Raw genomic sequence first — 71,462 nt, forward strand, 5'->3', positions numbered from 1 at the left:
ACACAACATGCTCGGATATCCTAGACAAGAAACTTGGATCCCTATGCCTATAAAAGGACCTGAGCACTCCTTCACAAGGTACACGCATACTGTGCAGATCACCTACTTCTTGTTCTCAAGTTCTCTGCTCTTAATTTTCGTATTGCTGACTTAAGCATTAGAGTGCTCAGCCTGGGATCAACACCGTGAATATTCTAATCATTCTTGTCTTGCAATTTGATGGAGCAACCTCATCAGCCTCTGAATTGTCCTCCAACAAGGAGATCAGCAGATTCCTACTACAACAGTTATATTTAGAAAATTAATTGAATCATAAATCATTCAAATAGATAAGGGTAATTTGGGGATTTAAAAAATTTTAAACAGATAGATGAGAATCTTTTTTGAAGTTAACTGATGAAAGTCTAATGAAAATGAATTGTGTATTTATAGCAAAGTGAAACTTCAGGGGTTAGTGTGAAAGAGTACAAATACAAATATGTAGAATGCAAAGCCTTGTATTTTGTATTATTTTATATGTATTTGTATTTTCAAAGCATACATTTGTATTTTCATAGCATACATTTGTATTTGCACAGCATCCAAATATAACTAAAGTGAAAGTTAGGGGTATTTAACACAAATTCACATGGGTACGCCACAAAGCGCGCCCCACAGCCCATCCCAACCGTGCATTAGCAACATCTTCCCATGGCAAATACCCCTAACTTTGAAAGTATTATTACAAGACCTTGCAATTGGACTGGATAAGAAATTACTAAGTTGTTGAGCTCAAACTCAATCCTGCATTTTCATTGATCAAACTTGGCAAGGCCAATGCAACCGGTGCAAACATTTTGAGCCTGCTCTGCATTGAGACTTTTTTTAGTGTTTCAAAAGTAGCGGAATAAGACATAACCCTATAATTCCAAATTTTATAGGAATAGGAGTGAAGACCGGAGAGGGAAGTCACTAGTGAGCGTGAGATACAGAAGATGGACTGAGTTTGTGGAGGAAAGGAAAAAAAAAAAGAGCAATTTGATTACTTTTAGGCCCCCTTTATTTTTTTTATAACTTATTTATTCGGGTGGTGTATTTACCCATGTTCTTTTATTTCCCAAGTAAAAAAAGGAAAATAACCATTTTAACCGTAAGAATCCATTATTAAAAGGGGTATTTTTGTCCCATTCAAGTGTTGGAAACTTTCCCAATGTGAAAAAGTTATTTATCCACTTAGGAAATGGGTACCAATAAAATAAACTTCCCCCCATATTAATTTGAAAAAAGAATTTAGGATTCTTGGTCAATGGGAACCAAAATCCCATTGACCACCTTTTCCCCCTTTCAAAATCAAAGAAAAAAAGAACTCCCCTTAATATTTGTCCTTGCGATAGAAGAGGATGGGGGCCAGCGGAAAGACTTTCCGAGTTCTGAGCAGCGCCATGCACTGCACGACCATCAGATAACTGCATTTGATGAAATTGAAACCTCCCCACCGCATGCGCACGGCGCACTCTAGTGACTCCATCGTCGGACATCTTTTCTCTCGTTTCTGTTGAGCCGTCCCGGCAGTACTGAAAGCTGCTGAGCCTGTTGTATAGGGATCAGCAATCTGCATCTGCTGTCATCGCTTGCATCAATGAAGTTGGACAGATCAAAAGAGCTTTGAGAGGAGTCGCATAGGCTGCATTGAATATTTTACTCTACTTCCTGCAGAATTGGGATCTGCTCCTGACAGAATGCACCTCATATTGATCTTACAGTCATATCCCATCCTCTATTGGGAACATCTCTCCATAAATAATAAATACAAATACGAGAGATATTCCCAAGACTCCTTGCTGCATTGTGCAAATGCAACAATCAATGTGTGAGTGACAAGGAACAAAAATCCATGTGGATATCAACTTGATTCCAAACAAACATTCAATCAGAATTCTCTCTCTCTGTTTGGGCCCTTTTGAAAGGTTGGCCTTGTTTGCAACAGAGTTTCTATCCACCAACGGATATCTTTTCTATTAAATGGTTCTTGCTCTGAAAAAGGTAAGACTATGTATCGTTTGATAGAAAAATAAGAGAAATAAAAAAATTGAGGGGAGGTTATTGAGAAATTTTGTAAAATTCCCAATAACCTTTTGTTTCTCTTATTTTATTGCAAACCGAACACAGTGCGGTAGTTCACAATTCAAATTGTCTTGTTAGTTGTTAATTTGTTACATCCACAGTTGGGCCTTCTGTGGGCTTGCGTGAGACCCGTCTTTCTTTTTGTAGGTATTTGGCATCAATGCCATTTCCTCAGAAAATGACACCACATTAGTGCCACATTAAAAATAGTTTTTTTTTTTGGGAAAACGTCTATTGCTTAATTAACTGTTTTTCAAAAACCGTTTTCTCATGCTACCATTTGAGAAAACGCCTCTAAGTAAACGGCATTGGTTCCAAACACCAAATTTGTCTTAGAATAAGATACCCTCCTCCCTCACCTTCTCCAGACTCTAAACATGTATGTGAAATGTGAAATGGCAAATGCAATTTCAACAGTCCATAAAGATAAAGCGAACAATTTTAAAAGTATTAGTAAAATGTCTGAGTGACGACTGTAAACCTTGAAGTTAAATATTTTGCTCGATGGGCTACACAACAGGGGCAGCTCATCTTAAAATCCATAACCCCCAACCTTGGTACAGGATTCAATTCCAAATCTCTGCTACAATCAGATGGAGACCTTACCAACTTGACGCAACAGTTAGATTGTTCCATCACGACCTGGTGACCAAGTCACCAAGGTTCAAAACTTGGAAACAATTTCTGTGTATCTGCAGAGGTAAGGTTGTGTATCAAGTCCAGTTGTCGTAACTCGTAACTTTTGACATTTCTACGCAGTATTACTCCAGCAGGTCGGCAAGAGTATTGACAAGTTCTAATGAAATGCTATTGGGAGTAACAGCAAAATAGGGGAAAATTCATTCAAAAAAATTGGAATTGAAGGGAATAAATGGATGTAAGGTTGTAAATACTTGTAGAGTTAAGGAAAGAAATGTAACCATATACTTAAGAGGTGACATGCAGTGCAGGGACTGGGAGAAAACCTTAAGCTTACTTTTCTAAATTTTAAGCAAAGTTTTAAAAACCAACCAAAAACGAAACAGTTTTAACCACCGGTTTCTGGGTCAATAGTTCAACTATCCGGATCAAACGGTTCAAACAGTTTTGTTGTAATTAACCCTTGGATTGGAACATTAGGGTAGAAGGGTATGAGCAAAAAGAGAGGTGAGTAGCTATCAACTCGGGAAAAAAAGGAAGAAGAAAGCAGGAGGCTAGATTTGGTGGCGGCCAAAACAAAAATTGCAGCGTTGACGTTTCTCTCTAGCCCTTTCAGATCTCTCTCATTCTCTGACTTCAGATATGAGATTTCATATCCCCTCTCTCTCTCAGATCATGAGCTCAAAACTGAATTCTTGTTTCAGTCCCTCCCCGTCTCTCGACCGCCCAGATCAGCAGTTTCCTGACCAATTCAACATTTTTTTTTTTCAAAAAAGCACTCCAGTCCAAAAACAAGCCCAGAGACATGAATGGTTCCCGGATCAAACAGTTAAACCGCCCAGTCCAATCTGGTTTTCAAAACAGTGATTCTAAGTGCATAAAGAAAGCGAACATGAGAGGATCAGAGGATGCAATGTTTACTGCCACCAATTATTTTGGAGGATCAGACCGGTGAAGGCTAGCGAGAGAGACCTTAAAAGAAATCAAGGAAGCATCGTGTGCATTTCTTTCCTGTAGATGATTGTAGTGTGGGAATTGTATGACTCTGAATGAGCCGTTGCCATGTCCTCCAAGAAGAAAAACAAGGCATTAAGTGTGATTCCCTCTGTTTGCACGGTGTACAAAGATGACATTCTATCAATCCAACTCATTAATACATAGCAATGTCATAAAAGGAACTAGCAGCAAACAACTTCTAATTAACGCACAATAATAATTATCATTATGGGGAAAAATTCATGTTGTAGAATGCTTGTGCCAAGGAAGCACTTCAATATAGAGAGGTGGATTTTCTTCTTTTTTTTGTTTGCTTTTTCTAATGTTCATGAAAATTAAGGAAACCAATCAGGAAATATGAACAATCTGGAATAGCAGAACGTATTGTAAACTGAATAGAAATGGAACAAAGAAACAATTATCACTATGAAGAAAAGCAGAATATATCATGTATAAATGATAGTTACGTGCATTAAGCGTTAATGAAAGGATTTCTCTTTACGTCCGTATGACACTGCCACACTGGCAATAATAAATAAAATACAAATTTTGTGGATGGTGATCATAAAAATGTGGGGATGCATTGCCACCACACCTTCCACAGGTAAAGCATCCATTCGGCACGAGAGCGATCCAATCATACTGTTAAGAACATTGATGAGAAAATGTTCCTGTCGAGGCAGCACTAATTCACCAGCAATCAATCAGACATATCATCTTCTGCCCCACTAGAGTGATCCATGTCGTCTTGGACCCGAGCACCCTTGTTGTGCCTTACAAGACCATCATCAGTGGTTAACCTTCCTCTCTTTGAACTTGAAATACCCGCCTTGAAGTTCTCATAACCCTGGAACGTGTGTAAGCCAAAAGTAATATAGAATCATATGAACCTCAAGAGATCAATTTTATAGGGGAATAATAAATCCAGCTAAAGTATTAAAAAAGGAAATGATGACAATAGAATGTTCATTGACTAAATGCCTTCTAGAGATTACCCCTGATTCCTGCACTTCAATTACAGCAACTTCCGGTCTACACCTTACAGTCACTCTTGAGGGAATGGGATAATGTTCAATCTCATCACTGGACCTTCCCTCTTTTGCCCTCTTTTTCCTCAAAACAAGCTTTGTGGGAAGAGGCTGCATAGTTACAGTAGTACGAGTCAAAGTCATTGTCATCTCCTATCTAAAACACATATGACATTTTGCCCAAGCTATTACCAAGTAGCGTGCTGCTTCATCATCAAAAGTCACGAGGTATGTTGTTGGGTCATCTGCATCATCACCCCGGACCTGTTTCCATGGAAAAGAAAGTTCTTAACTTTCAGTTTTAAATGAATAACAAGAGGAAAAATAAACAAGTCATATCTTTGGTACATACATCCCAGTGGTATTCTCTAACCCAAGAATATGAGACATCTTCATTCTCATCATATACATCCTTTCCTAGCTGCAGTCACAATAAAAAAGAATCAGAAAACATTCCACACATAATAAAAGATTCACTTTTTTTTTGGACAAGTTTAAGATATGAATATAATGAATACCCAGAGGCCAGACAACTTCATTTCTGACTAAAAATGCAGCCCTACCTCATCCGGTGAAGGAACCATATATGCCAAAAACTTTTCAGGCTTTGTTGAATCTGAGCCTCCAGCAATAAAACTCTTCATAATCGCCTGCGGTGAGCATGCAGGATGAGGATGGAAAATAATACAAAATGAATGCCATCACAATATCTGTACTTTTAAGTAGCATCATCATGCAATACAGCAATAAGAATCTATGAACAGGTTTCATGAGTGTAAATCATGTGACATCTTGTTGCAAATTGCAATTAGGACCACCAACAACACTATGCATATCTAGTATCTAGAAAGAATAACAAGCTTAGATCAATATCATGCAGACACAAATACACTATTAGTTGATGAAGGTATTCTAGCTAGAGCACGCATTTTGAAAATGGATTGCAGAAAAAATAGAGCTCATGAGTGAATTTCTCTTTTTTGAGATGCAATAAAGATTATCATCAAACTATCCATACTGAAGTGAAATTGATATAACCAAAGACATACCGCAGAAGCCATCATCAAGTGTCTAGAGCATGAAAAAGAAAAAGAAGCAGAAAGGAAAAAGGGCTAACCTGTGATTCATAAGCATCCCGAATAGATCTGTCCAACTTGCTGTAGATTTCAGAATCAGCAGTAGGATCACTATCAAAGGCTGCTGTGACAAACCGATCATCAAGCCTGGTATAGAACCACTACAGTGCAGTTAGCTTCAAGGTCAACAAAGAAATGCCAGGATGAAAATGCATATAAATCTGAATCAATATGAAATGCAAACCAGTTAACTTTTTAGGCTCAGATTGGAAAGAGTACAAATACAAATATGTACAATGCAAATACATACAAAATATAAGGTTTTACATTCTACATATTTGCATTTGTACTCCTTCCAAACTGAGCCTTAGTTCCAATTAACAGTGACAGTGTCTTTCAAGCAGGCTAGCATAGTTCAGAATATCCTGTATCATTTTGCAGTATTATTCCCTAACATTCAGAAACCAGACCAACCAACCACCCCTTCCCCACACATGGAAGTGAGGTGTGCAACATACAACAAGAGGAACTTCATGTACAGGCTTCCTTGATGACATCACTTACTGTTTCACTGATGGCCACATTCCTAGTTAACCATTCCACTCAATAGAAGTTTTTGGACACTTGAGGTGTTCATAAATTGCAAGGATCTGTTCCAGATCTACACATATTAGAGAGAATGATGGTGTTGAATGTGAGCCAAAGATGGTGAAGATGGTGGTGGCTAGCATTAGAGTTGATGCAGGGAGAGTCAGAAGGTGGAAGCGGGAATGATGGGTGTTGAATGCGAGTCTAGTGGGGAGATTTGTGGGACTGGATTTGGAGGTGGAAAAAGTTGAAGCTTGGGCAAGTCTCAAATGGGGGAGAGACAAGGTTATGGGTGTCAGGAAACTGAATGGATTGAGAAATGGGGAAGCAACGAGGGTCCATTCACCTCAACCAGAGAGGAATCCACGGAGAGGAGAAGAGCTTCAAGGGAAGGAAAAGGAAGTGCAGGAAGAAGATGTACAGGTACAGGATGAACACGATGGAGATCTGACTGGGGAGGTGAACCTTACACCACTGCAGGTCCATTTACCTCAACCGGAGGTGGAGGATTTGGTTGTCTCAGTGAGGTCTTGTATGGAGGAAGAAGATAGCAGCTCAGGGAATGAAGAAAGTACAGATGAGTGTGAAAAAGAGTCTAGCATTGAACAACACAAAAAAGAGGTAAGTACACACAACATTTATAAAGTGGTAGGTAAGTATGCATAACATTTATACAGAGGTGGCGTTGGGGGAGCAGTGTGAGACTCAAAGGGTTGGGGAAGAAGAAGAGAAGAGGGCTGAAGACAGGAGGAGAAAAAACCCATTTGAGGCTGAAGGGAGAGATAAACAAAGAAAGTTTATAAAAGTAGGAGGTCGGTGGGGACCGTTACGAGAGTAGGAGAGGGGAAGGGGGATGAAGGTCAGAAACTGGGAGGGGTGTCTAGATGAGGAGAGGAGGCTGAGGAGAGAAGGGGTGTGGTACAAGAAAGCACTGAAACAATCTGAAATGGGGAGGTTCAAATCAGCAATGAAACTAGTGGAGAGGGAGGTGAGTGGGCAATTCCTTGGGTATCTTCTTTTGGGGAGGGGAAGGATTTGCAAGGATTGCTTTCGAGAGCAGTTTGATAAAAAGAGGGAGGAAAAAAACAAAGGAAAGGAAAGAATAGAAAGGGTTGGGACGAAGAAGGGGGCAAGGAGTTGTTGGATGAAGAACAATGAGGGCTCGGAATTTTACACTTCTCAATGAAATAAGAAGGGGGGAGACTAGGATGAGGGTGTTAAGTTGGAACATCAGGGGATTGAGGGAGAGAAATAGAAGGGCAGTAGTGAGGAATTTAACAAGTATGTGTTGTTATAGGAAACAAAACTGGAGACTTTTGATGTGGGAATGAAGGAGATTTTTTTTTTTTTTTGGGGGGGGGAGGGGGTTGAACACTGGAGAATGGTTGGAGCTAGAAGACAAAGGGCTGTCAAGGGGTTTAGATATTTTATGGGACCCAAGGGTATTCAGAAAGATAGGAGAAAAAGTTGGCAAGTTCTCGGTCTTAGTAGGTTTGAAGAAAGTTAATGGGGACTAATGTTTAGGGTTTGACAAATATCTATGGGCCGAATATAGGAGAGGTGAGGATTAGGGCTGTAATCAGATAGGATTTAATAAAATCTGAACCCAATCTGATTATTGAAAAGTTGCATCCAAATGCTACCCAAAATCCAATCAGATTTGAAGACCTCGGATTCAAATTCAAATCCTAATGGACTTGGATCAGATTCAAATTTAATCTGACTCCACTTTAATTTTTTAAAAATACAAAGAAAAATTAAAAAGTAAATTACTTTTCAACTTTTATATATAATAAATTAATGTAAATATAACAGTAGTTATATTATATATAAATTCATATATAATATATAAATATATTTTTTATAATTTCAAATATAACTATATAAATTTATATATTAAAATCAATAAAAATTATAATACAAACATATTCGGATTTTAACCGGATCAGATGGGGTCAAATCCAAATCCAGTTTGATTATTAATTGGATGCAAATTGTAAAATCCAATTCCAATCCGATTACATAAATACACCACCCGAATCCAAGATAATCGAATCAGATTGAAGTTCTGGAAGAGCTGTAAAATCCAATTCAGGTATCATTGATAGGTCTAGTGAGGGTTGAAGTTCTAGAAGAGCTGGAAGGGCTCAGGCAAGTGTGGGAGGGTCCATGGTGCATACAAGGAGTTCGAGAACAAGTGGAGAATAAGTCAAAGAATATTGAAATGCTTGTGGCCGCATTTGGGATCCTACTGCCTATCTGGGTTTTGGTGGTCCCAAAGTTTGATCAAGTTAATCGGTCAGATTTGGGGGAGAATTTCTGGAATGTTCTTGAAATCCAAGCTTGTAATTTTGAGCAGTTCTTTATGATCTAGCCTGAATCTGAATTGTATTGATGGAGTGTCACCTTGACACCTCCCAGATTGTAACTTGCCTTTTTTATATTTAATGAATATTTCCTTCTGTTAAAAAAAAATTAATCAACCACCCCACATCCTCACTAAACATCCAGTACACCATTAATTGCTTATATACTTTGAGATAATTAAGTTCCTAATTCTCATAAAAAAAAACAGAAAAGCTCTTCTAGAACTGTCTGAAACATGATTCCTATGTAACTACCACCAGCTTGAATATAAAAGAGAATCATTCCAATGCCCATTAATCTGTATCACCTCCTGACTGGACAGAAAATAGTGGGTGAATGGGTCTCAAAATGATTTTTTATACCCCTTCAGGACTGCTATAAATATGTGAAGAAACCCTATTTTTATTCTTTAGAAAGCTGATCAACAATTTGCAGTTCCTAATTTCTCTTCACAGAGGACTCATCCACAAGGGCAGAGAAAACCAACCTTTTCATTTAATTCTATTAATGCAAAAAACATTTGTATTTTTAGCTTCTCTTTTCATTGTAAAGAAGCTATGAAGAAAATACTCTAATATATATATATATATATGTATTGCAACTGAGTATATAATTCAACTATTTATCTAATTCCATCACCAAATCTATACTTTCTTCAAATAAAGATCCTTCTAAAGTACATGTCCAGAAAAAGAACTATGGCCATCCCTGGGAGAGATGAGCCACCAATTCAAAAAAGTTTAGATGTTCCAGAATATCTGTGAATAATTTTTCAGGATAAGTAATTATTATTCCATACCTATGTCTTCTCACAATATTTGTAATTTTACTTATATGCATAGCATAGATAAGTATACCCAAAAGTACAGGTATATACATGCAAAACTATCATCATCATCATCATCATCCAAGCCTTATCCCAACCATATGGAGTCAGCTACATGAATCCATACATGCAAAACTATGGTCCATAAAAATAAACATCAGGTGGAACAGAATCTTACCGCTCAAAATCAGGTAACAGTGGCAAAATCTCAACAGGTTGCAAATTAGGATTAGTTGCATGAACTGGGGGCAACTTGCATGCCTCAAACGATGTTTCAATAGCCTGAATTTGTTTTTCTCTGGGGGAAAAAATAGTTTGCTTTTAAGGGGAAAAGAAGAGCCATTTGAATATGGTGATGATATGTAAATTTGTTAATGTATACAAATTGAAATCAATTCGTACCTATTGTTAAGGTTTGCCAAAAGATTGATGCCTCCTCTTGTTTCTCGCAACTCTTTGGCTTGCTTCTCAGTCAATGACTGCAATTAATGATACATCAATTATTACATTTTATTGTTGAGAAAGAGGAATGTACCACTTGTAAGCCTACGCAGGTAAGACATACCTGTTTTGCTGCATCCATACTAAGAGGAGAAATATATTGTGTCTTAACTAGCCAGGCAACACCTTTATCTGTAGGTCGCTCTTTCCTTCTAATGCCTTCTTGTTTAACAGGTGTTATTGACTCACTATCACGCAATAACTCTTCATCTTCTGGAGCAAGTGGTGGTCTTACACTGGGAGGACTAGTACATAATAACAGTTGATATCAGAATGGTTGTAGGTACAGAAATTGTCGATATCCTCAACAAGAGTTATGTAGAGACATACTTGTACACATTGAGGTCAAGCAGATCAAGCGGTATACCGAGATCTGGCTCCACAAAAAGTTTGGGCTTGTGCATCTTCTCCAATGATGTAATGGCATATTTAGTGTACCTATAATGTGGAAAAAATATGTTATAAGTAATAGCATATGGACATAAATGCTTTCAAGTTTTAAATTAGAAGAAAAAAGTAAATAAGAAAGTCAAATACTACAACCACTGTTTCTAAGAACAAAAAACTCTAGGCCCAATTTGGTTTGCAGGAATAGGGATCTGGAATCAGAACCGAATAGAGCTATAGATTCCAATTGTTTGGTTGGGCAGAACCAGAATCCCATTCCCTTTCCTGCTGGAATGGCATTCCCCCATTTGAGGGAATGGCCACTCCCTGCCCCTCCTTTGGGAATGAAATAGACCATTCTGATTCCAATTCCAACTGCGAACCAAATGGACCCCTAGTTTAGAACCATGGACAAAATTACCGCATCCAATCTCCCATGATATCAAAAAAAGAAATTGTTTGTACACCAGATATTGAATTATAGCAGGCAGAAATACTATTTTACTACCAATACATATTAGCAATGTTTTTCCAGGTAAAGAGACAGATGTAAAGCCTACCTAGAGATTCAAAAGACCTTGTTCAAGCATGAATACATAAAAGGCACAAATCACAATAAATTGAGGCATAGAAATCAGCATGCTGTGCCGATTACTCTATTGCTTCTTTACTTCCTCAATGCATTTTGCAATTAAGAATTTGATGTAGACAGGATTGAAAAGGTAAACAACAATCAAGAATGGAAAGAGAGAGCTAATAAAAGCAAATATACAGCCAGAATGGAATTGCTTCCAGTGCAAGCAAAGAAAAAATAATGATTGGGGTAACAATGGCAGAAGTCATTTCAAAATTTTGAACCAACCCAGTCATTCTACTGGGTAAAACTGGGAACAGCATATTGTGCCAAGTCCTTTGATGGAATGGAAGACCCCATGCCCCAACAAGTTAAAGCTGAACTTTGATGGGAGCTCTATAGGAAACCTGGGTATGGCAGGCATTGGTGGTGTGATCAGAGATTCCTCAAGCAAAGTGTTGGCCTTGTACTCAGGACCTTTAGGGGAAGGAGATTCCTTAAAAGCTGAATTTTAGCCCTGCTGCAAGGGCTAAAGATTGCCAAGCAAACTGATCTTAAGAACTTGGAGATAGAAGGGGACGCAAAAACAGTGATATCTTGGACCAATTCAAGCAGTAATGTTCCTTGGAACCACAGATATCCATTAAGGGAGATAGTAAGCATAGCAAGGGAACTTAATGCCTCATTCACATGGGTCAGGAGAACTGCAAATGGAATGTCTGCATTCTTTCTGATGTAACTCTATTGTAACTCTATTTTAATTATATTAATTGAATAAAATTCTCACTTTGCTGATAAAAAAAACAGCACATTGTGCCAAGTCAATTTAGTTTATAAGTTGCCTGTGCAAAAGAACCAATCAAGACTGCTCTGTGGCAATACTTCTTTTTTCATTTTTTATAAATAACAGCTTAAAGAGTTTTTTTATCAGTAACAGATCAAAGAGATTTTATTGATGAATAAAGAAATCTTTTTGAGTATATGTATTATATGTGTTGAATAACTTGGATTATTTTAAGTTTAGTGCTGCAAGGGCACCTTTGTAATTTCCCTTTTCTTTTTTTCTGTATGGTCGCCCTAGTATAAATACTATATAAACTGGCGCCGCCAGTTGACTTTTTGCCCCTCTCAATTCTGTTTCTCTTTTCTCTTCTCTTTTCTCTTTTCTCTCTTCTCTCTTCTCCTTCTCTCTATTCTGGAATCATACCATCTCAGCACCAAGAAAACATGGTATCAGAGTGGCAGATCCAATCTTAGGACCAGGGCGGTGCTTCTTTCCTTTTTTGTCTATTGGTGATCGAACCAAAGAACAAGATCTCTTGTGGGCATGTGAGGAAGCTCACTGCAAGATGGTTCTTTTCTCTTGGTCGTGAGACCAGAAGTTATCAGGGGGGAGAAAAATCAAATGCTGTGAGTCAGTTTCGAATGCTGAGTTTTCTTTATTTTTCTTCAGTTTTGTGGATCAAACTGATCCTTTTGTACCCAGATGAGTGGGTTATGTGGGTCTAATGACCTGCGTCTGGTGTGAGAGTGTCTTCTCTCAATGTATGTGGATCAAATGATCCTTCTTATGCCCTGAAAGGTGTTATTTCTTCAAGACTGCAGATCTGTAACTGCTGTGACAGCTGTGTATTTCCTTCTTCTATTCATATTGAACCTAAGTTACTGTGTGAAAGCTGATTTATTGCTAGAGGGAATGGTCAGACCTGTTTCTGTGATATACCTTGCACATCTGAAATGGTGTGTGATCAGTCTAAAATGGTTCAGTAGGGCCAAAATCTAAGAACAGTAATGGTGTGTGACCAGCTTTGATTTCTTTGTGTGAGAACAAGCTTTCTTGTGTCCAGAAGTGTGGATGAACTGAGACTGCAACCTGTTTTTTGACTGTACTGTGAATCTGAACTGAACTGAAAACTTGTTCTCTAGCTGGATTGTGATTGAACAGATTCAGCCTCTATGTCTTCTGAAGATTTTGGTATGTTTGGTGTTACCTCTAGTCAGAGTGGGATGAGCGGAGGTTTTGACATGAGTTTTCCCATGGCTGTGATTCCCTTTAATGGTCTAAATTACCTAGAATGGTCAGGGGGAATCAAGCTCTACATAACTGCAAGGGGAAAAGCGGGGTATATCAATGGCAAAATCAGAGAACCCCAGTCTAGTGGTGTGGAACATGATAGGTGGGACCGGGAAAACAGCATGACGATGTCATGGCTGTTATTGTCTATGCTGCCACAAGTGAGAAAGACCTTCATGTGGGCAGAAACAGCTCATTAGATAAGGGAGCAGGCACAGTCTACATACTCCGAACAACGACATTATGCTAAAATATATCAGTTGCAGGCTGCCTCCTCAACTTGTAAACAGGGGGAGAGGAGTCTCTCCATCTACTATTCAGACCTGACTTCTGCTTGGAAGGAACTAGATCACTATCAGAATATAGAATGGAAATGTGATGCAGATGCCAAAGCATACAATTCTCTGGTTTCCCAGCAACGAGTGTTTGCCTTTCTCTTAGGGCTGAATCCCACATATGAATCTATCAGGGTTCAGATATTGGGGGGTAAAGACCTCCCATCAGTACAAGAAGTATATGCTCTAGTACAGTCAGAAGAGAACAGACGGAATGTGATGAATAATCCTGAGGGAGAGCATGTTGCTTTAGCAGCTAAAGGGAGTGTTGCTACGGGTGGTGGAAATTCCTTCAAGAAGAGTGACTTCTAGAAGAAAGTTGATGACAAAGATAAGCTATGGTGTACACACTGTCAGAAGTCTAGGCATACTCGGGAGACATGTTAGGAGCTTCATGGGAAGCCAAAGTGGGCTCAGAAAATGAGTAAAAAGCCGGATCAAAATAAGAAGCCGAGACAGCAAGATCAGAGGAAGTTTAATGCAACAAATTTAGCCTCTCAAGAGCCTCAATCATCTACCACTACTATGAGTTCTTCCGGGACTGATCCGAGGGAAGATATCATTAATTCTTTTCGTGACCATTTGGAGTTGTATGGGAGGGCAATCCGCCAGATGGATAATGCTTCTCCACCCTCGACTTCCTTTGCATTTACATCAGGTAACGGTAATTCTGCCACAACCTTCCATGTGTCCTCTCATCCCTCTGACTCCCCTTGGATAATAAATTCTGGAGCCTCAAACCATATGAAAGGTAAGCCCAATTTGTTTCAATCTTATCATCTATTATCTGGTCGGGACAAGGTGAGACTTGCTGATGGTTCTTTCTCCACCATAGCTGGTCAAGGAACCACCTCCCTTCCTCTTGGACTCACCCTCTCTGATGTTCTACACGTTCCTAAACTGCCCATAAATTTGTTCTCTATTAGTAATATAACAAATTCGTTGAACTGCTTAGTAACCTTTTTTCCTTCCTTTTCTATGATACAGGATTTGGCCTCGGGGAAGACGATTGATAGAGGTCGTATGGTAGATGGTCTTTACATGTTGGAGAATAAAGCTTGTCTTGCGGCTATTAAGTCCAAGAGTCTGTCTAATAAGAGTCAAGTCCTTTTATGGCACAGTCGTTTGGGTCATTTATCTTTTGAGTCATTGAAATTTTTGTTACCATATTTATTTAAATCAGTGCCAGTGTCGGATTTCACATGTCAAACTTGTCAATTGAGCAAACATTGTAGAAATCACTTTACTTCAAGAAATAATAAATCTGATTTTCCTTTCCATATTGTTTATTCTGTTGTCTGGGGCCCTGTTACTTTAACATCCGAGTCTGGCTATAAATATTTCATTACACTTATTGATGACTACTCCCGATATACATGGGTGTACCCTATGCGGTCCAGAGATGAAGTACCAAAAATCATTAAAGATTTCTAACGCTTGATATTCACTCAATTTCAAATGGAAATCCAAATTTTCCAATCAGACAATGCCAAAGAATATTTCCATAGTGATTTCACGAAGTTTTTTGCTTCATGCGGATCCATACACCGTAGCTCTTGCGCTAGAACCCCCCAGCAAAATAGTGTTTGCTGAAAGAAAGAATCATCATCTCCTTGAAGTTGCTCACGGGTTACTAATACACACGAATGATCCTAAACGTTTCTCGTTAGATGTTGTGTGCTGCCTATCTCATCAACCGTATGCCATCTCACTTGTTAGGGTACAAGGCCCCCCATTAGCTTCTTTTTCCCGAGGCTCCCCTCTTCTCTATTCCTATCTGTGTGTTTGGTTGTCGTTGTTTCGTCTAAGACCTTTCTCCTACTCTAGGAAAACTTGATCATCGTACCATTCCTTGTGTCTTCTTGGGTTATCCTTCTTCCGAAAAGGGCTATCGATGCTTTGACCCCGTTTCCAAGAAGTACTATGTCTTTATGGATGTCTTTCTTTGAAAGTGATCATTTTTTCCTGGTTTCTCCTCATGGGGAGAGTAAGGTGGAGGAGAAACTAGTTCAGGTTCAGGTTCTCCCTCCTTTGCCTGACCCTCCTCCATTCCGTGTTTTTCGTCGTCGCAAGAGCCAACTAAATTCAAGAGTTGTGGAGTAACTTGAAACTGTACCGCCAACATCATCAGATTCACTGGGGACAGATCATATCCAACTAGGTACTATCATTCCTATTGATGTTCCTGATCCTCTTGCCATAGATATTCCATCTGGTGATGACCTTGACATTCCCATTGCGAAAAGGAAGGGAGTTAGGTCTTGTACCACCAAGTATCCTATTACCCATTTTGTTACCTATGAGAACATATCACCCTCTTTTTGTGCTTTCATTTCTTCCATTGACAGTGCCCCTATCTCTAAAAATGTGGCAGAAGCTCTCTTAGTACCTGAATGGACAGATGTAATGAAAGAAGAGATAAATGACTTACATAAAAATGGTATGTGGGAATTAGTGGATCTTCCTGAGGGTAAGGAACCGATAGGGTGCAAGTGGGTGTTCACAATGAAGCACAAGGTTGATGACACGATAGAAAGGTACAAGGCTAGGTTGGTGGCAAAAGGATTTACCCAGGTATATGGTGTAGATTATGCAGAGACTTTTGCCCCAATAGCCAAAATGAACTCCATTAGAGTCCTTTTCTCCCTTGCGGCAAATCTTGATTGGGATCTTCATCAGGTAGACATTAAAAACGCCTTCCTGAATGGAGACCTTGAGGAAGAGGTGTACATGGTCCAACCTCCTGGCTTTAGTGCCCTAGGCAAAGAGCAGAAAGTTTGCAGACTAAAGAAGTCTTTGTATGGTCTAAAGCAATCACCGAGAGCCTGGTTCAGCAAGTTTCATCCGGCTATACAGCAGATTGGCTACAAACAATGTCAAACTGACCATACTCTATTTGATGACATAGTGATCACAGGTGACTGGAAGGTTGAAATTTAGAGACTAAAAGATTTCTTAGCCACTCAATTTGAGGTGAAGGATCTAGGTCCCCTTCAATATTTCCTTGGAATTGAAGTGGCCCGCTCTCAAAAAGGGATCTTCATTTCTCAGAGGAAATACATCCTAGATTTGTTATAGGATACAGGAAAACTAGGGGTTAAGCCAGCCGACTCTCCCATTGATCCAAATCATAGACTGGGTGACTGTTGTGGTGAAGTTGTCAAAGATGTAAAACAATTCCAAAGACTTGTGGGAAGGCTCCTGTATTTATCCATGACCAGGCCAGACATTGCTTATGCAGTAGGTGTTCTTAGTCGGTTCATGCATGCTCCTAAGACCACACACTTAGAGGCAGCAGAAAGAATACTCAGATACCTAAAGAGGTTTCCTAGAGCTGGTTTATTATACCAGAAGAATGGTCATTTGAAGATTGAAGTATATACAGATGTTGATTGGGCTGGATCAGTTGATGACAGAAAGTCTACTAGTGGGTTTTGTTCCTTTGTGGGAGGAAACCTAGTCACATGGAGAAGCAAGAAACAAAATGTGGTGGCTAGGTCTAGTGCTGAAGCTGAATATAGAGCAAAGTCCCATGGGGTGGCTGAAGGCATGTGGATAAAGAATCTGTTGAATGAACTGGGTTTTCCTATTGATGGCCCTATGTCCTTGTATTGTGACAACAAGCCTGCCATCAATATTGCAGCCAACCCAGTTCTTCATGATAGAACTAAGCATTATAGAGGTTGACAAACACTTCATTAGAGAGAAAATTGTTAATGGGGAAGTGTGCACCCAATATGTGAGTTCCAAAGAGCAGCTGGCAGATATATTTACAAAAGGCTTGCATCACTCGCAGCACGATGATTTATGTGACAAGTTGAGCATGATTGACATCTACGTCCCAACTTGAGGGGGAGTGTTGAATAACTTAGTTTATTAAGTTTAGTGCCGCAAGGGCACCTTTGTAATTTCCCTTTTCTTTTTTTCTGTATGGTCGCCCTAGTATAAATACTAAATAAACCGGTGCCGCCAGTTGACTTTTTGCCTCTCTCAATTCTGTTTCTCTTTTCACTTTTCTCTCTTCTTCTCTTCTCTCTATTTTGGAACCATACCATCTCAGCACCAAGAAAACAATATGAAAAGGAGGGAGAGGATCGCTCAACAAGCTATACAAAAAGAAGCCAGCTGCTGAAGTAGATGACCACTATACAATAAGGCTAGCCAGGGCTTCGAGCAGAATGATAAATAATGCTATACCACTGGTTACAGAAATGAGAATAATTAAAACCAAAAAAAACTCCTAAGCTCTCAATAAAAAATCATTTGATATTCAACCTTCCCTTTCATCTGCTCAGTAGACAAACCTGAAGCTCTGAAAATTCTGCTGTTTCTTTCTTGCCATAAGCACCAGCTGATTGCAAAAGGTACTGTTCTCCATAAGATAGCACCTTTTCTGTTAAAACCATTGCTTGGCCACACAGCCAGTAAGGATTGCAAATCTATTGGGGTTACCCATTGGTAAACAAAGAAAATAGAAACAAGATACAATCAGCAAGGTTGAGACCAACCTGCTACCCCAACAAAACAACATAGCCCATAAAACAAGTTCTCTACTCCCTGCTAGGTAGTTATCAGACCTTACAGTCAATCTCACTGATTTAAACTAGATTCAACAAAAAAAGATGTTTAAGGGATATAACTCCTTTGATCTTATTAACAATCAAGGGAATAAAAAAAACAAGGAAAATAAATTGAAAGGGGTGTGGAATTGGTCAACATTGTGCCATTGCCATCATGTATAGGGCTACATCCATAGGAAAGTGGATCCAAGGGAACATCCAGAGGTGAGTGTACTTGCAGAAGATGGATTTTCACAAGATCCATATATGGGAATAACTGTCATGAAGAAATATCTACGGAAAAAAAAAGAGGTGAATGGTGGTAATGGTAATGGGAACTTTCACCAATTGAAGGAATGAATTTCTCCACGCGAATAGTAGATGATATATAATTAACTAGGCCATTTGCCCCAAAGACTATACTACCATATTCAAGTGGTTGAATTTTTTTTCCAATAAAAGAACACCATCCCATTGTTCTTGTTATGGGCTTCTCAGCTTTGTACTTGCATGCTATTATTACCTACACCTTTCTGAACTAAATGAAGGAAGCTTATGTTGAGAAGCATAGGGGCAACTATCCTATTAAGTGTACATGTATGGAATGGGAAGAAATTTGAGAATCTTCAATGATAAGAATTCAGAGGCTGTGGTTCTAATTGACTTCATAGTGAGGTTGCAATTTGAATTTTAAACTACGGAGGAACAAATTCAGGGGATGTGCTCATTGAATCAATCCCAACAGGTTGGTAAGGATTTGCTGTCTTTGCCCAGCAAAGAAAAACTCTTATAGAGCTCTTATCTGCTATTGCACCCAGATTTTATCAGCAGCTCTTGCACCTACTTTCGTCAAATTTGGTTTTGATGATTGCACTTTAAGAAACTCTTGCTCTTCAGGGTTTTGGAGTCTTCTATAACCATGATGGCCATTCTGATGAGTTTTTCAGGACCAGTTGGGGGAAGACACTTCCCTTGTAGCAGAGATTTTAGCCCATATGAAAGGTTTAAGATCAACTTGTTCTTTGTGTAAAGTGAAGTGCCTATGCCAAGAAGGAGATTATCAATTACTTGGTGTAATGATAAAATCTTGGGCTGGCAAGCATGAAAACACAGGTTCAAACCTATGTGTATAGGTATTCTTTTTCATCTATTTATATTAAGGAGGTACATATGAGGCCTTTGATGAAGGAGTTAAGCAGTCAATCCTATTAAAAGGTGGAATGTGATGGTTGAAGAAGTGTTTTGAGGAAGAAGGCACACCTAGGCACACAAGCAAGGTGCATTTCAAGGTATGTGCCTCGCCTAGGTCCCAGAAGAACCACTTTCAAACGGCACATGGCTGGTGTGCCTTGCACCTCAGCCCAGGCATGTGCCTTTTTTTTTATTTTTTGCACTTTTTGCTAATATTATTCATTCATTCATCTTAATAAAAGATAACTAAAGTTATAAAATCATTTTTTAGGGATTAAGAATTTAAGACCCTAATAAGGACTTGTTTGGGCTTTGCCTCAAGGGGCTTGGTACAAAGGCAGCTTGTAGAATTAGGAATCATAGATGTATCATCACATTAACTATATGAAATAAAAGAACTGAGAAAGAAATAAAGAAATTAGAAGTTTGACATGCTTGAATATGTTTTGTATGCTATTTTTATTTTATTTTTGCATTTTCCACATTGAATATGTTTTATATGTATGTTTATGTATTTAAATTTAAGCTAATAATCCTTTTAAAACATTTAGTTTACAATTAAAGTTTGAATTTTTTTAATTAATACTATTTTTAGTATTTTCTTAACTTATTTTGATTTTTTACCTCTTTTTGCATTCTTTTGCAATTTTTTCATTTTTTTTAAGTAAATCAAAAAGGTGTGCCTCACCTTGTGCATTACGACTCGGGCACAAAAATGACCTTTGCACTTTTTTTGTGCCTTGCACTTTTAAAGCACTCAGAGCATCAGCCTTGCCACCAGATAACAAGAGGAAAGTTCATATTCATGTATTACAATAGAGGTTCCATTTCGATTATTTTCAGGTTTGACTAAAGAACATATATAAATGCAACATGTAAGTAAACATGGGGTTATTTAAAAAGAAAAAAAAAGGAAAACTTAGAATCATACAATCAGATAATATCTTGATAGTGAAAGCTCCTACAATAAGGTAACATACCGATCTTTGTCAGTGTTCAAAGCCAGTAGCTTTGGTTGTGCTGTTGGATCTGGAAGTTCATTCCTGAACCTTTAAGAGTAAAAAAAAAAAATCAAATAAGTTGTCAAAATTAGGAAAAGTATGAACTACCCATATTGAAATATATAACAACCATTTTAAAGTTTTAATCAACAATTCAAAAACTTTAACCAATAAAAATGATTTAATACAAAAGAAAATACAGAAATGAAAATTTCACCATTTCCATTCATTCCCTAGCAAAGTCCATTCAATTCATGCCTTTAAATCTTTTAGCACCATAACCCATTCCATAATAAATGAGAAAAATATCCCTACAAATTCTTGAAAGATTCCTGATGAGCATTCAAAAATTCTTGTAAGGGGCATTCGCACTCAAAACCCATGGAAATTTTTCAATCATCTCATAAGAAGAATTTACAAAATGATGTACACTGCATCCATCTGATGTAATTAGTCTTGTAGTTGTCATTGATCGACAGCCGCATGGTAGCATCTTGATTCTTGTGTGATAATATGTGAGAAAATAATGAAAATGATACAATTAAATGCAAAAATACAAGTCCAAATGATGTAGATTCATTATTGGGGGGAGTCGGTAAGCAAGGGCAGAATCAGATTTGAGGCCCCTGAAATCTGTTTCTGCAGTTCATGTCAATTAAACAGAGCATAAATGGAATTATCCTCGCTTCTATCTGGTGAATAGATCCATTTCCAGTATAAATCAAATTTACAAATGACTGGGAGAAGGGACATTTACAAATTTGTTCCAAGAGAAGTTTCCAAAGTGAAAGTGAACTTGACACCCTCTCTCAATCTCTCTAAACGCATGCCTGGTCTCCAACTTAAACAACAGTAACAGCTCTCTTTGAAGACATCTCCAGTACAGAAATGGTATGGGCTGACTGTTTCCTATCATCAACTTCAGCAACCCTATAAATGCTACTTCTGTTTCCTCATTTGTCCAACCAATGGAAATGAAATTCAAAGATTCTATTCTATAGGCTTCAAAAGAACATCTAGATTCTAGACAATGTTTTCTTTTTATTGGTAATAAGATCAAGAGAGCTTTATGGAGAGAGATTCTGGAATACAACCCAACCCTTAATGTAGGGTAGGGGGGTAGGACCACAGTCTAATCACCAAAAGTCAAGAACGAAGTACATTACAAAGATAGCAGCTTACAAGCTACCCAGGAGAATAGACTCCGCAATACAAAGAGACTATTCACCCCTTCTCTAAGTTGTATGCTACATCCAGAGAAAGTAATCAGCATGCCAACAAAAGCAGATTCCACAGAATCAAATTCAAATTAATATAATTGCTGTAAGTTAATTATAGTTCCACTGAACCAAAGATAGCTCGGTTCGAGGGGGAAAGAAGACTGAGAGTACAGAGGAGCAACCAGAACTCAGTAGAAGCAGACAGTGCTAGCGATCGAAGGGGAGGAGGAAAGTCAGATAAAACAAATAAGACGACGACAGTAGCTTGCTAGGACCAGACAAACATCACTGAGTTCCAGAGTTAGAAGTGAGCTCGGCGTTGAAGCAAGACGACGACAGGAGCTCTGCCTAGTTCAGATAAATCAAGGTTTGAGGGAGGGTCTAGTGCGACACCAGACAGAAGTGGATTTCGAGTGTGGGAAAGGGTCGGCTGCGGACAAGACAGTCCAGGTCAAGGATGAGGTACACATCACTGAAACCTCCGATGCTTTGACTGGGATTTGGATCTGAGAAGGGGCCTTAGGGATGCTGAAGCAACCATGTTTCAGCCTTTAATTCAGACCTCAGGTGGGATGATCTTGGACCTAGGGAGAAGGGATAGTAGACTTTGGACTCTGACCCCTGATGGTGAGTTTTCTTGTGCCTCCTTTTTTAAGGCCTTAACACAACCCTCAGATAGCTCCAGCATAGACTTTCCAGTTCTAGAAGTTAGGGGCAAACCGATTCGCCCAAGGATTGGTGCTTTTTGTTGGGAAGCCTTTCTAGGAAGATGTAACACTTGTGACTTTCTCCAAAGAAAAAGACCTAATTGGTGCCTATCCCCTAATTGGTGCATCCTTTGTAAGGCAAATGGTGAGAGTTGCTATGACTTACTAATATCTTGCTCACTTGTTTCATATATTTGGGAATGGTTTTTTTCTTTATTTGGTTGCTGATGGATGCCCCCGCCAGATGTACAAAGCTTGTTCTTCAGGTGGCCAAAAAAGAGGGGTAGACTTCTTTGGAGATGTATCAGAGCTGCCATATGTTGGACAATGTGGGAGGAAAGAAACTCAAGGATCTTTAATGAAAAGGAGAGGAATAGAGAGGTCATAATTGAAACAATTTCTATTAGAGTGGTGCATTGGGTGAAATCTCTAGATATGTTTGACAATATCTCCACAGATATTATAAGAAGAAATTGGAAGGAAGTGACCAACTCAGTACCTGCTAAAACAAAGATAAGCCCCATTTGGTATCCCCCGGCCTCTAGCTTTACTAAGCTGAACTTTGATGGGAGTAGTGAAGGTAACCTGGGCTGGGGCCTTCTGGAATTGGAGGAACCTTTAGGGATGAAGATGGGAAAATCCTTGCTCTATTTTCTGGCCCTATTGGTGTGGGGGATTCTCTACGAGTTGAGATTCTAGTTGTGATGGAAGGAATGAAGAAGGCTGAGGGAGCTGGGCGGCGGAAAACTCATTATTGAAGGGGATTCAGAGTTGATTATAGGATGGCTGCAATGAGAAAAAAAAAGGCCTTTGGAAGTTTGCTAATGAAAAAAGAACGTTTAACCGGCTAGCATAAGGTATGAAGATTCAGTTACAATGGGTAAAGAGGTGTGCTAATTCTTTTGCGGATACCCTTGCTAAACAAGGGGTAGGAAGGGAGCAACTGTTTTAGGCCATTCTGTAATTTAATTTTTTTCTTTGGGGAGGGTTAAGAGAGTTTACCCCTCCCTTTGTACTTCTTTCTATTTTGAAAGTTTAATAAAAGGTTGTTATTCCGATGCTTTAACTTCTAAGGTGGAGGGACAAAAGGACGGGGAAACGAGGAGGGGCTGGCAGAAAAAAGAGAAAGTGCTCTTCAGAGGGAGAGAGGGTAGACAAGTTGGACAAAGTTTATAACAGGAAAAGAAGATTGGAGGGAGGTGACTCAGCTACCGAAGAAGGAAAGGAATCAAGGGCAAGGGATAAGGAACAGTTGCAAGAGGAACAAAGAGGGGTGAGGGCAGAGGAGGAGGAGAGAAGGGGTGAGAAGCAGGGAGGGCTGGAGTTAAGCTGAAACGGGGAAGTGGAAATTAGTAAGCTTGTGGAAAGGGAAGTGACAATGGGCAAGTCCCTGGGATTGTTCTTCTGGGGAGGGGAAGAGTTTGCAAGGAGCGCATTTGAGCAATTCAAGAGGAACGAGAGGGAGGAGAAAAGTAAAAGGCAAGGGGGTAGAGGCTTGAAAAAAGAATGAGATGAGGAAATGGGTGAAGAGGAGGTGCTTGAAGATGATTTATGAGGGCAGAGGTCGAATTGTATTAGGAGCAGGAAGAGGGGAAGGAGGGTGGTAATCTGGATAGTGAGGGGTTTAAGGGAGAGTAGCAGGAGGGCAAAGTGAGGAATTACCGCCCAGTGGTAGTTCTGTTATAGGAGAGCTGGAATCATGCAACATGGGCCTGAAGGAGGAGATATGGGGAGGGAATGGATAGAGTTGGACACCATAGGGTTTTCAGAGGGGCTAATCATATTCTGGGATACGAGGGTATTCAGGAAGATAGGTGAAGAGATTGTTGTATTTTGCCTCAGTTTTGTATCAGTCTGTGATGTTAGCTCAGAGCTGTTTGTTTTGCAAGTTTGGTGCCATCTTGTCACCTACTGGATTGTATCTTTCTTTTTACATTCAATAAATTTTCATTTTACTATTCAAAAGAAAAGGGAGCCAAGAGTCCCATTCATTTGGAACCAAAGATCAGTTGACAGTATGGCTGATACATTGGCAAGGCAAGGGGTAAACAGAAATCAGTTATTTTGGGGAACTACCGAAGGGAGATTGATTGTAATGTAAACAAACATATTATGATTGCTAGTGGCTATTAGTCTACAGTTAGTGGTGCTAAATATATTTTTGTAAATTTTTGTACATCATTGTGTCATTCTTTCATCAGAACTAATAAAATTTCTATTTGTTACTGATAACAAAAAAAATATATATTGTAGCTGATGTAATGAGAAATGATTTGAGGGCCCATAACTTTAACAATGGATATGGCATTGAATAGAGCAGAATCTCGAAACGAGATTCATGTAATTGATCCCATATAGTTGGAACTAGGGGTGCTCATCAAAAACTGAACCGAACTGATGAAACCAAACCAAAAAATCTAGTTAACCAAACTGGTTGGTTTGGTTTCAGTTAACCAATATGAAAAACTGGCAGTTATACTGGTCTCTCTCCCTTTCTTTTCATATATATTTTATATTATCTATATATTATAAATAAATATGTATGAATTATATATAAATATATATTTATAATATATAAAATAATACTTATTTGTTTATAATATAATATATTATATGTATTTCTAGTATTTATATTATATTTATATAATATACATTATAAATATCAAAAACGAAGAACCAAACTGGTTAAAAACCGAACCAATTAACCGGTTAACCAAATGGTTTCAATTCGCAGTTTTCCAAAAACCAGTGGTACCGGTTCAGATTGGAAAATAGGCCCACAGTTCGGTTATACAGAACGTAAGCACCACTAGTTGGGAGAAGGCCTAGTTGAGCTGAGTATTGAATCATGTAGCTCTATACACAAAGATTAGCCCATATAGTATTTCCTAACAATGAACATGTATAAAAGATTCACTGTCAATGATTTGTCATATATAAGGGGCATTATTTTCTTTTAAGATAAAAAATAAAAATTTTATCAAAAGAATAAAAGATACAAGAAGGTGACCAGAAGTCATAAACAACCTCCAACAAACTCCAAACTTCAACCACAATTCATCTTCCATTGCAAACGACTTTTTTTTATAGGAAACAGTAACTTTCATTAATGAATTGAAAAGATTACAGATTTACCACCCACAAAATGGATGAAATATCAAAACAAAATCTTACAAACAAGTCCAAAACAAAGCCTCCCTAGTAGCTCCTTGCTTAGCTAAAGTGTCAGCCATTCCATTTGCTGACCTTATTACCCATTTAAAATGCACCCCAATCTCCCTTGCTAAGCTAATAATCTCTCTTAGAGGCTGTCTAAGAGACCAAACTCCCAAGTTACCAGATTGCATTCACCTTATTACCAGCTTGGAGTCTCCTTCTACTTCTAATTGTTGCATTCCCCATTGTTTCACCAGTCTCAATCCTTGAAGGCCATCACTTCTACCCTTAATGAATCTCCCATCCCAATTGGGCCCAAGTAAAGGGCCAAGACTTTCCGTTCCTCAATTTTGAACACACCCCCAACTCCCGTCTGACCTGGATTACCCAAGGAGCTTCCATCTAAGTTTAGCTTCACCCTGAACTGAGGGCCAAGACTTTCAAGTAAAGAGCCAAGACTTTCTTGTACCACAGGGAAGGAAGGAGTGGATACAGCTATAGCACTCCAATTTCTAATTAAGTCGGCTGAGGAAAAGTCCTTGAAGAGATGATGTACTTTCAGCCAATGTATAACCTTGATGGTGATAACCTGAACAAGTGCTTCCTTGGATTTTTCTTGCCCTAGGAAGATCCTATTGTTTCTCTCCTCCCAAATTGACCATAGGATGGCTGCTCTTGTTATTCTCCACATTACCCTGCCTCTTTTCCTTGGTTGTTGGAAGAAGCTAAAGTTGAAAAGGTTCAGCACACCCGAAGGGGGATTCCATCTGCAACCAAACAAAGAAGAGAACCAATCCCACAAATAAGAAGCAAAAGGACAAAAAATCAAAAGATGAGTCATCGTCTCACCAATTCTTAAGCAAAGGTAACAGACATGTGGGGAAAGGCACCAATCTGGCCCTTTTCTTTGAAGTACATCCATAGTATTGATCTTTTGAAAAGCCACTTCCCAGCAAAAAGCCCTAACCTTTGGCGACACAAGAGAATACCAAACTTCTTTAGCAGGAAAGGAGATAGACACAATAGAAGACTTAGCTAAGGCATTGAAAAAAGATGAACAAGAGAAAGTCCCTGAAGAGGACTCTTTCCAAATTCTACTGTCTAGGCATGAAAGATCTAGGAAAATTGAACTCAACACAGTGAACAACTCATCTACAAAAGTCAGTTCTGAATCCCTCAACCCTCTTCTCAAACCCAAATCCCAAGACCCCTCAAACATGTGCTATGGGCTCAGGCGTAGGATCTCGTCACGGGGCGGTTTGTGGGGGAAACTCCTTGCCTTCCCTTGCCCTTCCCTTTGCGAGTTGACCCTATGGTGGCGAACTGAGGGGGTGATTTGTTCAAGAAACCACCCGAACTCTCCTCACTCTTTTCTTGACTGGAAAACTGAATGCTTTATTTCAATTTGTGGCTCCTTAAATAGGAGATTACAGAAGGAAATTCCTAATTAAACTCAAACTCCAACTTGAACTCAAACTACTAACTACCTACTCCTAATGGTAACACAATTCTTACTTAAGATAGGGATAAGAATAAGATAAGATAAGGGATAAGAGATAAGGAAGGCTGGAGGCAAGTTCTCTTGACGTGTCCAGATAAGGGTGGGCCCACCCCTATGAGCTGTCGTGTGGGCCCCGCTCTGCTGCTGCTACCGGGTGCGTGCGCGCGGCTCGTGGTGCCGCCGCCGCACAGTGCCGCTGCCGCGCAGTGCGTGCGCGCGACTCATGGTGCCGGTCGTGTGCGCGGTGCTGCCTCTGCTGCTGTCGTGTGGTGCGATTGCTCATAACATCACTCCCCTCCTGGACTATGAGCTTGTCCTCAAGCTCGAGGTCTGGATAGGCGTTGTGGAGATCGGTCCAGGGGATCTAGGTGGCCTCTGCTGAAGGTAGTCCTTCCCATTCTACTAAAACCTCGAAGGTGCCCTGATTGATGCGTGACCGGACAAGAGCTCTAGGATGGAGGATGGGTCTGCTGTCCTTGAGAGGGGGTAGAGGAGGCACTTGCATTGGGGAAGTCCCTGTAAAAGGCTTTAGTAGGGACACATGGAAGACGTCATGGATTTTGTTGTGCTCTGGCAGTTCAAGTTAATAGGCAACCTTCCCGATCTGTCGAAGGACCTTGAAGGGCCCGTAAAACCTTGGGGTCAGCTTTTGGAGGCCCCGTCGCCTGAGGGAGAGCTGCCAGTAGGGCTGGAGCTTTAGCCAAACGAACTGTCCTGGTTGGAAGGTGACCTCGCGGTGGTGCTGATCGTAGGTTGTCTTCATGCGTGCCTGTGCCTGCTGTAAACGTAAGGAGACTTCAGCCAGTAGGGCATCGCGGTCTTGGAGGCTGCGGTCTACTTCTTCCAACCGTGTTGATCCCGGTTCATAGGAGAGAAGATGAGGAGGGTCTCGCCCATACACCACCCGGAAAGGAGTCATGCCAAGGGACGAGTGGTAGGATGTGTTATAGCAGTATTCGGCCCAAGGAAGGCAGTCCACCCAGTGTCGTGGTTGGTCCCCTACGAAACAACAGAGGTACATTTCTATGGTGCGATTGACAACCTCCGTTTGCCTGTCCGTCTGTGGATGATAGGCGGAGGAAAAGGCTAGAGTCGTGCCCTGTAATCTGAATAGCCCCTTCCAGAAGGTGCTGGTGAAGACGGCATCTCTATCACTGACAATGGACTCGGGCAGCCCATGTAGGCGGAAGATGTGTGTAAAAAAGGCGTGGGCCACAGAAATTGCGCTGTAGGGGTGGGACAATGGAATGAAATGAGCATATTTGGAGAAGCGGTCCACCACTATGAATAAGATGGATTTCCCACCGACTTTAGGCAAGCCTTCAACGAAGTCCATAGAGATGTCGGCCCAGATCTGCGTTGGGAGTGAAAGAGGCTGTAGGAGACCTGTTGGGTGTAAGTTCTCCCACTTTTGTTGCTGACATACGGAGCAGTTCTGGATGAAATCCCTAACCGAGCCTCGCATACCATGCCAATGAAAATCTGCACAGACGCGGTGTAACGTCTTCTGAACCCCTTCATGGGTGGCGTTATGGATGCTGGCGAGGATGGCTGGAATCAAGGGACAATCTGTTGGGAGATATACCCTTCCTTTGTACAGCACAAGTCCCTCGTGGATGGTCCAGTTTGGTTTGGTCGTGCCAGACCGCAATTCTTGCACCAGGTCTCTCCATGTTGGTGATTGGGGCAACACGCTCCTTAGGTCCTCTAGGAGGGTCACGCGGGGCTGGGAGACCCCGCAGAGGTGTGTCGTGTCCTCTTCACTCCTGGACAGCGCATCAGCGGCCCGGTTAGAGGCTCCCGCCTTGTGGTCTACACGGATGTCAAACCCTAGCAGTTTGCTTGCCCAGTGCTGTTGGGGTGGAGTAGTAAGCCGCTGCTCTAGAAGATACTTGAGGCTGTAGTGATTTGTCTTTACAACGAAGGGCCTGCCCCACAAATACGGCCTCCAATGCTGGACGGCCTTGGCCAGTCCGATCAATTCATGCTCGTAGGCCGGTAGCTTGAGGTGCCGATCTGCTAGTTTGCGGCTGAAGAAGGCTATGGGGTGCCCTTGCTGTTGCAGCACTGCGCCGATGCCTATGCCAGACGCATCACACTCCACCGTAAATTCTTGGTCAAAGTTTGGTAGTTGCAGCACGGGGTAGTGAAGAGTGCGTCCCTTAGGTTTGTGAAGGCGGTGTTAGCTGCTTCATCCCATTGAAATGCATTCTTCTTCAACATCTTGGTTAATGGGGCCACCAGGAGTCCATAGTCCCTTACAAACTTGCGGTAGTATCCCGTGAGCCCCAAGAACCCGTGGAGAGCTCTAATGGTCTGAGGCTTGGGCCATTCCCGAATGGCTTGAATCTTGGCATTATCTACCGAGACTCCTTCCCTGCTGACTATATGGCCTAGGTAAAGGACCTGTGGCTCTCCGAAGGAGCACTTGATTCGTTTTAGGAAGAGCTTGTGCTGTCGTAGAAGCTCCAGAACTGTCCTTAGGTGACAAACGTGCTCCACCCACGACGTACTGTAAATTAAGATGTCGTCGATAAATACTAGGACGAACCTGCGGAGGTGGGGCCGAAATACCTCGTTCATCAGGGCCTGAAATGTAGATGGGGCATTGGTGAGACCAAAAGGCATGACCAGGAATTCAAAGTGGTCGTGATGCGTTTAGAAGGCTGTTTTCTCCACATCTTTAGGGGCCATTCGAACCTAGAAGTAGCCTGACCTGAGATCCAGCTTAGAAAAGTACTGAGACCCGTGGAGCTCATCTAGCAATTCGTCTACCACCGGAATCGGGAACTTGTCCTTGGCGGTTCTATTGTTGAGCTCCTTGTAGTCCACACAAAATCTCCAGGTGCCGTCTTGCTTTGGCACCAACAAGACTGGTGAAGAGAATGGAGAGCGGTTGAGGCGTATGATTCCCTGTTCCAGCATCTCTGTACATTGCCTCTCTATCTCGTCCTTCTATAGGTGCGGGTAGCGGTACGGCCTCACGACAACGGGTCCTGCCCCTGGTATTAAGGGAATCCGGTGGTCACACGACCGGCCAAGTGGAAGGCCCTTGCGCTTTGAGAACACGTCTGAAAAATCGGCAAGAAACCTCCCCATCTCTGCAGTGTGCAAGGCGTCGCCATGGAGAGTATGCACCTATGGTTTTCTTGCTCTCATCTTGGTCCCTTTCTAGGTGACCTGTTTCCCATGTAAGTCAAACGTCATGGTCAAGGCACTAAAATCCCATAGGATAGGGTCGAGGGTGATGAGCCACTTAATTCCCAACACTATGTCGAACTCGTCTAAGGCCAGTACAAATAGATTTGCGAGGAATGGTTCAGAATCCACCTGGATTTGGACGCTTCGGCAGATCCCTGGACTGTGAACTCTCTCCCCATTTGCTACAGCCACCTGGAGCCGCGGTCTGTCTTCCATTGGTAGCTTCAGCTAGAACGCAGCCTGCTTGCTGATGAAGTGGGTGCTCCCTGAGTCAACCAGAATCCATACCTGTTTTCCTGCCACCTGGGCCTGCAGCTGCATGGTTTGGGAGTTTTGGATTCCAGTGATGGCATGGAGGGAGATCTCGGGTTCTAGTGCCGCCTGTTCCTCTTCTTCCTCCTCTAGCTCGTCTACCAGAAGGCAAAATAACCGCTTGCAACGGTGGCCAACTGAGTACAACTCGTCACAGTTGAAGCATTGGCCCTTGGCTCGGCGCTCGGCCATCTCGGCCCTGGATAAGCGTCTGATGGGAGGTGTTGTCGTGCTGCTACCCATGCTAGTTGCAGATCAGGTAGTGTTGCTGTTGAAAGGGCGTTGTTCCCTGTTGGCGGCCATCGACGGCTCTCCTGCGGTAGACCTTGGGTTCGTCCAAGTCGTTGCGAGACGCCCCATGCTAGACGGCCCTCGGCTGATCTGCAGCTTGCGCTCGAAGGCTCGAGACAAATTCATTAATGTGACCAAGTTGGGTGGGCTCTGCATCTCCACATCAACTCTCAGGGGTTCAGATAGGCCGGCTGTGAACATATCCACCTGCTGGTCTGGCCAAACTGAAAAGGCTCTGGCGAGAAGGGTCTGAAACTGCTGCTGATACTCCGCGACGGTCCCGGTCTGCTTGAGGTTAATGAGCTCCCCCAAGGGGTTGCTTGTTAATGGGGGTCCGAACCGAAGGAGGCAATACGACTTGAACTGGTCCAAACTAAGGCCTGGTTCTTCCTGCTCCACTCGGTAGAACCAGAGTTGTGCTTCATCGGTCAAGTGGAATGCTGCCAGGCTGACCTTGTCCTTCTCTTTCGTGCGCTGATTACGGAAGAACTGCTCACAGCGGTACAGCCATCCAAGTGGGTCACCGCTGCCGCTGTATGAGGGGAACTCCAGACGACTATATTTGGGTATGACTGTTGCTATCGGGGTGTCGTTCTGTCATTCACTGCAGCCCTCTGCCCGATCTAGGCGGCGGCTGTTGTTGGTGGCTGCCCCTTCAGGGCTCCTTTCCCTGGTGGAGAAGTATAACTCCAGTAGACGCCGAAGTTCCCTGACGTCCTCTTTAACTTCTCTTACCTCTGCGTGATTTTCCACGAGACGGTGTTCCAGCTCGTGAACCTTGGATGATAGCTGCTCCACGTCGCCCATGATGCTTGGCTCTGATACCAAAATGTTATGGGCCCGAGCGTAGGATCTCGTCACGGGGCGGTTTGTGGGGGAAACTCCTTGCCTTCCCTTGCCCTTCCCTTTGCGAGTTGACCCTATGGTGGCGAACTGAGGGGGTGATTTGTTCAAGAGACCACCCGAACTCTCCTCACTCTTTTCTCGACTGGAAAACTGAATGCTTTATTTCAATTCATGGCTCCTTAAATAGGAGATTACAGAAGGAAATTCCTAATTAAACTCATACTCCAACTTGAACTCAAACTACTAATTACCTACTCCTAATGGCAACACAATTCTTACTTAAGATAGGGATAAGGATAAGATAAGATAAGGGATAAGAGATAAGGTAGGCTGGAGGCGAGTTCTCTTGACGTGTCCAGATAAGGGTGGGCCCACCCCTATGAGCTGTCGTGTGGGCCCCACTCTGCTGCTGCCGGGTGCGTGCGCGCGACTCGTGGTGCCGCCGCCGCGCGGTGCGCGGTGTCGTGTGCGCGGTGCTGCCTCTGCTGTTGTCATGTGGTGCGGTTGCTCATAACAACATGAAGTGAGGAGATGGTTTTGAATTTATTTAGAGAAAGAGAATACATTACCGAGAATTTATCCTTACTGGGGGGTGTTTCCAAGCCAAAGGTCCTTCCAAAGCAGAATTTTATTACCTAAGCATACATCAAATCTAATGAAAGGTTGAAAGGAAGGCAAGATTCCAGCAATTGCTTTCCAAGCCCTAGGGTCAACACCAGCATCCCATCCATTAGTTGCCATCTCGTGAATACTTTCCACCACCAAATGCCACAAACTGCCCTGCTCCAAAGTAAATCTCCACAAGCAGTTTCCTAACAAAGTTACATTTCTTAATCTGAAATTGCCAATGCCTAGACCCCCCCCCCCCCACTTCCTTTTTCCTAGAAACTACTTCCCACTTCACTAAATGGTTCTTTTTTGAGTCACCCAGTTCCCACATAAAGTCTCATGAGTTTTCTAACTTATTGGCAACCTTGACACGAAGCTTAAAGGTAGACAGAAAATACACCGGAATGTTGGCTAGAGTGGACTTGATTAAAGTGATTCTACCCCTAGTGAGATATAATTTCTCTTCCACCCTGCTAGCTTCTTAGTGATCTTTCCAAAACCGGGTACCAAAAGCTTTCTGTTCTAGGATTTCCCCTAGGGGTAGACCTAAATATACCAAAAGCCAACCACTTACCTCGCAACCTAAAGCCCTAGCCACCAATTCAACCTCATCTTCCCATAAATTCACCCCCGCTTTACAACTCTTCCCAATTGACTTTCAAATTGGAAACTCTCTCAAAATGTGTCACCACCAATCTCAAATTATCCATCTTCTTAGGTTCCCCTTCACAAAAGAGAATGATATCATCCGCAAATTGTAGGTGAGTGACAATCACTTGTTGCCTCCCAACTCTCCAACCTTTTAGTAGATTTCTTGAATCAGCCCTAGAAATCAAGACACCTAGGACATCCACTACTAAGGTGAAGAGGAAAGGTGACAAAGGGTCTCCTTGTCTAAGGCCCCTCTTTGCAGGAAAGAAGTCCCTAGCTACTCCATTCACTAAGATTGAGAAGTGACAAGAGGTAATACAACCCTTCATCCAATCACACCGTCTCTCCCCAAAGCCTCTATTCCTCAACACTTCTAGCAAGAATTCCCAATCCACCAAATCATAAGCCTTTTCTAGGTCAAGTTTACAGATCAAACCCTTTTCTCCTTTTCTTTTTTTTATAATCCACACATTCATTGGCTATTAAAATCTGATCGATAATTTGTCTCCCTTTCACAAAGGCCCCTTGGTTCGGTGAGATTAAGGGAGGAATTTCTTGAGTCTTAGTGCAAAAACTTTAGAAATGATCTTATACAAACTCCCAATCAAATTGATAGGTCTAAAATCCTTGGATAAACTGTAGGCACCTTTTTAGGGATCAAAGCTATGAAAGTAGTATTTGCACTTGCGTTTATTTTTCCTCTTTCAAAGAACTCCAAGAAAACCTCCACTAGGTCATCACCTAAGATATCCCAATAGTCCTGATAAAAAGCCATAGTGAATCCACCCGGGCCCGGCCTTTTGATCTTTCCATAGAGAAAACTGTCTCCTTTATTTCTTGAACCTCAAACGGTCTTTCCAGGGGTTTCAACAATTCCCTTTCTCCAACATGCCACTCAAAGTCGGTTAGAGTCTCTCTTACTCTACTGGGGCTGTCATAAATGGATTTAAAATGTTCCACAAAAGCTTTTGCAATCTCTTCCTCTCTTGTCAGTACTAACCCATTCCATTCCAAACTTTCAACAATGTTCTTCCTCTTTCTTCCACTTGCCAAACTATGGAAAAATCTTGTACTACCATCTCTTTCCTTCAACCACTTGCATCTTGATTTTTGTCTCCAGCTTATCTCTTCTTTTATGAGAATTTCCTCCAAATCCTGTTTCAACTTCCATCTCTCTTCCCTTTCTTCAAGCCTCAATCTTCTCTCTGCATCAACAGCATCAAGCCCTTGAATCCTTTTAATAATAGCCTCCTTTCTATCTTCAATTCTACCAAACTCTTCTTTGTTCCAAGCTTTGATCCTGCCTTTTAGCTTTTGTAACTTCTTGTAAAATCTATATCCCTTCCATCTAAACACCACCTAATCCTCTTCCCACTACTCTTTCACTTTCTTTTGAAAGTCTGGATGTAGCAACCACATGTTTTCAAATCTGAAAGGGCAAGGTCCTCCTCCTAGTCTTTCCTGAGATAGTCTAACTAGACAATGATCCAACGTAGGTCTAAGTAGGGCCCTCATCACCAAACCACCCCATACTTCCTCCCAATCTGAAGAGAATAAAAATCTGTCTAGTTTACAACAAAGTGGTTCTTCTTGAAAATTAGACCAGGTTAAATCAGCTTGCGCCAACGGAAGCTCCCTCAATTCAAAAGAATCCACAAAAGAGTTGAACTTCCTCATACTTGATGTGGTCCTATGGTTGGGGTTATTTGTTTGATTGACAAACCTGATGACATTAAAATCCCCTCCCAAGCACCACGGGCCCTCCCACAATCCCCTTATATCTGCTAATTCCTCCCAAAACTCCTCCCTTTCTCTATACGAATTTGGCCCATAAACATTTGTTAAAGCCCATTTCAGTCCATCAACTCTTGTTCTTAATTTAATTGTAACCGTGTAGTTACCAATTAATTCTTATGAACAATCCATATCCCCGTTTGGCACCCCCCCCCCCCAAGACTGTGCAAAAGCCCAACTCAGTCCTCTAGCTGACCAAATACTTCTCACCCATCTGAATCTGGCTTTTCTTTTTTGAGCATTTCCCTTACCACTCTTCTCTTCCTGGAACTCCCCAAACCCCTTACATTCCAACTAATAATCTTCATTGAGAAACAATCTTTTGAACAACCCTATACAACACCCTTTTCTAACCTGACTACCATCCTTGTCTCCCAGAAGACCCCTTATCATAGTCCACTTCACATCTCAATCTCTCCACTTCACTCAATTTCTTCTTCCTCCTTTTAGGTGTCCCTCCTTCAAGCTTTTTCTTAGATTTATCTTGTTCTTCTGCTCTTATCTTTTTTTGACTCTTCTTCCTATTTCTCCTCTTTGTTGTTTTTTCGTCTGTATTTACCCTTTCTCCCTCCCTTCCCCTTACCTGGGAACTAGGAACCGATGTGTCACCCTCCTGTTCCTTTTCAAAATTCTCCCCTAATTCCTCCTCTACCAAGAGTTTAAAGGACTGCAAGATTAATCACCAAATCCTTTACCTTTCATCCACAGTATCATTCAGAGCCTCCACATCCTCTAAAACCTTTGTTACTTCAATTGAATGACTAGGACAGGCAGCTTTTGGAAGAGTGTCACTAGGATAGGCAGCTTTTGGATGAGTATCAGCTTCACCTGCGGGCTGAGACAAAACAACAATTGGGGAACCCAACAGAAGGAAATTAAGGCAATCAACAGCCCCAACAGTCATACCAAAAATAGCAGAGAAAATCTCCAACAAATCTGACCCAACCCAAGTCCAAAACTCCCCCATAAGTGTAAACACCAAAACTTTCTTTGACTTTAACATTCTTAACAGGCCCCATCCCAAATAAACCACCTTTGAATCTTGAAAATATTTTCAAAACCAGGATAGATTAACTAGAAACTAACAAAAATTGTCAAGGCTAAAATACGTTCAATATACTAAACAATTTCTTATAATGAAAAATAATTTTCTACAAGTATTGTATTTATCTCAAAAAAAAATGGAAACAACCACAGACCATGTACACCCATTTCTGTACAAGAGTATACAATTAATTAGCAAGGTATTAACAAATAAACAAAGTATCCCCGTCAAGAAACTGCTAATAGTCAAATCCTCAGAACTCCTTGTGTACTTACAAGTAATAACCACGAACAGAGCTTTCTTTTGATCCTACTCAGCAAGAAATATTCATTAAAAGGAGAGAAAGGTAGGAACACACTGTTTGAAGAGTTTTCACCACATAAAAAGAACACATCAATGCAAAGAAAACCGTGCCATTACAACTCAATGATAAATTGCCCCCAATATCTTTTCTATTCACATCTTTAAATTCTATGAGGAGACTGCTCCACAATTATAGAACAGATAACAGCAAGTATCCTCCCTGTCCGGTATTCATCATCAAGTATTCAAGTATGTGCCATTCCTTTCCAGCCAAAACACCAGCACAGATCTCCTGAAAGCAAAAATCATGTTTACACCCCAAGAGCACGACATCCAGCTGCACATTGGGAATATCTTTTGTACTTGTGTGTTAAATTCGTGAGGAGATATTCCCTATGTATGGCTGGATGCCATGCTCTCAGGGGGTGTACACGATTTTTGCTTCCAGGAGATCCCGTCTAACCAAACACCCCAATAGAATGCATACAAGATGATGCTCCATAATATTCTAACATTTTTGCCATCGGACACCTTTGGTCACAATGGAAATATTTCTAATGGATATTAGATCATTCTGGATATTGAAAATATCAAAAAAAAAAGAAAAAAGGGACATGAGATAAGTAAGAATAATGAGGATGACCTTGCCCCTTTAGATAGATATCAAGACTTCCAAGAAGCCAACTTTCGATCCATTCTTTCTAAAACTGGATACCAAATAGTCATAGCATCACATCTTGCACTTAAATGGCATTCCCAAATACCTTGTGGAGAGTGTCCCCACTTTGCACCCAAACACCCTTGACGAATCTTACACTTCTACCCCTGTCCTACTCCAAATATCTCAATCTTCTGCAAGTTTACCTTCAGCCCCAATACCGCCTCAAACAAATCAAAATGCTGCAAAATGTCTCCACATTCTCCTTAGTTACTTCTCAGAAAAACAAAGTATCATCTGCAAACTGATTAAAGTTATATCTCCAATCCCGTTGCCAACTTGATACCCATTGAAAATCCCACCCTCCATCGTTCTCTCCACCATTTTAACTGATGTCCCCACCACCAAACAAAGTGTCATCTTGCACCACTACCCAACCTTCCCCACTCAAAAATGTTGTTACAAATCAATTTCAACTTTCTGTTCATTCACCTTCCCCAACAAAAAAAATGAATAACATAACTTTTTTCTTTGCACAATTCTTGTACTTCACTTATTCTACTACTTAATGCCCAAATTTGTCCTATGGATTATGGATAGCTGAAAATATTTTAATAATAAAGAAAAAATAAATTTTGTATACTCCTGCACCTCAGTGCTAAATGCCCGCTTTACAATGTGCCTTTGCACCACTTTTCTACTTTACATGATATAATGCCCACAGGTGGGGCAATCTGATTGCAGGCATTGGAGGTGGGGCAATCTGATTGCAGGCATTTGACAAGTTGGAAGATGCAAGGTTTGAAAAGGGAAAGGTTGTATGGACTACGGAGCTTGCAGGGAGAGCTGGAGAGGAATGCCCAAATCTTTGATAATAGCATCTCCAATGAGCATGTGGTTCTTCGAAAAATCAAAGGAATTTTCTTTTTGTTTTCTTAGAGTAAGAGGCAAAGTATACTTGTATTTCCAAAAGATGGGAGATAGAATTCACAAAAGTATGAAAAAAAGTATGACAGACTGATTAGTAATCACATCATTACAGTGTGAAAGCTAGTTACAAAAAGGAGTCTGTAGATGTATCTACAGCTTTAGCCCAAGAGAAATTCTTGGCAGTCATGTTGTGGATAATCTCACTATTCTGGGAGGCCTTGTTCTCCAACACCCTGTTGTTTCTTTCCATCCAAATAGTCTACAATATAGCTGCAGGAACCATGTACCAGAGAGGCCTCCTGTTGCTGGATAGTCCTTCCAGGTGCCAGTTTCCAAGAAAGCAGAGACAGAGAGAGGGAAAAAAAACCAGTTTAGGTGAAGGTCTTCCAGAATATGAGCCAACATGAGTCTGCTTCTAGGACAATGGAGGAACAGGTGGTCAGCAGTCTCAGCATTTGAGATGCAGAGAGGGCAGTCAACAGAAGTAATGGTAATGCCTCTTCTAATCAGCTTGTCCTTGGTAAGTGGTTTACCTAAAGCTGCAGTCCAAACCATAAAAGCAACTTTGGAGGGAACATTCCAGGCCCAAACAGATTTATAAGGGAAAGGATGTCTGTTGAGACAGAATTGTTGCCTCGTGGATTTCGGGAAACTCTCTCAACTCTTTTTGAAAGGAGGGCAAAAATCATAGGCAATCCGACTCACTGCTCCGGGGCGGGAGCCTTGCGCATCAAGCCCGTCATTAGGCGCCGAGCTAAAAGTGATGTGGGAATACCAGGAAATCTCAGATGCGCAGAATCGAAAATTTTCCATGTCTTTCTTGGTTGGACCAACCTAACCAGTGATTTCCGTCTTCTTGAATTGGGAGAGCAAGAATCAGTCTCTCTATGCAGAGTAAGCTCCCTTCTCCTTGAACTCTGAAACCTTCTCCCTCCCCGTGTCCATTAGCGCTCCTGTCCAGAGCGAAGAGAGGGAGAAAAACGTCGCCAAAGCAGAATGAGCAGGCTTCTATTGCTACGCAACAATAGAGCAGGATAGCATTTTGCACCCACATGTTTGAATTTATTGGTAAAAAGCTCGCTTGTTATACGGGATCTGACGCACCAACCAACTAGCTCCTTTCTCCGCCTTGGCTAGCAACCTAACTGGAAGAAGTTCCCGCCGTTTTCCAAGCCGGCTTTGCCAGCTCTTCAATGGTTACGGAGGAGAACTTTCCGAACTCAATCAACTCAATGCAAAAACACGTGCAATAAACACCCTTCTTATCCCATTCCTGTCTATAGTCTTCTGAGTCAAGAACAGGCTAGAATTGATGCAAGTATAAACATTTCTGAAAGCCTCTCAATCTCCCATTGCCCAGTTTTGGGGCTATTCCCTGGAGGAAGTGGGGAAGGACCTTCTGGATGCCTTTCCAAACTGCTCTGTTGGCAGTTTGAGCAGCAGGATTTGAGTCCTAGCCCCCATTTGTAGTGCCATATTAGCAACAACAGTGTTTTAAAAGCACAAGGCACAGGGGTCAATTTACGCCCAAGGTACAAGGTGCAAGGTGAGGCGTGCGCCTTTTTGAAGCAAGGCGCAAAAATTAAAAAAAGGCTAAAAAATCAAAAAATTGTTAGAAAATTCAAAAAAAAATATTAAGCATAATATTAATAAAAAATATAAACTTAAATTTTAAAATAAATGTTTTAAAAAGTTAAAAAACCTACTATCTAAAATTAAAATACATAAACATAGCATGTAAAGCATATTCAAATGAGAATTTAAAAATAAAATCAAACATATAAAACATTTTCAAGCATGTAAAACCCACAATCTCTTTTTTTCCTCAACTGCAATACTTCAAGTAGCTAATGTGATGTAAACCATAGTACATTCTTCATTTACGAGCCGCCTTTGTACCACGCCCCTCAAGGCAAACCCTAACATGGACTTGTTTGGGCTTGCCTCGAGGGGTGTCGCACGAGGGTCTAGGAGCTGAGCCCCCGACCCAGCCGCTAGGTTCAAGAAAAGCAAAAAGCATCAAATTTTCAAAAGGCGAATGCTTGGGCTGAGGCACAAGGTGCACCAGGCATGCACCTTTTGAAAGGGTTATGCCTAGGACCTAGGCAAAGCGCATACCCTAAAATGTGCCTCGCTTGTGCGCCTAGGCGCGCCTTTTAAATCACTGAGCAGCAATCATCTGTTTCCACCAATTAGAAAGTTCAGCCAAGAATCTCCAAAGCCATTTACTTAGGAAAGCAATATCGACTTCTTTTATTCTGTAGAGCCCAACACCTCCAAATTGCTTTGGAGTGCAAATTTTAGCCCAATCCACCAGATGGATATCTTTTCATCTTCCAAACCCTTCCATAAGAAATCTCTTTGAACCTTTTCCAGTCTGGTAGCAACCTTTAATGGAATAGGAAAGAGAGATAGAAAGTTGTTCAGAAGGCTTGATAGAGTGCTTTTGATAAGGGTTACCCCCCTCCCAAGAGATATCTGGCCTTCCAAGAGGAGAGTTGTTTAAGGCATTTCTCATACGCAGGATCCCAGAGAGAGCTTGATGACCTTTTAACTGCCAGCAGCAGGCCCAAATATGTGATTGGCAGCTTAGAAGTCTTACACCCAAGAATCAGTGCATACCTATGAAAGTCAAGAATCTTGCCAACTGAAATTAGGGAGCTATTCTCAAGGTTAAATTTAAGCCTGGAAACAATCTCAAACCACCTCAGCCAATATAAAAGGTGTTGTAATTGAGAGGTAAAGGCCTCTATGAAATATAGGATATCACCTACAAATTGTGAAATGCAAATCCTAGGCCCATTGTTATAAATTTCAAAGCCCGAGAGGAAGTTTCCATCCATGGCCTTGTTTGTGAGGACAGCTAAAGCTTCTGTAACACAGATAAAGAGAAGAAGGGAAAGCAGATCTCCTTGTTGCAGCTCCCTCAAACTTTTGAAGAATCTTGTTGGAGTACCGTTTAGAAGAATAGAGAACTTGGGTGTAGAGATGCGGACATTGATCCAATTTCTCCTCTTGCCAGCATGATCAAAAGCTTTTTCCAAGTTCAGCTTACACAACACTCCTAGCTTTCCCAACTTAATTCTAGTATCAAAGACTGGCTATGTGGAAGCCATCTAGCATAAGTCTCCCAGGGATAAAAGCTCCATGGGTGTGAGAAATAACGCTACGGACGAACCTCTTGAGTTTGGTAGCCAGGATCTTTGCCAGAATCTTATAGAAGCTGCCAACTAAACTGATGAGCCTGAAGTCATTGATGTCAATCGCCCCTCCCATCTTTAGGATAAGCACAATAAGAGTGTTGTTTAGACTTCTCTCTAAAGATCCATTTTAATGGAAGTTTACAAATGCATTTAATAAATCATCTTTAATAGTAATGTCCCAACAGCAATTGAAAAATATCATGTTGAAGCCATCATAACCTGGGGCCTTGTCCCCATCAAAACTTTTGATCACTTCCCACACTTGTTCAGACTTCAGAGAACAAAGCTTCAAGGGCATGTTGTTGGGCTGAGGTAAGCTACTTAAATTGCAAACCATCCAAAGTTGGCCTCTTTAACTGCTTCCTCTTTATAAAGATTTTCGTAGAACTGCACTACCATTTGTTTTACATCATCAAAATCATGAGTCACTCTGTCATTGAGCTTGATTTTTGTAATGGTGTTTGTCCTAGCTCTAGCATTCACCAATTTGTGGAAGAAGGCACTGTTTTTTTTTTTTTTTTTGAGCAAAGTACAATTGTATTAATGTAAAAGTCCTTTGTACAATGAGAAGCTGTACATAACAATCCAGAAGGACCTCAAAAAAGGGTTATCCTCAAAAAATTACAATCAAAAGTAACCTCTTTAAAGTTAGTATGTATAGACAACCAATTTCTAACAAAACCTAAAGCCATATTGACGACTTCTGCTTCAGTAGAGGATTTGAGATCAAAAACCCTGCTATTCCTTTCTGTCCATACCGCCCAGAAAATCTTTCCTTTTTTTAGTCATCCCTTGGATCTGCCAAGCCTCCAGGCAAGGTATAACTGAGGCAGGCATACACCAACTTAACTTCAAACTACTTAAAAAGTCGTTCCAGATCTCAGTGACAAAATTGCAATGTAAAAACAGATGGTTGACTGATTCTGTATTCACAGCGCAGAAGCTGCACCTCAGGTCACTACAGTTATAACCTTTCTTCACCAACATCTCTTTGGAGAGACGCTTCTCTAAAGCTGCCACCCATACAAAAAACATGACTTTTAAGGGTGCCACTGTCCCCCAAATAGCCCGGCTAGGGAAGAGGGCTTCGAAACCTCCCACTACGGAGCTGTATTAGGATTTTACTGAAAACTCCCCATTTCCCCATTTCCACACTAGAGAATCCTCGGATTGCAGATTCAAACCCTGAGACTGAAGTAAAACTAGAAGATTTCCAACCTGATGAATCTCCCAGTCATTAAAGTCCCTTCTAAAGGCTGGAACCCAGCATATAGCAGTGTCCCTCTTCACAAAAGTACCAGCAACCATTGCCTCTTTTCTCTTTATCTTCTGCCAAACTGAACAGGGTGGGATACAGCTCCTTAAGAGATCTCTCCCCAGTCCAGGGATCCAACCAGAACCTGATCCTTCTCCCATTCCCTATTTTGAAACCAATTCCCCTTCTGAACATGTTTGAAGCTCTGCAGATTCCTTTCCACAGACTACACCCATAGGTCAGCAAGGGTGGACCACTTCCCCAACCACTGTCATCCATCCCATATTTTTCTGCTATTATTTTTCCTCCAGAGGTTGTCAGGTTCAGCAGCAAACCTCCACAGCCAACTTCCTAGCAAAGCTAGGTTGAAATATTTTAAGCTCCTTATCCACAACCCCCCTCGAGATAGGGGTTTACAAATTTGACCCCAATTTACAAGATGGTATTTGTGTGAGTCCTTCCAGCCCACCCACAAAAAATCTTTCATCTTTCTTTCTAAAAGCTCCACCACCTCCAAGAGGGATTGGAAGAAGGCACTGTTATTGTCACCCTCTTTTAGCCACTTCACCCAAGCTCTTGGTCTCCATTTACTCTTTATAAGCAATTTCATCAAACTCTTCTTGGAGTTTGCTTTGGCCAAACTCTCCTCTAAGGAGATGCTTTTTTGTTCTTCTTTTCTATCTATCTTTTTAATAGTCCTTAAGCAAGCCTCCTTTTGTCTATGAAAGGGGGGAGTAAGCTGGGCTATGTCTAAGACTTGAGGTTTCCTCCTAAACTTTGCAGCTTCTTGGCAAAAATATGGCAGCTGTTGCCCTGAAAATTAAAAGAGATTCACCATTCTTGGATCTTTGCCAAGAAACCTTCCTCCTCCAACCAATTGTTTTGCAAACCAAAAGGGACCACAAGCTCGGAAGAAAAAACCTCCCATCACAAAGTACAGGAGAGTGATTGAACAGAATCTTGGGAGGGATTCTTGAAGAGAGGCCAGAAAGTGTCCCTCCCAATCAGAAAAAATGAGAAATCCATCCAGCTGAACTAGGTAGGGTTGGCTTGGTTATTAGTCCAAGAAAATTTGGCTCTATTAACTGGAAGGTCGAGCAGATCATGCTGGTTGGCAACAGCAGCAAATTCTCCCATTGCTTTTGTTAGTTTAGAGTTATCCCTCTTGTCCCCTCCTATGCACCAAGGGAGGGGCCATCCAGAAATGGTATCATCAAGTTCCTCTCAAAGTAAATGACACCTTCTGTTTTCATTCGACCCATACACAAAGGTAATTAGGCAGTGAAAACCATCATCAAGTTCAACTTCAATAGAAACAGAGAACTCCCAAATCCAGTGAGAAATTTTCTTTTTTTTATCCCAAATGATCATGAGACCCTTGGCTCAACCCACAGCTGGTTTAGCAAGCCAATCAAAAGATCCGCTGCCCCATATGCTACAGACATGAGCAAGCAATGGCTGCTGAAGCTTTGCCTCTTGCAAGTGCAGAATATCTAGCTTCCAATTTTGAAGAAAAGACAAATAACCATTCTATGTGGGCTCAAGGACAACCCTTCAACATTCCAAGAGATTACTATGTGGACTTGAAGATTGAGTCTCACCTCTCCTCTTGCTCCTGGCCACTAAAACCCCAGGTGAGATGGAGGGTCTCTTTGGTCTTCTTCTTACTCCTTTTTTTCCCTCCAGCATTCTTCTACCCCTTGTCAAGTAGCATTCTACGTTCAATAGCAATAAGCAACCTCTTGACGTCGTCTTCTAGGCCATTGAAGGAGACCCTTAGGAAATCACCAAAGGTAACAAATTTGGATGATGCCCAACATGAGAGGCAGGGACTGTCATTCAGTTCCGGTGACTACTACTTTCACAAGAATTTAGTTTTCCATCTTCAAGTTCTTCTTCTCTTCCAATCAAAGAGTGAGTGTGGTTCTCGACTAAGCAATATGAAGTTGTTTCACAATCATCTACTACCAGTAGAGTGATATCTAGGGGCTTGGCTACTTCAACTGTCCCTAGAGGGTGGGTTATATGAAAGGGGAGCCTCTCCAGAGTTTTGAACATGCAAAGGAGCTTGTTTTTTCATACAACAAGCTGTCATTGAGTAGGGGGCTACCTAAAATTCCGTGGTTCACCAGCAGAGAAGCCTCTAAATCTAAAATTGGTATTTTCATGGGATAAGCCCATAGGTTGCCTTCCTTTTTCAGTGCTTATATAATCATCCATGCCACTTTCTCTTATCCCCAAGGCTTGCACAGGTTTCTCTATGATCACAATCCTTGCTGGTCTAGGAATCATCATTGAAACAAACTAGGGACTGAGAGATATAATTTTTTATTTGGGCCACGGTTGGTCTCTGGCTGGTCAATCAAGTGCTCCTTTATCTCCAGCTCTGAGAATACCTATTTTTAAACTGATTAGATGCTTGCTCAGGTTGAGTACGGCTTTTTTCATCTTGTCCGTTGGGTTGGTCTACTTGTCTAGGTGGAGGGACAAGCAGATAGATAGGAGTTTGCATGTTAGCTAACATCTCTACTAAACATCCAGAGAGATCAGCTTTTTTGGCTCAACTTTATGGATTTGAAAAGCTTGATTCAAGCAGACATCTCTAACATTATGATCTTCATGATGGACGGTATCGAATGTAGCCACATAATGACAACACCTCACCACACATGTAAGGCCATCGCATTCATGAGTCCCCTCAATTAGTGCCTTCAATCTTCCCCAACACCAGTCGATCAGATCTTGCAAGAATTTCAAGTGGCTATTTGTGCTAGGCAACATGCACATCATCTCAGGATTTAGAACTGATTAAGCAAGCCTCGTCCTTGGAGGCTTAGAGCATCTAGTGGTCTCAAGGAGGCTATTTGGGAGCTAGCGATATAAGGGGACTTTTTCCAACCAAATTGAAAGTTTCTACAAAGTTTTTCCAACTGCTATTTTGATAAGTCTAGGAATATCTCCTTGACAAGAGATCTTCCTTCATTCACACCCATTCGCAAGTACTAAGCTCTTGGGGCTATCGTTAGTTTCGACAAAACAACCACAAGCGCTGCCAATTACTCAAATGACTGTTGAGCACAAAGGTTCAAAGGTAGGCCAAAGACCCCCATACCCTGGCATCAGCAGGTTTACTTTTTCCCCTTTGATGGGCTTCTCCCACCAAGTGATTTGTACTTCTTTTCCTTATAACCACCAGGATCCTTTTGAGAGGGATTTTGAGGTTTCATTTTGGAGAATATAAAGAGAAAACTATCTTTCAAAAATTGTTTCATCCTTAATCCACTAGCCAGTCTCCAAGTTCAAATAGCCCAACAACTGACTTCGACCGAACATAGGGAATTGTCCAACCAAATAGTTCTTAAGAAATTTTTCTCTAGCATAGACACTATCCTGGTTAATGCTGATAACAATTTTGTTGTCCCAATACCAAAGAGAGGCGATGCCTTCAATTGGCCAAAAATCTGGAGGATCCTTCTTCTAGTAAAGATGCTTCAAGTCTTCAACCTTGTCTTCAAGAGGTTTTTGCTTCAGCGGGGTTTACGATGGGTGACGATCTTGTAGGTAGTATCATCTTCTTAAGCTTCTCACTTTCTTGCATTTGACACATAATGACAGGGCAAACCAGATTGAAGTTAGTCACCAGTGTCAAACACTAGAGTGCAAAGCTTTTGGTCTTGGCAGAAAGTGAACAAGGAATTTAAATGTGTGAATCACAACAGATTTTTTGACAAGGATACCTTATTTGCTTTTTGACTTTGTACTTTGTATTGCCCGATTGAGGTGTATATGAACTACACTTTTGTCTATAATATAATACATTACAATACCTTTTTTCAAAAAAAAAATAATACATTACAATAGTCCTATGAATAATTGTGCCCTTGTTGCTCATTGCCTAGAAAGTGAATTAGCCAAACAGTTTACCCAATGAAAAGTGGCCTCAAATTCCCTTGGCAGCATTTTTAACTCCTTCAACATATACCTTTGTTCCCAGAAACCTTTGTTGTTTTCTCTCATCCAACCCACCGCTACCTTTAAATCCCCTTCCACTGTGATATTCTGGATTTGCATGTTCCTCCCTACCCTTAATCCTTGCAATACTTCCATTTATTTCGTCCTCGAAGAATCACCAAATCCCATTGGTCCCAAGAACAAGGCAATAATTTTTCTGCTTGCATCCCTAAAAGCTCTTCTGATACTCGATGGTCCTAGAGCAATTATCTTCTTGTGCTTCATTACTTTGCAATTGGATGGTTGTCACTCCTTTGGTGAGAGAAAGTAAAGTATCGTATTGTATGGCATTGAAAACAGCATTCACAAGTATAGCTGTGTAAAATAACGAACTGTACAGCTCATAAAATATAGAGATGATCAGAAGTTTAAGTCATAAAACTCTCCAAGAAAACAAAATTTAGTGTGAAAAGTAAGCATGATAGTGTATCTTTTTGGGCTGAACCTGAACCGCAAACAAGGAATGAAGCAGAGTGTTGGACAGTCAAGAAACAACATGTCCAGAAAATGGGTGTGGCAGAAATGTGAATGCTAAGATGGATGAGTGGAAAAACTAGAAAGGATATGATCAGAAACGAAATCACTGTAGGAACTTAGGAGTAGCTCCTATAGGTGATAAAATTAGAGAAAGTAGATTAAGATGGTTTGGTCATGTGCATAGATACCAACAAAGGTACCTGTAAGGAGAAGTGAATTGTTACAAGTTGAAGGGGCTAGAAGCGCAAGGGGTAGACCAAAAAGGACATGGTAGAAGCAGTACGAAATTACTTAAGTGCCAATAATTTAACAATGTATATGGCATTAAACAGAATGGACTAGCGAAAAAGGAGTCATGTAGCCAACCCCCTATAGTTGGGATAAGGCTTGGATGATGATGATGATAGTCATCTCTTTGTTTTAAAAAAATCTGATATTTCTTTCCATCCACAGGAACCAACAAATTGCCACTGGAATATTAAATAACACAGTAAAATTATCCTCAAACAACATATCTTATTCCTCCATACGTCCCATAAATAAGCTGTTAGTAGTGTTTTAAAAGCAAGATGTGCAGCTGAAGCACAAGAGATTCCTAGAGACTGAGGTATTCAAGGTCAGGGAAGTGCCTGAATGAACTGATGTGCCATTTTTGTGAAAGAAAAAATGAATGAAAAACTTAATATACAATAATATGCAAATCTAACTTATGAAAAAAACAAAATATATCAAAAAGCCTTCTTCAATTGTTTAAGACTATCATGTTGTTAACACAACGGTTGTAGCATTGTATGTTAAAGTCTTAAATAAGCTAAACAATTTAACCTTTGAACATCATAGGTTCACCCTACAATATAGCTATGTATTCAACATTAAATTCAAGGTGAACTTACCAACAAGATGAGAGCCGTGAGGCATGCCTTGGTTCAGACAAGGCACAAACCACAAAATGACCCCTTCCTGTGAGCCTAAGGATGCCCAAGGCATGCCTTTTAAAAATGTCCAATAGGTAAATTTTTTAAGAGGGATTTGGGATCTTAATAGATGTTAGGGTTTGGCACTCTTATCCCCTCCAATAAATGCCTATAGCTTAGCTTTTCAGCAATCAACAATAGGTGACATACATACTCATGGTCATAATTAGTCCACTTCCCTTCTCTTGCTACTAAAATTTCTTAGATGCTACCTAAGTTTTCCATTAACTCATCCATGAAATTTATCAGCCAATGGCACTAATACCTAGTCATCAGAAAGGGAAACCATAGAAAGTATTTTTTATTGACAAATTAGGCAATTGAAAAAAGAAGGTTTTTGCAAGCCTTTCCAACCTATTTTCATGTGCCAAATTCTCACTTCTGCAATAGACCTCCTGTTCTCAGTCTACATTGCTCTATCACTTTTTCAGTTCCTCTACCTGTAATTCTAACACAACAGTTATACTGTAGAACCATACAAGTCTCAACGCTCAAGGTAAATCACACAACTGATTCCAAGTGGTAATTATGAACCTTAACCCTTGAGAGAAAACTCAACCTCTTTACCTTCTCAATATGCTCATTTCTGCCACATGCCTCTTCATCTCTCAGCCCCCACTATTATATCTCCTTTACCACTAATTTTAACAGAACACCTTTGTCATATAACTCTTTAAGCATCAAGGCAAATCCACCCACCGACTCAAGTGATGATTTTGATTTTGATGACAAGCTTCAACTAGGTTCTAGCATGAATACATTAAGTTTCAACTAGGTTCTAGCATGATTTTGATTTTAGGGTCAGCTACATGAATACTGTTTTGCCATTGCACTCTACAAAGAGACGAAACTGATATTAACATTCACGACATAAATTTGGTGAACATAAAAAAGAAACTTTAAACAATATTTAAAATGTTAGACTAGGGCACCACCATGATGTTCACAATATGTTTGTTTTAACATTGGCAACCTTAGGAATTCATAAAACTTGGCCAAAGAGCACCATATACCAGAAGGAACACTTTTCTTGCTTATGCAATATCTTCATTGAAGAAAAAAATAGTTATAAATAGATTTGGTTAAAAAAGAGGGCAAAGAGTATACTTCAATACCCAGACTAACATCAATATTCCCAACCTTTTTGAACCATGTATATAAACCCCAAGTGTTCAAACTAAAACTGACTGGGAAGAATAAATTAAAGTGTCATGAAAGAGCTAGAAAACACAACCAAATATCAAAAATTAGTCCGAAGCAACAGAGAGATAGCAACTGTCCAATAAACAAACTTTCGCAACCAATAGTAAAATCCCCATATACTCATCAAAAAAATAAAAAATAGTAAAATCCCCACAGACCAAAAGTAAATAAATAAAAGAAGTCAGAGTTCCTTTACATAGCATACTTACTTCAGCTTGCACAAAAATGTCGTTGGCTTCTTCAACCTGTTCTCAATCCTGTCACCGCTCAAAAATGTAGTGGTTCTTCGCTCTCCCATTCGAGAGCCCACAATTGATCCATGCCCTTTCATTCCAGACGACAACATTTGTGTCTTATGCAACACAGTGTTCTGAGACTCCTTTAATTGCTGCCTATGCTTCTCTTCCTGCCTCTGTTTTTCATACTCCCTCTTCTTACGCAACCTTCTCTCTTCTTCTGTCTCAACTCGCCCAGCAGGCCCATTGGGTTTTCCTGGGGGCACGGGAGCAGCAGACGCCTTCTGTTGCTTAGGTGGAATAGCATGTCTGGAATGTCCCGCCTCACGCCAACCAACACCATTGGCGTCTTTGGGCCCCCCTCTGTCGTGCCCATGCCCGTGACCATCAGGTCCACTTTCTTTCCCCTGATTTGGTGGAGCAGAGGACGGAGGTGGCGGTGGAGGTGGTGGAAGTGAAGGAGGGGGCAGTGGCGGAGGAGGCGGAGGAATTGAAGAATTGGGAGGAGGTGACGAAGGAGGAGGAGGTGGTGGTGGAGGCATTGGCGGTGGTGGAACTGAATGAGGATGAAACTGGGAATACTGAGAGGACGGGTAGTACATAGGAGGCTGCGGAGGCTGTGGTTGAGAGTTTATGGAAGACGACGGAATTGGAGGAGGCGGCGGAGGCTGATATGAAGATTGTGGCGGAGGTGGCGGAGGCTGATACGGGTACTGCTGATGTGGTGGCGGTTGCTGCGGTTGTTGTTGAGGCCTGGAAGGGCCGTAATGGTGGGAAGAAGAAGGGTACCCGCCATGATGAATATTCGAATTGGGGTGTATCTGATTATAATTCGGTGGATAAGAAGCGGAAGGCACCGATGGCTGAGATCCAGGGGGACCGCTGAATCCCCGATTTTGAGGATACTGAGTTCCTCGTGGTTGTGGAGGTGGTGGAAGAGCGTTCTGGTTCGGTGGAGGAAATGAAGACTGAGGAGGGAACGGCCTGAATGACGCCATGCCTGACTACTCGCTCTGTATATCTCTACAGATAGGTATTGTAGATTGGTCAATTGGTTTAATTAATTGAATTTCTGGTAATGAGAGTGTCTCTAAGAAGAAAATCTGAATCGGCTAAAACCCTACCTTTATTAGAGAGGAAAAAAGATGCCTTTCCTCTTTATTATGAGTCTTGGTTTGGCTTTTACGAAAACCCTAGAAATAAAAATCTTTGCAAATATTTTCCCCTTCTATGGTATTGGTTCTGATTGAAGACCGCTAAATCAAGTTCAAGATGGGGAGGGACTCTGTAAGTGATATTTCTAGTCCGAGCCGGAGAAATTCAAGCTTTGACTTTTAAGCAGCTGGCGTCCGGAAGGACTAAGAGAGAAAGAAGGCTTACCGGCGGAAGCTAGCAGCGGCCGATAAGTGACTTATAATTTGTTCCCGAGGTCTGACTCTGTCTTCGTCGTCGGACTCGGATCGGTGTGTTCAGAGAAAGAGAAAAGGAGTCGACGAATTGAGCTTTCCTTTTTAGTTTTTACTGCTCGGAGTCGCACGTGCCGGGAGCCCATGCGAAAATGAGATGTAAGTTGGGTATATATATCCGTGAATTATCTAAGCCTATATTTCAGACCCAGTATGTATGTATGTAGGCCTGTGCTGAAACCGGGTTCAGTAAGTGCAAGGCCCGTTCGAACAGCCTTTGTAGTTTTTATAGCCTTGCATTGGTAATATTTTGAAGTCGATTTGATTTCGCTTGTGTTAGGGAACTTAAATTTTGTATGTCCATTTTCTTTTTAGGCTGTGTTTGGTTGCAGTGCAAATTTATTTGCATTAATACAAATGTATGGGAGTGTAAATATAAAAAAATGTAAATTGTTTAATTTTGTTTTGGATTTTACTTTGTTCTGTTTCATGTCTTAATTTACTTCATTTGTATTGCAATAAGAAAAAAAAAACTAAAATTTGAAACAAAAATAGGTTAGAATTTACACTCAAATCATTTATACTGACATGATTTTGCATCAATGCAAATTTATTTGCATTGCAACCAAACACAGCCTTAAAAAAATTTGAAATTGAGAGATATTGAGGGATATATATTAAATTCCAGTTATAAGAAAAATTATGAATTTATGAGTCAATATTTTCTTTTAATGAACGAAATTTTAAAGTTCATGTTTGTAACTAAATGCATCCCAAGTTGATTTGTTGAGTTTTATTTTCTATTAATTAGCTCTTATAACAAATGTTTGAGTTAAATCTTTTTAGATGGCTATTTGGCTAGGGCCATTATGCATGAGAACAATCTGTTGGTTGTTAACAAAATTGTATTAGTAATTTATTCTGTGATTATCAATGTTTTAGGACTTGACCATACCAAATGATTGGAATTTTCGAACTAAGGAGCAGTTCCATGTGTGTGTGTGTGTGTGCATCCATGTGTTTAGACCAAGTTTGGAGCGAGTACTTAAAAAAAAAAGAGTTTATTCAAATAAGCATTTATTTGCATTTGGCACTCAGATTTTTTCGATGTTTATTTTAAAAAATAAGCACTTGTTTCATGTTGGGCATTTGGTGACTTTTTCCCAATTAAGTACTTATTCATTTAAAATGACAATTAACCTTTTTTTTAGTATTGTTGCATCTATATTGACTTAAGCATATTTTTAAACGCCAAATCAAGCACAATATGTGCTAATCTATTTATCTATATCTATACTACTTATGAAAGTATGAATGAGGAGGTATTGGTTTATGGAAATTTTCTTTACAAAAATACCCTCTCTTGAACTTAGCTCGTCTATATTAAAAGGGCAAAAAATGTAATTAAAAGAATACCATTAAGTGCATTCAATTACCTCTCATTAAGTCTCACATTTAAGTCATTAAATAAATCACATTATCTCTCATTGAATCCAGCATTTATATTTTTGTTTATCATCATTAAATTGCACTAATAGATCTATACACGATAATTATTAATAGAATGAAATTTTATATTTTTAAAATAAACCTATAAATGAAATCATATTTCCCATATAGGTCGTGGATAAGTACTTCAACCATTTTGGTCAAATGGATAATTTAATGATGTCATAAATAAATAATACAGATTTAAAAATATAAAAAAAATTGGACATGTTTCTATTATTATATATGTGTCATATTAAAAAATAAGTATGATAAAATAGACATAATTTTATTAATGATGGACATCAAATATACAACTTAAAGCCGATGAAAAATTAAACCATCTTTCTATCTAGGGGTGGACATTTCAGTCAAAAAAAAGTTCTAAGCCCTCATTCTTATTTTTTTATAATAGTATAGATTAGTGTTTCTTCCTTTGGTCAAAGCCATTGACCCAATTCCTATAGTTCTTTAGATGTAAGGGACACCCACAGTGGTATCTGATATGGCCGGGCGGTCCATCCACCTCATATTCTTCCCTAAGCTATGCCTTCCTACAATGGAAAGGTTGCTGTTTACTTGATCCCTGTAGCCCTCCTGTTTTCAAACAAAAAGTGAAAAAACAAGCTTATTGCAAATAATGATGAGTCAGTTGTTTTGACTGAACCCCCTATTGAAAATCAACTAGCATGGCATACGCTATGGCCAAAGTCACAAGTTTTTACAGCCTGGGAATGAGCTATATTGTCTATGCTTGTCTCTTTTACCATTCTATATATATATATATATATGACTATTCCTACCAGAGCTGGTAATCCAGTATTCTCTGCAATGATGATTTCAAGACAACACAAACGGGTAAATCCCCATAGTTAAGGAAGAAACACTACAAATCTACATTCCATTGACAACACTGGTGGCCATTGGGAAAAAGATCACAACACAAGGGGAAAATCTCCACGGTTCAAGACAACATATTCCATTGGAAAAAAATATATATATATATATATCACAACACAGGGAAAAATCACAGCATGGAAGAAGCACAAATCAACACTCACATAAAAAAGAACAGTGAGTATGGACGCCAGTCACGCCATGCTCAATGTTTGGTTTAGGAGGAGCTTTTTTTTTTATATGGTAGGAGGGGGGGTAGCACGTCCCCAAAAATCAGAAAAACAAATAAAAAGTAAAGGCCAAGAAACATTATTTGCATTCAGACTATAATCCTCTCGAGGCTGGATTCAGTGAATCCTTCGGTTTATTGGGCGTGTGAACCCTCCAATAGGAAGCGTGCACGTCACCCTTTTCGGTTCTTTTACTTTAATTCCCATTAACTTGTCAGCCCGATTCAACCGGATGGGAAAAAAACAAAAGCAGCGAAAACCAAGCACTCCCATTCTTCCTCCCCCACACTTCGTTTGAACTCTCTTTCCCCATTTTCTCCAGAGCCTTAGCTCAAGAACACAAGACCACGGGCGGTACTCTTCACTGTTTCACTGAGCTTCGACGGCGTGCACTCAACCGGCGGTAAGTATCCCTTCTCCTTTTCCTTGAAACCCCGCTATTCTTCTCAAATCTTATCTTCCTTTCTACAGACCATCAGCGACAAGATTCAACCGGCATGCACCAATCTTCTCAAATCTTATCTTCTTCATTGCAGCAGACTGTTGCTGATAATAATTTCTTCACCGGTAGAAGTTAAAAGATATTAAGGAGAAGATTGAAATAGAGTGGTCTGTTATCTGTTTGTTAATGGAGTTTCAACGAATCTATATCTCAATGTCAAGCTCTTCTTCTTCTTCTTCTGTATCTTCACCGAGCCATAGACCACAAGCTCACTGGCGGTTTCATTGCAAACCGACATTCGTGAAATCAACCGTAAAATCTATTGGCGACGGTAAGAAATCAACCGGAGCTCGTGAAGCCAAATGTAAAATCTACCGGCAGCAGAAAAAAATCAACTGGTGGTCATCTAAAATCATTCAGTAGAACAAGTCTGTATCTCCACGCCAAACTCTTCTTCTTCTCATTCTCTTCCTCCTCTCCTTATTTTCCCTTTTTATTCTCTCATTTCTGTCGACTACTGTGACCAAGCTATTGCCGACTGCTATGATGAAGCTATTGCTAGAAGATTTCTGTCAATATACTTTGCTAGTCTTCTTTGTTTTTCTTTAGAAGTTGCTGGACTGCCGGGTGTTCGTCACCATGTCTGGAATTGAAACTCAGGAAGTCGATCCAATCAGGGGAAATATATACTACAAAGAAAGAAGAAAACGGAAAGAAGAATAGGGAGAGGAGGAGGAAGAGAATAAGAGAGACTTACCGCTCGCCGCTGGTTGTCGGTCGTCGGTTGATTTTTTATGCCAAACGTCACTGGTGTTCTAGTCATGTATGGTCAGAGACGATGCGGAAGAGTTTGGATGAGAGAGGAAGTCCAAAAGTGTGGTTTTATTGCTTTTTTGTCATTTAGTGGCCGGTTCAACCATAGTTAACAGAACAATTCCGTTACATCTCTAGTAATTCAATGAGGAGACGTAGTCGATTCTGGTTGGTGGGTTCACGCTTCCGGTGAACCCACAGGTTCACAGAATGCGAGCTCCAATTGATTTGCCTCGCCTCTCGATACACGTTGTAATAAGATACTCCTTTGTGAGATCATTTTCTATAGGAATGTCAACCGTATTCGAAAATACGATTTTGAATTTGAGAATTTGGGTAATTCAAATATTTAATCGGTTGAATTTGGATATGTCGTCATTGGATTTGATGAATATTTGAATTCAATCGATTATTTAATTCATATATGTAATATATAAAATATTTAAATGGTTTATGTTGGTGCTCGAATTGACCGAAGATAACAAGGTAATTCCATCCCTAAGTTTCTGAGGTTGGCCGAAGGCTTTGAGGGTTTGAAGAGGTTGTTGTCGAGGCCAAGGTATGTAAGTTAAGGCGGGGGAGGCTCTGAGTACTACTGAAGCCAAAGACAAGTGGCTGAGGTACTCTAAGACAGAATACATCAAAGGCCCTGGGTGAGACCCCAAGGCAGAGTCTCCAATGGTCAAGTTAGTACGGGGTACGAAGAGGGGAACTAAAATATAGTTTTGAGACCAGTTCCAAATCTAGATGTCGATTGTGTTAGACTCCACCCCTTACCTGGAGGGGGGTACCCCTATTTATACTTGAGTTGCCTAGAGGTAGGTGGAGATGAACGCTTGAGATGGGTGTCGTACGAGGGCGGTCAGAGAGCTATGCGGGGACGTGTGGGCACTACGTGATTGGCTTCGTACGAGGGGAGCAAGGTGACCCCTGTTGTAGAGGATCTCGTTTCCGAATCTGGCACTCGTGGGCTGGGTCGGGTCACCCCACATCACTTGGCCCCCACTCCTAAGGCTGAGAGAAAAATTTGGCTTCGACTAATGGGAGTAGAAATGGTGAGCGCTAGTGGGCTCGGTAGCTGAGGTGTACCTTGTGGTGGTGTCCTCTTTCTCGTCTCTGCCTGGTTTGTCTTTATAAGTTGGGCTCGAGGCTGCGAGTGGTCTATGACACTGCTGCTTCGGACAAGTGACTCGAGGGGCACGCTCAGTGCGGATGCTCTGGCGCCGTCATCTGGGCTGAGGACCTACGGGGCCGAAGGCCGTTTAGGCCGAAGACCTATAAAGCCGAATGTTGTTTAGGCCGGAGACCCGTGAAGCTGAAGGCTGTTTAGGTCGGGGACCTGTGAAGCTGAGGGGCCCGTGGACCCGTGCGTAGGACGGCTTTTCAGTTGGGCTAGAGTGCATGCTCGCGGGAGCGGGCAGCCCAGACCAGCGGGTCACTTTGGGCGGATGCACTGGTCTGTCTTGAGCGTCGTTTCATCTTCCAAGGGTGAGCGCTTAGGGGTGCGGCACAACTGGATCGCAGGTGCACCCTGAGCGTCGTTTCGCCTTTTGAGGATGGGTGTTCAAGGGTGTGGCACAGCTGGATCGCAGGTGCGGAGGCATTTCACGTCTGTTGGATCAGGGAAAATATGAGTCGTCGCTAGCGCATTGTTTTGCCTTCCGAGGTTGAGCGTCACGCGACGCGCCATGATTGGGTTATGAAGGCGATGGCTTCTCAACCATTGGATCTTGAGAAATCTGGGCCGTTCGTTCCTCTTTAAATAGGGGCTTTGACAGCAAAATTCTCGTCATTTTGCCTCCAAGTGCTTTCGCCTTCGAGTAAACTCAGCTCCCAGACTCTCCAATCTTCAACACTCTACCTTCACTTCTTTTGCTTCCACTCCCCTTTTTAGGTAATTTCCAACGATGTCTTTCTCAGATTTTGGACCTGAGTGCTATGAACTTCCGAATTTATTGGAGGGGAGCTCCATTCAAACCCCTTCTCCCCTTTCCCCTTTAAGCCCTTCTGTTTCTGTTCCCCTTCAATGCGAGGTGGAGGTGCTCCGGGATAGGGTGACCTCCGGGGGAGCTGAAGGCATCCGCCGAGGCAATGACCCTACCTATGAGAGCGCTGCATCTGTGACGCAGAGGGGTCCCCCCAACCCGAGGGGGAGCAGGACCCGGACCTCGTCCCCAGGACAAGGGTTGAGAGTGTTGCCAAGGTAGTGGCCAAGACAAATCCCTATCGCCCAGAGTTCAGAGGTTCTCTGGAGTGGGATCAGGTCAAGGCCCTGACGAGGCAATACTTCATCCCTTCGTCCTATGGGGTGAGGTTGCCCGAGGCAGGTGATCGGCCGTGGACTCCCAAGGAGGGGGAGATTTGCGTTTATTAGCACTTCCTCCAATTCGGTCTTCGGCTCCCCCTTCATCTGTTGATTTCTAACTTGCTAAGGGTGTATGGGATTACCCATAGCCAATAGGTGCCCAATGCGATAAAAACCATTATGGCGATGCTGGTGGCGGCTCGGCTCCAAGGGGTGGAGCTGACGCCAAAGCGTTTTCGAGCGGTCTTCTTGCTGAGGAAGCACTCTTCCGAAGTTGGTGTCTTCTACTTCCAACCCTACAAGTCCAAGCCCGTAGATAAACCCCTCTTCTATGCACAACAGTAAGAGTAAATATTTCTTTTTGTCTTGTCCCGAGTGTCGGTCCTCCAAGTCGGGGTGGGGAGAGGCCAGCTTGTCTGCAGAGAAAAGTGTTCCCTTGCTTAGGAGTGAGGAAAGTGATGATCTCGCGCGTCTGCTCAACCTAGGGAGAATTCGAGCCCAGCCCCTGGTGGAGGAGGAGATCCCATTGGTTTTCGCGGGACTCAGCCCTGCCCACTTGATAGGATAGGCACGCAACTCCTTTCCACGTTTTCCTTGCCTTCGTCTTTGTGTAATGGTACTAACTGTTGTTTTGCTTGCAGAAGTGCCGATGGATGGTCGGAAGGCCATACTGGACCATGGCCACGTGATACTGAAGGAGCGGGCGAACGCTGGCGGACAGATGCCTCAGAGGCCCACCGGGGGCATGCCAGCTAGAAGGAAAAGGCATTGACCCCTAGAAAGGGGGGTCTTCCCGCTAGGTTCCTCCCAAGGGGACGAGAGCATAGGTCCCTACCAAAGGGACTTCTTCAACACCTCCCTTGAAGGGAGCCACTCCATAGATCCCCACAAAGGGGAAGGGGCCCGTCGAGGAGGGCCAGCCGAGGCACGAGGAGCAGGCGCTGTAGCAGCCGACTGAGGTGTCGAGGGGACCGGCCGACGAGGTCGAGGCAGGGAGGAAGATGTCGGTCGAGGGGGTCAACCGCAGCAGAAGGTGGCACACACCGGGAGTTCTGTTGGTGACGGAGGTCCCACAAGGAGTGAATGGGGCCATTTTTTGCTCCCATGCCATTAAAGGAGCTCGTCCAGTGGTCTGACCAAATCTTCTGCCCTGAGTGTGAGATCCGCAAGGGGGACTCTATCCGCAACGCGAGATTTGGCCTGGCGTTGGTGAGTGAGGCTCTCCTAGCACGGGACCGCTTCTAGATGCTGGGGATGGCCCCGAACAGTTTGTACGAGCAGGGGCTGCAGAGCCTGGCCGAGGTAATAGCTTGCTCCTCTTTCCTTTCCTTCTTTTCTTCATTTATCCGTTGGGTGCTAACTATTTTCTCATTGTAGGTCTGTCTTCACTTTGTTTGGCTAGCGAATTAGTTGAAACTAACCTTAGCCAATATGGGCAAGCTGGAGGCTGAGAAAGACAAGCTTCAGCAAGCCGCCACCACCACCGTGGAGAAACACCGCGAGTTCCAGCTATACTTCGGCGATGAACAAAAGCTTCGCATGGAGGCCGAAGAGAAACTGAAGAAGACGTAGGATCTCCTTTCCCAAGAGAAGATGGAGATGACTCGTGCAGAGACCCTCATTTCTGAGGCTGAATGGTGTCTCTAGCAAGCCGAGGTAGACATTGCCGAGGCAAACAAGCGGGCGGCCGAAGCAGAAAAGAGGGCCGATGAGGCAGCTAAGAGGGCTGTAGAGGCCAAATAGAAGGCAACCGAGGTTGAGAAGAGGGCCCAAGAGGTAGGGAAATGAGCCGACGAATTGGCCAATCTTGCTTCTAGGGCTTACCTTGACGAGATCGAGGACACCAAGAAGGCACTTGCGGCGATGCTTCCAGACTTTGATGCCGAATCTTTGAAGGTGATCCCTGACTCTCCCGAAGAGGCTACTAATTCTGCACTTCCTCCTCTGGATGGTGGCGAGGCTTAGGCCAGGCTTTTTCTCTCTTCTTCTTTCTTTTTTTTTGACATTGTACATATGTTCGGCTCGAGGGGCCGTGAGACAATTTTGCAAAGCCAGGAATTTTGTACATAATGAAAATCAATGGCATTTTTTATCTCTGCCTCAAATGTTGTACTTGTTCTTTGCTATGTTGTTTTTCCATGTATTTTTTGCACCGTTTTTGCACTTGTGCTTTTGTTGCCGAAGGGTCCTTGCCCCTCCGAAAGAAAAAACACAACGTGAGACAAGCGTAGTTCTCTTTAGTTTACTTTGTGCGTTAGAAACGTGGTGGAGGGTGGCTGAGGCAAAGCCGCCGTGGCTAAGCCGGGGCTTGCCTAGCCTAATGCCCTTCTAAGCATTCACTTAGGCAAGGCCGAAGAGGCCTGCGATGGGGGAGGCCAAAGCGAAGCATGAGGCTCACCTAGCTTTCTTCCCCTCATACTTAAGTAAATAGCAAGATGACCTATCGACGTGAGGGTGGGACCCGAGGTTGAGCTGAGGCTCACCTGTCCCCTACTCTTCTAAGTGTTGACTTCGGCGAGGCTGAAGTGGCTAGTCATATTAGGGGGTGGCCGAGAGAGAGCTGAGGCTCGTCTGGCTCCGTGAGGCTTAGCCAGAGCTGAGGCTCACCTGGCTCCCATGTCCCCGCGCATATGTTTCAACAAGGTCGAGCACAACGCTCTGAGGAGGCTAGCTTCTTTTGCCGGTAGCGCTAAGTGTGAAAATTTAGGAGGCTAGCCGCCGTCGTGGTGGGGCCCAACTTCCCTACTCCGGGTTCGAGGACCATGACTTTTCTGAGGACAAGGTCTCCCTCTTGATAGTGTCTTTCTTTTACCCTGGAGTTGTAGTAGCGGGCCACTCGCTACTGGTAAACGGATATAGGTTATGCCAAAGGGATTGGTCGAGGACAACAAGGTAATTCCGTCACTAAGCTCTTGAGGCTAGCCGAAGGCTTCGAGGGTTTGGAGAGGTTGCTGCCAAGGCCAAGGCGGGGGAGGCTCCAAGTACTGCGGAAGCCAAAGGCAGGTGGGCGAGGTACTGCAAGACAGAATACGTAAGAGGCCCCGGGTGAGAACCCGAGGCAGAGTCTCCAACGGTCAAGTTAGTATGGGGTACGAAGAGGGGAACTAGAATATAGTTTTGAGACCAGTTCCAAATCCAGATGTCGATTGTGTTAGACTCCTATCCTTACCTTGAGGGGGGTACCCCTATTTATACTTGAGCTGCTTGGAGGTAGGTGGAGATGAACGCCTAAGATGGGTGCCGTACGAGGGCGGTTAGAGAGCTTTGCGGGGACGCGTGGGCACTTCGCGATTGGCTCCGTACGTGGGGAGCAGGGTGACCCCTGCTATAACTAAGGATTATTTTTGAAGTAAAATTTCAAATAAGCGCTTATTGTATAAGCACTTAAAAATAAGTTGGAATTTTGCAATTTTGCGCTTCTTGAATAAATGCTCATTCTCAAAATAAGCACTTATTTCGGGCCTATTTCCTAAACACCAATAATTGCTTATTGGTGTAGTCTTGACCCAAAATAGGTACTTATTTGAATAAGCACTCCATTATTTGGGCTTAGGCCATGTTTGGGAGTGCTTATGTTAAAAATAAGTGCTTATTTAAGAAGTGTTTAAAATCTAGTGTTTATTTGAATAAGCACTTAATTACATCTGGCACCCAACTTTTTCAAGTGCTTATTATAAAAAATAAGCACTTATTTAATATTGGGCATTTGGTGTCTTTTTCTCCAATAAGCAATTGTGACTTTTGTCCTTCATTTTCTTTCAAATTTTCAAAATACCCAATCCAAAGTGAATGAATAAAAGTACTTTTATAAAAGTGCTTTCATAATAGTACATTGATAAAAGCATTTCTGTAAAAATGCTTTTATAAAAGTGATTTTGTAAAAGTACTTTTATAAAAGTACTTTCGTAAAAGTGCTTTCATAAAAATACTTTTATAAAAGTGAGTTCGTAAAAGTACTTTTATAAAAGTGCTTTCACAAGAGTACTTTTATATAAGTGCTTTCGTAAAAGTGATTTCATGTAAAAGTAATTATAAAAGTGCTTTTATAAAAATACTTTACTTTTGTAAAAGTACTTTTCATAAAATTACTTTTATAAAAGTGCCTTTGTAAAAGTGCTTTTGTGAAAGGATATAATCGGTATTCTAAAAATTTATCGAGGACAACTATGAATGAAAAATTTGGACCTAAAAAATAAGCACTTATTTCAAACATACTTCCCAAATATCAATAAGTGCTTAATGACCCAAACATGGCCTTATTTTTAAGCACTCTTAAACATGGCCTTAGAATCTTCATGTTCCTTTACTAAGAATTTTTTTTTCTTTTCTTTTTTCGTCATGAGAATACACAACCGGGATCCCATCCTCCCTCCATCCACTTTATCCCCCCACCCTAGAGGCAACAACATTTGATCTCAAGTCTCTACCGGAATGAATGAAAGATCCTATCAACTGAGTCATCATCAATTGATTAAAATAGAGCATATTACGATATTGGGTGATAAGCTATTGATGTCACTAAGAACAATAGATAGGATGTGCAGGGTCAAATCCATGAAACCATAGAGTTTGGTTTCAGTCAGGGCAAAGCCGGTTCGAACACCCTTTACTGCCTTGCATTGAAATATCTCCATGCTTGTATATTTTATTTTATGAGGAGATATTCCTAATGCAAGGGTGAAAATGGCTGTTAGAACGATGTGGGCACAGCTTTGCCCTGACAGAAGCCGATTTTTAGACCATAGACTCTCAATGGAATGGCACATGGTCCAAAGTATTGATACGTGTAAAATGCAATTTAAATATATTTTTAATTTTGGGGGTTAATTTGTACAGTTCTCGCATTAAATATTATTTTTTGAATGATGGTTCAAGGTCAGAGAAGACACCTAAGACAATATTAATATGTTTTAAACTCGCGAGAATCCTTTTATTTTAAAAGAAATCAAGCAAAACGCCACAAATATTTTATTCCCTAAGACAAGAAAACTTTTGAAAATGAAAATTCAGAATGCCATCATCCGTGTGCTTTTACCAACATTTATTCATTTAACAATAACTTAATTTCCGCTATGAGATGACTGATATTTAGATTATCATATTTTAAGCATGGTTCAAAGCAAAGATTCAAAATATTAGAAATCAAAATGTACCACTGTGTATCGTACAATATTATTGACTTTCAAGGTTATAAATAAGATGTTTCCTTAGAGTTAGGCTGAAACAATGGTCTTAACCCATAAGAGATATAGCAAATTAGCAATAACCTCTCACAAATTATCAAATCAAGCATATAACAAAAATAACAGAATTTTTGTTGATTGAAATACTTGATATGCATTTCTTTTCTTTTCTTTTTTTTTTTGGGTATCGATAGCATCCATACTTTGAACCTCGATACCCAAGGTCGACACTCTAAACAAAAAGGTCTTTTGAAATTTTGGTTATTTTCAAGGGATAAGCAGGTCTAAGATCAACCCCTTACCTATTTTCAGAAAAAAAAAAAAAAAGACATTGGCATATGGTTCAAAGTGTGGATACCCAAGGTCGATACTCTAAAGCCATTTGGTGAAATTTCTCCTTTTTTCTTAATGAGTGAGCATATGAAAATTAATACTTTCTGACCAAAGTCTCCCTCAATTTATATCTCCTTTAGGAGCTCTTACTAAAATACAGAAAAAAAAACTTGCCTTGCTTATTCTTATTTTCCACAAAAGGGGAAAAATTGGTCTAGTTTCAATCACTTTTTTTTTCTTATAACACTTTTAAGTACCATGTAGACAATAGATGAACCATGTAGAAAAAAAAAAAGAGTATTATGTCTAGAACCTTTATCAATGCAAGCTAACAGTATCTGGGAGAGAATCAATTAGTAGTAAGAAAAAGTACGTAACTAGTCTGATCACTGATGGGTTTTTATATGTATATGGGCGAACTTGATGGACATGAAATTCTTCCAACTAAACAGATCTTACTACTACTACTACTACTAGGATTGGCTGCCTTAAGGCCCATTTCTGATGAGAAACTGAGAGCAAGTACAATGGGGAGCTTTAGACTAATTCGATCCAGTCAACTAATCCAGCTGAATAAAATTTGTCTTATTTTCTGTTTCCTTTTTGTTTATTATCTCGAAAGCAACTACTAATTTGATAAGGTGATGGAAACGGCCATTTAAACCTCGACAACAAAACAGAACCATATGGGTTAAGGCTTGGCTTACTTGAGTTGTAACCAGATAACGCAGACCTCACAAAATATCAATTGAAATTTGAATTGGGCCATAGGCCCAAAATAGGGCCATTTATTTAATTTTAATATTAGTCCAATTCAAGCAACATATATAAGGACCACAAAATGACAAAAAACATATAGAAAGTTATCAGAAGAAAAGAAATATAAGAACATATATAAGGACCTTACTAACAAAAGATTATGGACCTAATCTAACACTTAGTGGTGTCAATTGGACTGGATTTGATCCAATCCAATCCAGTTCAATGTGAGTCCATTATAAATGGATCAGGTCCGATCCAATCCAATGAATATTTTGGATCAGTCCAATTTAATGCCTGGAGCATTTAATCTGTTTAAATTCGTTTTGATGTACCTTCGTTTCAACCCAAACCTGATTCATTGACACCTATATTTTTATCTTATATCAATGGATTAGATATTGGTTTAGTGTAACCCAATCCAATATAAATTTATTATGGATGGACCAGGTCCAATCCAATCAAATAAAACTTTTGGACCAGATTGGTCCAATCCAATATGTCTTATTAGTCCGTCTAATCCATCCAAATTGATTTTAGACTGGATGGGATCCAATCCAAAACCGATTCATTAACACCGTTACTAACACTCTTAGGACCTTAACCCATTCATATAACCATGTCACAATGTCAGGCTTTAAACCCTGAATCAGGCCATCCGACTCATTTGCGAGCTCTTGCTTTAAATCCAGCACGAAATGCACATTTGCAAGCCCTAATCAATCCTAAAATACTAAAATGTGCTAAAGATGATGGGACGCTATGAAATATAACAGATTTGCACGGGGAAATGAGTTCAAGAATTATCACATAAAAGAATTTGTAAGGAAAAAAAAAAAGAAAAGAGAAATAACATTTCTTACAATAAATTTTAGGAATTTTTAGACTGCACTCCGCCTCAGAATTCAGATTTGAATTGCAGACCTACAATAATTCAAATTTATGAATACCTCCACCTATAATACCTATACCTACCCGTGAATTGGCATTAATTTCGAGCTGGCACCTACCCCAACTGTAAGATAGAACTAGGATTTCAGAGGTGGACTGAACGGTAAAAACCCCTAAATATTATATTTCTGACAAAAGGTTCACACCCCAAATATTAACAATTGTAAAATGTACGTATTATATTGCATTTTTTTCAAAAAATACAGAAAAATATATAAAAAACAAATAATATAGAATTTTAGATAGCCATGAAAAATTGGGAAGTTGTTTTACTTAAATAAATACTTTTATATATGTATGTATGTATATAAAATGTTTGGTTGTTCAATTCAAGTTTTTTAAATTAAACAAGAAAGCACATTTAATTGAACCTTTTTTTTTATTTTTATTTTTTGACTTCTTCGATCTACACAACCAGGGGGAGGGTAGCACAATCACCCATACCCATAACATGGAATGCCAATAGGCGTATATGGGGTGGGGTAGGGGTGAGCAAAAAAATAAAATAAACTGATCGAAACCAAACCAAAAATTGGTTAATCGAACTGGTCGGTTTGGTTTCGGTTCAATATTCTTAGAAAACCGATAGTTTCGGTTCAGTTAACCTTTCAAAAAAACCGGCAATTAATCGAACCGACCGATATATATACACTAATATATATTATATTATATATTATACTTTTATTTTTTTACTTTTTAAAATTGAATACCCCTTTTCTTCTCTCTTCGATTGTCGTGCTAATAAGTAGATTCCAATATGACAATTAAAATTTTCTTCATCACTTTACAACATCCGTCCCTTCGTCTTTGCCCAAAATTTGTTACTTTACAAAAGCCTCCCACTTCCCCTTTTGAAAAAAACAATAGAAAAAAAACCCCTAAAAAATTTGCTTCTCTAAGGAGAACCTTTGAATCGGAATCCTACCACTAGACTCACTCCTCTTGTGCTCTCTTCTTCTTCTTCTTCTTCTCAAAGATCACTCGATCTCACCTTTGGCCATGGAGCTTCTTCCTGTTCTAGATCTTCGAAGCTCTATTCTTCGTCGCGTTTTAGTAGCTGGATTTCTACTCCATCTCTCATTTCTGATCAAGCTACCAAGGAGACTATCAGTTCTCACCCCTCTCTCAATCTCTCTCATCTCTCATCTCTGCGCCTTTACGGCTCCGCCAGGTGCCAGCGCCACATCTCAAGCAGTCTGGTTCTCACTTCGTGCATGGTGCATCCAGTCATGTGGTTAGATCAACTAGTAGAACAAGAAGGTTTCTTCCTTTTTTTATTTTGAGTGCATAAAAAAACTGAAAAACCGAACCGTGACTGGTTGCATCGGTTCAGATATTTAAAAAATCGATTAGATCAATTCGATTCGAAAAAAAACCCCACGGTTCGGTTAATCGAACTGTGAGCACTCCTAAAGGTGGGGCACCCTCACCCCATCCCTAGCGCTGTCAATGGGTTGGGTTCGACCCGATGGGCTTGGACCAATTTGACCGGTCTTGGTTTTAAAACTTGTCATGGATGTGTTGGTTTCAGTTCCTAATTTTTGTCTTGAACCGATTAGGACCCAGCCTGAGCCTATATATAATTATATACATATATTATTAAATATATATACATAATGTAATGTTTAAATAAAAGATGTTTAAAATAGTCATTTCAACAGGGTTTCATTCAAAACCCTACCGAGATGCCCTTTACCCCTTTAATTTCTTCTCAATTTGAAAGGCAAACTAGAAAACACAAAATAGGAAAAGGCAGGGGGCATAGGTTTGAACTCTGAAATAGTCCATCGTCCATTTGACTAGCAACCATTTGTTCGTCCATTTATCACCATCCATTGACGTTTGTTTTTCACCTAAGCAAATAGCAATCTAAAACTATTGGATTTTGATCTCATTGGAGATTAAATCCAATGGGTGTTTGATTGATTAATTACACGATAAAGCGCACCTACACATGCACTTGAAAATGGTTTTAAATTTTTCACCAAAACTAGTTGTTTTAACTTGTTTTCTCTTATTTTAAGCCTTGTCCTAGATTGGAAAAATATTGAACTTGACTTAAGCTTTTAAGTAGGAGCTTGTTTACACTCCTTTAATTATATAAAGGAGAGCATAGAAACTTGCTATCACGCATTGCGTGCCTATAACGCAATGAGTCACTTTAGGGGTGTATTTTTCTCACTCTTCATGTGAAATGACATTATATTAGTACGACAACATTTGATGCAAAGAGATTTGTAATGACACGGTATGGTATGAAATTGCAAGTCAGGCAATAGGCAAAATTGCAAAATGCGATTCACAATTCGCAAATAGCAACATGGAAAACCACATTTGGTTTGAACCACACATAAGGGTGTGTTTGAGTCTCACAGGTTGAACCATGACTATTGACGTTTTAAGTTAATCCAATGGTCATGACTTGATCAGGTGTGATCAAAGGACATCATTCTATCGTTAACAATCACGAGTTAACGATCGATGAACAATCACAAGGTTTAACATTGTGAATGTACAAAGAGCCTTTTCGAGCCAACATATTCCTTTTCAAGATGACTCTTCAAAAACTATAAAAGGATGTAAACAAAACCAAATCAAACATAAGTTTTTCACCTCTCATTACAGGCACACTTGTCTCTTAGTCTAATTTGCTACTATCTTATAGAATGTTTTTTTGGAGATTCTTCAATTTTGCTGGTTGTAGTTTCTCACTCAAGGCTCTATTGTATCCTAAGAACGAATTTGCCAATAACCTAACAGCAAACTCAATAAAATTGAGTGGGAACAGATAATGTTCTCGAAACAAATAGCCCAATGTCTTTAGATATGCCTCAGAGCATCTCCTTCAAATTTTTGTAACCCCATTATCTAACAATATAGTAATAGTTTCTTCAACCAAGATGCACATTCTAGTTTCTACTCTCTAATGAAATTAACTTTTGAATTCTTATTTGTCAAAAAACAAAATATTATTAGGTAAAATTAAATCCCAGTAAATAACTACAAGAATTCATACAAGTTTTCAATCACCTAATTCATCAATTACAATCAATGTTGACAATCAATGAAATGTCTCTTATGACCAATCATTTAATCATCATCTTAATAGTGAAATAGACAAATATGATTAACCATAATAACAAGCTTATAGAATTATCTATCAACATCTCCAAAAAATGCTTATTCAAGCAACCGATCTCCAAACAGAATCCCAAGTCACCATATATATTTGGGATACTTTGGAAATTAAGATTAAACCTAGAGAAATATATGTGTTATATAATGTATATATGTATTTACAAGTTATTGCCACACCCCAAAATGTTGGAAATAAGACTGCACTTAGATCAACAACAATTCGAGATCTAATTTCATGAATAAATAAACTTTTTTCACCAAATGTTTCTTAATTGTAAATCAAATACAAAGTTAGTGAACTGAAAACTCTATCCCTGCTTGCTTTGCATTTCAGGTCTAAAATTTGTTAGAAAAAAGCCATTTCATAATCTAGGGGTTAATCTTTCTGAAAATTTCAAATCTATCTTCAACTTTATCTCAACTGTACATAGTTGCAATAACTCAGCTGAAGATGGTTGAGCTTTTTCACCCATTAAATCATAGCTCCGAATGTAAGTCAGTAAATTGTTCAACTAGAAAAAAGAAAAATAAGTATACACCATCCTTTTGCCTCAACTTGCCTGATTGAGAAGGTTAAAGAAGAAGAGAAGGGTTTTTGATGAGGTAGATATGTTTGGTTCTGTTTATATTTATTGAGTAAACGTTTATTGACGGTGCCACATAGGCATTCTGTCAGAAAATGCCTCATTAATTGTATTTGTGTGTATAAAATGTGTGCTTCCCCCATTTCAAGAAGCTTCATTTTGGAACTTCCTGAAATGAATAGGTGTTTATTGGCATTTCTTTAGTTTTACGGTCACACAAATACAAAACGTAAAACGTTTACTGAATAAACGTAAACGAGAACAAATACCATCTTAATGAGCAATGTGAAAAGCAAAAAACAAGTCTACAAAATCCTTTTAATTAGAGAAAGAAAGACTTGGAGGTAGATACCTTGAACACAAAGAAACCATTTTTGAATTGCCTTGTAACCCATCTGGCAGTGTCACATCAGCCGAACAAACTTGGGATAACGAGTTATTGAATCATGCATATGGCCCAAGGCATCACTCTCTCAAGTCTCAAGTTTCAACCTCTATAAATTTTTTGGCTTTAAATATGATCTGAATCTGATGAAGTGAAAGGAATTAGGATCACATGTCACACATCACAACTTCATGAACACAATGAATTCAGTCCCATCCATCCGAATATACCAAATTAATAACCCAACCGACTCTGAGTAAACCGACCCAATTACAAAAGCCCGCCTTCCAAATCCCACGTTTTGAATTGAGTATTGTTCAGATTGAACTGTAAAACTGGGATGAGAGTGAAAGTGACAACCATTTAATCAAAAGAACATTTCAGCTGGACATTGAACTGAAAATAACAAATGTTCTTCTTATCTGACAGAGTATAGCAGCTAGAACTTCAAAGCTAGAATTCTTGTGCTCAACAAAAGTTCTCCTTTGGATTTATTTCTTTTAATATTCTCGTATTACATAGTATATACAGTAGCGGGGGCACAGGGGGTGAAAGCAAAACAGGGTACATGTGAAGGGCCTACAATTTGGTGGATTTGATCCCACATTTTGTTTTTCGATGGAAGCTAAGTGACCATCTCAACTACTGGCATCGGCCAACCCTTAGGTATTAAATAAAGCATACTGAGTTTGGTGGATTGGAGAGAGAGAGAGAGAGGTGTAATGTCCTTGGACCTTGATATTTCAATTTTGGTAGAGAGGATGGACGTGGGAAATTGGAATCTAACGATAGACTGTCGGCAGCTGTTGGAGATTTCCATGTCCAGAATGAGTTTGGCTCACACGCTGAGAAGTCAAACAAGTAACTGAATTGAATTAGTTGGTAGTTGGAAGACGCGCCAAGCGATGGACCGATGGTGTATGTACACCGTTCAATTTTGGTTCCATTATTATTCCAAGTTTCCGACTTGAATTGAACATTTTAATTTACTAGTCTGATTTAAAGTTGGTTTTGGATATGAAATCAAATGAAACGCCTTCCTTGCACTACGTATTATCATGGTTCTGGTTCTGATTATCTGATAGATAGAAAATCGAGACAAAGCATGTTTCGATTCGTGTTTTTGTCATGACGCGATGTGGATTGCAACAATTAACTTTATCTCAATTATATACATAAATCCTGTTTTTGTCATTTTCTTCAAAGGGAAATCTTTTTCTCACCCGAGCTTATTGACACGAAAATTCTAAATTAAGGGGGTCTAGAGCTGAAGTGGACAGTTGCAGAATTGACGTGGCTAATCCACAAAATCCTCTGTCAAGCTGACTGTTTGATTATCTACTTATCTAAGAACAGATTTTCCACATGGCAAAAAAGCTCCCAGCACTGAAACCTTCCAAGCTAGGAGGTAGCGAACATAACACCATCAGTCATCACCATGGCCTTTTTTAAGTTTCCCACTTCAACCCAGCGTTACCCATGTCTGCTGCAAACAAGATATGTAACAATGTGATAAGGACCAGTAAAATCTAACGCTGGATATTAATAGCTGACGTGTTTGCTTCTGATTGGGTGTTGCCAGCTTGCGTTATAACCTTATTCGATCTGTGTCTTTCACTGTCATAGGTGTAAGAAAAAAAGTTAGAAACAATTAGCCATGCAGCTAGCGTCAAGATTATAGTTGTTGCAACTAGGGGTCGATTTGAGCCGAGCTGAGTCGAATAGTATAAGGTTTGAACTTCGGTTCAAGCTCAATTTTGAGAAAAAATGTTTTATAAAAATAAAAAATTATATATAATTTTTTTTTTAATTTGATATTTAAAAATTAAGAAGTATAATAATTAAGATATATATATATATATATATATATATATATATATATATATATATATATATATATATATATATATATATATTCAAGCCGGTTTGTGAGCCTCACAAGTTGAGCTCTATTAGGCTTGAGCTCAGCTCGTTTCTTAATTGAGCTTGTAAATTGGGCTTATGCTCAATTGAAACCGAGCCAAGGTGAGTTTTTCACGAGCCGAGCTTGAGTAGCTCATGAAGAGCTCGGCTTGTTGCCACCCCTAATTGCAACATCATGTCGTTCCATTGACAATTTTGATTTTTTTCTTAAGCATTTGTTTGGTGCTGGTAGTTGTAAACGCAGGCTGAACCATATTTACATGGAGCACGCTTGAAGTTGTCAATTGATGAAAATAAATAAAAGGAAATAAAAAAAGAAGGGCTTATTATTTGTAGAGTAAGTTGGAGTCAGACCCTACTGATAAGTGATGATATCCAAATTGTGTATTTGGGTCAAAAACCCTACCTCAAACTCTCTCAATTATTAATGTCAATAAGAAAGGTGTGCTTGGGACCTACACTAACTGAAATCGCTCAACTATAACTTAACTAAGACTTGGATTGATTACTTTAGGGATTATAGCAGATAAGGGTAACTTTTGGGCCCTAATATCAATTAAAGTAATATTTAAAAAAAATCAAAAATAGGTTATTTTTTTAAAATAATATCAATTTAGGGCAAAAACATTGTTCATCTTCTTCATCTTGCAATCCATTCATGAGCGCTGCTGTTCGCCGCCGCCGCCTCCGACAGTGCCTCCCGCCTATCTCCGCTCACCTTCGTCTTCACCTTCGACAATGTTGTTGGAGGTGGGTGGAGGCAGAGGCGATGGCGGTGGTGCTGGTGGTCATTCCTCTGCCCAATGCCTCCACCTCCACCTCTGACAACGTTGCCGGAGGCGACGGCGGCGGCGGCGCTGGTGGGCGGAGGAATGCCCACCAGCGTTGCCACTGCTGCCTCCGCCCACCTTCGGCAACGTTGTCGGAGGCGGAGGTGGGTAGAGATAGGTGGAGGCATTGCCAGAGGCGGTTGCGGGTGGCAACGTTGATGAATGGATTGCAAGAGGAAGAAGATGAACAGTATTTTTGCCCTTAATTGATATTATTTTTAAAAAGTTAATCTATTTTTGAAATTTTTTAAATGTATTACTTTTATTAATATTAAGGCCCTAAAGTTACCTTTATCTGTTATAATCCCTTTATTTTATACGACGTCTGCTTGTTGTACGGCCTGTGTGAAAATCCCAATCTAATCCTACTAATCGGAGCTCGACATAGATGTTGTCTTCAAATTGTAACCGAAATGGTACATATATTTAGAGCTCGGGTGTTTGGGTTGGGTTATTAGATAGCTGGATGTTGAACCCAATTTTCTTTTGGTGTAATGCAAAATATCATCTGCACTAGTGTAATTTGCATGAAATTAAGTGTAAATGGGTTAATTGTAAATTCTGGTTTACATTGTTTGACTTCATTTGATTTTTTGAGTAATAAAAATGGAAAGTAAAATAGTGTGGTCCTTACTTTACATGAAAGAGATTGAAGGAAAGGAAGGATGCCTATTTTAGAGGAGTAAAAAATAGGAAGTATGATAATGTGGTTCTCACCTTAAGGCTATATTTGGTTTGAAGGAAAAGGTAGGAAAACCCATAATAAATTTGTAAAGGTTTCCCTACCTTTCCTTTTCTTTTCCTACTTTTTTTTTTTTGTTTTTTCCTTTAAACCAAACACAGTCTTAAATGGATAAAGTTGGGAGGAAGGTGGCTCCACACTCACAGTGAATCCAAATAAAAAAGTACAAATTTTGCATAAAATAGAAGTGAAAATCACGACTACAAATTAAATGTGACAAATCCA

General features: G+C 40.6%; 1 protein-coding gene across 3 annotated transcripts; it reads right to left on the reverse strand.

Annotated features, from left to right (window-relative positions):
- Positions 1 to 4,136: 4,136 nt before the first annotated feature.
- ELF7 (hydroxyproline-rich glycoprotein family protein) lies at positions 4,137 to 50,380 on the reverse strand. 3 transcript variants are annotated; one of them, XM_010258560.3, is made up of 13 exons: positions 49,953 to 50,380; positions 48,802 to 49,851; positions 20,225 to 20,293; positions 10,455 to 10,562; positions 10,189 to 10,369; positions 10,026 to 10,102; positions 9,802 to 9,921; positions 5,884 to 5,989; positions 5,330 to 5,416; positions 5,119 to 5,187; positions 4,959 to 5,030; positions 4,734 to 4,877; positions 4,137 to 4,585 (listed from the first exon to the last, which is right to left on the reverse strand). In XM_010258560.3, the coding sequence occupies exons 2-13, from the start codon at positions 49,824 to 49,826 to the stop codon at positions 4,439 to 4,441; spliced, it is 2,205 nt and encodes a 734-aa protein (XP_010256862.1). In that variant the 5' UTR covers positions 49,827 to 49,851; positions 49,953 to 50,380; the 3' UTR covers positions 4,137 to 4,438. The 3 variants fall into 3 exon arrangements, with proteins under 3 accessions (XP_010256862.1, XP_010256863.1, XP_010256861.1); XM_010258561.3 differs by having other exon boundaries at positions 50,209 to 50,348; XM_010258559.3 differs by having other exon boundaries at positions 48,802 to 50,380.
- Positions 50,381 to 71,462: the final 21,082 nt, after the last annotated feature.

The sequence above is a fragment of the Nelumbo nucifera genome, chromosome 2, assembly GCF_055504915.1.
Source record: "Nelumbo nucifera cultivar China Antique chromosome 2, China Antique-T2T, whole genome shotgun sequence".
Classification (NCBI taxonomy): Eukaryota; Viridiplantae; Streptophyta; class Magnoliopsida; order Proteales; family Nelumbonaceae; genus Nelumbo; species Nelumbo nucifera.

Coding starts and splice junctions, on each gene's coding strand:
- ELF7 (XM_010258560.3), bottom strand. CDS start 49,826: ATGGCGTCATTCAGGCCGTTCCCTCCTCAGTCTTCATTTCCTCCACCG. Junction 10,370..10,454: donor CTTGACCTCAATGTGTACAA/GTATGTCTCTAC, acceptor ATTATGTACTAG/TCCTCCCAGTGTAAGACCAC. Junction 9,922..10,025: donor TTGGCAAACCTTAACAATAG/GTACGAATTGAT, acceptor TTTTTCCCCCAG/AGAAAAACAAATTCAGGCTA.